The 59,581-nt window shown below is 51.9% G+C and overlaps 7 protein-coding genes, 1 long non-coding RNA gene and 2 other non-coding genes across 18 annotated transcripts; 5 read left to right on the forward strand and 5 right to left on the reverse strand.

Annotated features, from left to right (window-relative positions):
- Positions 1-4,542: 4,542 nt before the first annotated feature.
- MBLAC1 (metallo-beta-lactamase domain containing 1) lies at positions 4,543-5,652 on the reverse strand. The gene has a single exon (XM_027961411.2). The coding sequence runs from the start codon at positions 5,631-5,633 to the stop codon at positions 4,842-4,844; it is 792 nt and encodes a 263-aa protein (XP_027817212.2). The 5' UTR covers positions 5,634-5,652; the 3' UTR covers positions 4,543-4,841.
- Positions 5,653-6,268: 616 nt separating this feature from the next.
- CNPY4 (canopy FGF signaling regulator 4) lies at positions 6,269-10,548 on the reverse strand. The gene is made up of 6 exons (XM_004021025.5): positions 10,365-10,548; positions 8,314-8,440; positions 8,119-8,215; positions 7,760-7,882; positions 7,139-7,256; positions 6,269-7,046 (listed from the first exon to the last, which is right to left on the reverse strand). The coding sequence occupies exons 1-6, from the start codon at positions 10,477-10,479 to the stop codon at positions 6,898-6,900; spliced, it is 729 nt and encodes a 242-aa protein (XP_004021074.1). The 5' UTR covers positions 10,480-10,548; the 3' UTR covers positions 6,269-6,897.
- A 323-nt stretch (positions 10,549-10,871) lies between these two features.
- On the forward strand, positions 10,872-18,156 carry TAF6 (TATA-box binding protein associated factor 6). 3 transcript variants are annotated; one of them, XM_027961723.2, is made up of 15 exons: positions 10,872-11,362; positions 13,496-13,711; positions 13,806-13,892; positions 14,013-14,166; positions 14,360-14,416; positions 14,494-14,613; positions 14,833-14,978; positions 15,064-15,141; positions 15,250-15,351; positions 15,432-15,614; positions 16,100-16,174; positions 16,302-16,427; positions 16,925-17,098; positions 17,319-17,516; positions 17,631-18,156. In XM_027961723.2, exons 2-15 carry the CDS (start codon positions 13,556-13,558, stop codon positions 18,009-18,011), a joined length of 2,037 nt encoding a protein of 678 aa, XP_027817524.2. In that variant the 5' UTR covers positions 10,872-11,362; positions 13,496-13,555; the 3' UTR covers positions 18,012-18,156. The 3 variants fall into 3 exon arrangements, with proteins under 3 accessions (XP_027817524.2, XP_027817525.2, XP_027817523.2); XM_027961724.2 differs by having other exon boundaries at positions 10,872-10,918; XM_027961722.2 differs by having other exon boundaries at positions 10,872-10,897.
- AP4M1 (adaptor related protein complex 4 subunit mu 1) lies at positions 18,132-21,994 on the reverse strand. The gene is made up of 15 exons (XM_004021026.5): positions 21,865-21,994; positions 21,674-21,762; positions 21,182-21,288; positions 20,998-21,094; positions 20,787-20,897; positions 20,619-20,699; positions 20,334-20,396; positions 20,187-20,253; positions 20,031-20,084; positions 19,795-19,901; positions 19,599-19,693; positions 19,231-19,275; positions 18,958-19,008; positions 18,724-18,835; positions 18,132-18,565 (listed from the first exon to the last, which is right to left on the reverse strand). The coding sequence occupies exons 1-15, from the start codon at positions 21,920-21,922 to the stop codon at positions 18,344-18,346; spliced, it is 1,359 nt and encodes a 452-aa protein (XP_004021075.3). The 5' UTR covers positions 21,923-21,994; the 3' UTR covers positions 18,132-18,343.
- A 247-nt stretch (positions 21,995-22,241) lies between these two features.
- On the forward strand, positions 22,242-29,693 carry MCM7 (minichromosome maintenance complex component 7). Of its 3 annotated transcripts, none has more exons than XM_027961719.3 (15): positions 22,242-22,370; positions 23,557-23,636; positions 24,165-24,329; positions 24,500-24,624; positions 24,699-24,879; positions 25,170-25,307; positions 25,610-25,759; positions 25,959-26,073; positions 26,161-26,292; positions 26,485-26,568; positions 26,841-27,234; positions 27,482-27,565; positions 28,143-28,311; positions 29,061-29,170; positions 29,312-29,693. In XM_027961719.3, exons 1-15 carry the CDS (start codon positions 22,340-22,342, stop codon positions 29,511-29,513), a joined length of 2,160 nt encoding a protein of 719 aa, XP_027817520.1. In that variant the 5' UTR covers positions 22,242-22,339; the 3' UTR covers positions 29,514-29,693. The 3 variants fall into 3 exon arrangements, with proteins under 3 accessions (XP_027817520.1, XP_027817521.1, XP_027817522.1); XM_027961720.2 differs by lacking the exon at positions 22,242-22,370 and adding an exon at positions 22,837-23,273; XM_027961721.2 differs by lacking the exon at positions 22,242-22,370 and adding an exon at positions 22,837-22,919.
- On the reverse strand, positions 23,517-28,523 carry LOC132658530 (uncharacterized). The gene is made up of 2 exons (XR_009598328.1): positions 24,052-28,523; positions 23,517-23,957 (listed from the first exon to the last, which is right to left on the reverse strand). It is a non-coding gene; the product is annotated as an uncharacterized LOC132658530 (long non-coding RNA).
- Positions 28,409-28,488, forward strand: MIR106B (microRNA mir-106b). The gene has a single exon (NR_107941.1). It is a non-coding gene; the product is annotated as a microRNA mir-106b (primary transcript).
- MIR25 (microRNA mir-25) lies at positions 28,817-28,900 on the forward strand. Its single transcript, NR_107964.1, has one exon. It is a non-coding gene; the product is annotated as a microRNA mir-25 (primary transcript).
- A 288-nt stretch (positions 29,694-29,981) lies between the features above and the next one.
- On the reverse strand, positions 29,982-32,824 carry COPS6 (COP9 signalosome subunit 6). Its single transcript, XM_015104240.3, has 10 exons — positions 32,745-32,824; positions 32,405-32,530; positions 31,868-31,999; positions 31,452-31,540; positions 31,291-31,353; positions 30,945-30,992; positions 30,754-30,868; positions 30,575-30,667; positions 30,379-30,479; positions 29,982-30,238 (listed from the first exon to the last, which is right to left on the reverse strand). Exons 1-10 carry the CDS (start codon positions 32,809-32,811, stop codon positions 30,098-30,100), a joined length of 975 nt encoding a protein of 324 aa, XP_014959726.2. The 5' UTR covers positions 32,812-32,824; the 3' UTR covers positions 29,982-30,097.
- Positions 32,825-41,638: 8,814 nt separating this feature from the next.
- On the forward strand, positions 41,639-50,617 carry ZNF3 (zinc finger protein 3). 5 transcript variants are annotated; one of them, XM_060405687.1, is made up of 6 exons: positions 41,639-42,592; positions 42,946-43,074; positions 45,053-45,189; positions 46,181-46,272; positions 46,548-46,674; positions 48,383-50,617. In XM_060405687.1, exons 3-6 carry the CDS (start codon positions 45,135-45,137, stop codon positions 49,450-49,452), a joined length of 1,344 nt encoding a protein of 447 aa, XP_060261670.1. In that variant the 5' UTR covers positions 41,639-42,592; positions 42,946-43,074; positions 45,053-45,134; the 3' UTR covers positions 49,453-50,617. The 5 variants fall into 5 exon arrangements, with proteins under 5 accessions (XP_060261670.1, XP_004021088.1, XP_060261669.1 ...); XM_004021039.4 differs by having other exon boundaries at positions 41,639-41,734; XM_060405686.1 differs by having other exon boundaries at positions 45,053-46,272.
- The last annotated feature ends 8,964 nt before the right edge of the window (positions 50,618-59,581 follow it).

Raw genomic sequence — 59,581 nt, forward strand, 5'->3', positions numbered from 1 at the left:
TATGGTAATATTACAAAAAAATATCATCTAAATGATAAACACTCATTTCAAGGTAGTGATTTCCTCTGAGGGGCCCGGAAAAGGACGGAATTAGAGAAAAACATAAAGAAGACTTTAATTATAATGTATTTTTCTTAAACTGGGTGGTGAAGACAAGTGTTTGTTGCATTATTGTTCTCTGTTAACTTTTGAGATATTCTTGTAATTACTTTTTAACCAAGAAAAACCTTTTCTAGACTATTTAGGTACATGAGGAGAAAGAGGAGCCCACAAAGGAGGCTGACAAAGAGTGGGCAGAGAGGTAAGTGGAGAACACCGTGGGGTCCAGGAAGCCAAGGGCGCACACAAGTTTCAAGAAGGAATGTCAAGTGCTGCCAGTGGTCAAGTAAAACAAGCACTAAGTGAACTCTGGATTTGGTAATTATGATGTTCATAAGTAGCACTATCCAGAGCCCTTTCAGCGGTGTGCTCAGGGTAGGAGCCAGTCTGAGCAGGGCAGTAAGCAAAAACTGATGAAGAGGAATCAGCAAGGATATGAAGTGTCTGGTGGGGTAGGGAGGGATCACTCCTCTTCTGGAGGTGAGTCTGGGTGCAGATGCAGTTTTCTGATAAGGTGGCTTGAAGCAGAGACAGCAGGGACAATGGTCTTTGCTTTCTCTGTGAAGCAAGTGCTGCCCCCTTCTGGAAGTGAGGACAGAATGATGTAGTGTGACTGACAGCTGCTTTGCACAATCAGTTCAGTTCAACTGTCGCGCAGTCGTGTCCAACTCTTTGCGACCCCATGAACAGCAGCACGCCAGGCCTCCCTGTCCATCACCAACTCCTGGAGTTTACTCAAGCTCATGTCCATTGAGTCGGTGATGCCATCCAACCATCTCATCCTCTGTTGTCCCCTTCTCCTCCCACCTTCAATCTTTCCCAGCATCAGGATCTTTTCAAATGAGTCAGTTCCTCCTATCAGGTGCCCAGAGTATTGGAGTTTCAGCTTCAGCATCAGTCCTGGGAGAAGGCATAAAGGATTGCCTTTATTAATAAGAAGAATGTATATAACAAAACACAGGGATCCTCTGGCGGTCCAGTGATTAAGATGGCAATTTCATTGTTGGAGCTCAGGTTTGATCCCTGGTTGGGGAATTAAGATCTCACAAGCCACATGACACAGCCAAAGGGGGGTGGGTGGGAAACAAACAAACAGAAACAGACTCACAGATATAGAGACCAAAGTAGTGGTTATCAGTGAGGGAGGTGAAGGGGGAAGGGAAAAATAGGGGTATGGGGTTGAGAGAACCAAACTACTAAATATAAAATAAATAAGCAACAAGGATATACTGCACGGCACAGATGAATACAGCCATTCTAATAACCTTAAATGGAGTACAACTTATAAAAATATTGAATCAGTATGTTGTATACCTGAAACTAATATATTATAAATTAACTATTCAATTTTAAAACTTAAAAAATAAAAATAGAACTAGAATAACCACACACACACACCCTCAAAAGGGGAACTTACTATCACCAACTAACCTATTGTGATACGTTGTAACAGAAAAAAGGGCCACAAATTCCTTACAGCTGCTTCTATCAAGATGGAGCGACTATTTCCTCATGCCTGAATCTGGGCTGGCCTTATGACGTGCTTTGGTCAACAGAATGTGATGTAAGTGATGTACAATTTCTCAGCCTAGACCTCATGTGGCCTTGCAGCTTCTGCTCCCAAGGGACACAACAAGGAGAGGACATTTCCAGAAATAATGACCAACACCAGGTATTACCTAATGAGAAGGAGATGACAGAGGATGAGATGGCTGGATGGCATCACTGACTCGATGGACATGAGTTTGAGTGAACTTCGGGAGCTGGTGACGGAAAGGGAGGCCTAGCATGCTGCAATTCACGGGGTCGCAAAGAGTCAGACACGACTGTGCGACTAAACTGAACTGAATTGAACTGAACAATACAGAGAAAGCATTGCTAGAGTTTAAGATAAGGTTGGCAAATTCAGGGGAGATTTTCTGCAGGAGATGAAAAAGCTGAGCCTGGGTGTCTGCGATTGGTGGGTGTTTGAGATTGGCGCAAAAGAGCAAGCGGACTGGGGTGGGGGGTGGTGGGTGGGAAGAGAATCAAAGGCCTAGGAGAGGTGGATGTGGGTGTCTGGAAGGCAGCAGGCAGTCAGCCAAACTGGAGAGCTGTTCTTGGAGAGAACCAGGCAAGAAAGTTTGGATTATTCTGCAGCCAATGTCTGCCACTGATTTGTGAGCAGAGGCAGTTAATCATATAGGTCAAGTTTTCCTAAGTTTTCACAAAAAAAGTTTGAAAAGAACAGTCACTCTGGGGCCAACTCCCTAATATCTTTAGCACTTTTTCCCTCTACCCTCAGCCCCCTCCCCACACGGTCCTCACTGCCTGTCTCTAAGGGTTCGTTTCCATCAGTGTTTGTATCAAGACTCATCTTGTAAACAACTGAAAACACAGGACAGCTTAGGCAGGAAAGGAGTTGATTAGCCCAGGTGACTGATAAGTTAAGCAGCAGATCTGGCTTCCACTGCTCTCTGTTCACCTAGTCTGTTTCTCTTCACTGCCCACTTCTGCCCCCTACCGTTCAGCTTCATTTTCAGTCCCTCTTTGGGGAGCAGTGGGCTCCTCCAAGGAGGCAAGACGACTCATCCTCCCATGTTAGTCTTGCAGGAAAGAACAGGACTTTTCCCTCCTAGATCCAGCAAAACGACTAAGATTACTAAGATTTAGTAGGTGACCCGTCCATCCTGGAGACAATCGACGTGGCCAAAGGGATGTGTTGATCTGGGTGACCAGCCCTGAATCAAGGGCAGGATACCTATGCTCTAGAAAATAATTCAAGACTGGAACTTTTACCTGTAAAACTTGAGCACACAGCTCTAAAAAAAAACCCATCCCCTCCTTTCTCATCCTCCCATGCAGCCCTGAAGCTAGTGGAATTACATACCGTGCATCAGATGGGTCCTCCAATAGCCATGGACACCACTCAGGGTATAGTGCTGCACTGGTGTGCACACAGCTGGCCCCTGAGTTCCCTCCACATACCAGCACAACTGGTGGCCCAGGAGACTGGGGATTCGGGCTGCTGTGGCTGCACTGCTGGCCCAGGAGCCCCGCACTCTGGTGGTCATCAGACTGGCCAACACAGAACACAAGTCAGTGTACGGCAGCGACTGGAAAGCCCTCCAGGTGAACTGGTCCTTCTGAGCTGCCTTTGCAGACCATGTGGCCTTTGTGGACACCTAAGAAATGACCTCCAGCCTAACCCTCCCCAACAGCATCCACCCAGGGAGGGTCATCATCCACAGTGAGGTGGACTTTGTCCTTTCCTTCCTCTCCCCAATCTAAACACTTCTGTCCATGTTGGGGCTGTGTGGACAGAGGGCCCTGGTACTGGGACACAGTTATGAGGACCACAGCCACAACAGGGTTTCTGGAATAAGGGCAGGTACCATCAGGTTCAACCACAATGGCTTTCAACCTAGTTGTTGCCCCATTCCAACGCCTTCTCCACTCAGAACGAGTGATTATTTTAAAACATAAATGACACTAGGTCAACAACCTGGTCTTGTGTGTCAGTATAAAGCCAAAGCTTTCAATCTCGGTACAAAATCAAAACCTCTCACCATGGTCACCAAGGCCCTGCAAGATGGTGCTGGCCAACTCTGCAGGCTCATTTTTTTACTGCTCTTCCTCCATGCTCTGTAACACAACCCCAGGGTCTTCTTACTGCTCAAGTAAGTCAAGCTTGCCTGTGTCTGGCAATGTCATCTGTGGCTGGAATGCCCCTCTCCCACATGGCCAGCTTTTTCTCATTCAGTTCTCTCATTAGGCACCACCTCCCAGAGGCTTTTCCTGACTATTCTCCCACCCCAGCACTCTATCCCCTTCTCACCCCGCCATTTGTTCATATCACTAACCAGAACCTGGAATTATTTGGCTTACTACTCTTATTGTTTACCTGTCTCCTTGAGTTTGTCTGCTTGCTCACTGCTATATCCCCGAGCTGGAGCCATGCTTGAGATATTGCAGGTATGTTAATAAGCATTCCTTGATCAAATGAATGACAACTTAAAGTCACATGATTCCAATGATCTCTCTCTGCCCTGCACCTTCTCACAGCAAACTGCCTCCTCTGAGAAACAGGCAATGTATTGCCAAAGTGTCCCCTTGTTGCAGTTGTTTGATTATATCTGCATAATAATCACTATGGATGCTTCACTTTTACGTTATGTGTGTGTGTGTGCAGTTGTGTCCAACTTGTTGAGACCCATGGACTCTAGCCTGCCAGTCTGCTGTCCACAGAATTTTCCAGGCAAGAATACTGGAGTGGGCTGCCATTTCCTACTCCAGGGGATCTTCCTGACCCAGGGATCCAATCCAAGTCTCCTGCATCCCCTGCACTGGCAGGTGGATTCTTTACCATTGTGCTACCTGAGGCACTCACATTTACATTAGAGCAGTATGATTTTCTTTCCTTTAAAAAAAATCTTTTAATTGTAATATATTTGAAGGGCAGTATGGTTTTCAATGCAGTTTCTACCTTTATTTTGGAAGACTCCCAAGAACATTCTCCTATTTTATTAATGACGGCTTAGAGATGACACAGAGCTGAGGAGGCCTTGGTCCTAGTTTGGTCAGAGAAACAATGATACTTGTGCCAGCTGAGGCAAAACACTCTGTCCTCACTGGAGAACTGGCCTCCTAGAAGAGGCTACCCATGACTACTTTGACATGTCATCTTGTCTCTTGGACGTTCAGTTCCTCGGTTGAGGGGTGGAAGATGGGATTACTGAAAAGGATCCAGTCAAGACTGGATTTTATCCGTGCACCGTGGGCTCCTCTCCGTCACGAGATCTGGCTGGCTCTGCCTCTGGCGCCAAGGCTTCCCTTATCACCCTAAAGGGGGCTCCGTGACCAGGCACGATCACGTCGGCGGTGCCCAGGACCCGCTTTCGGCTGTGCTTCTGTGCCACTGGGTCTTCGCTCAGTGCCTGCCACGAGCCCTCGTCCCCATCACGTTCAAACACATCGCCCACTACCATGACGGTTCCCAGGGCCGTGCCAGCCACCAGCACGCTCACGTCCCGCTGGCCACCGTGGCCAGGTGTGGCCCACACCTCGAGTCCCGGCCCCAACCGCAAAGGCCGCTCCTCACCCAGTCCGTGGGGTAGGTAACGGCCCCCGGGGAGGCAGAAGTCGTGCGAGACCAGCAGGGCCGCCCCGGGAAACAGCCCCAGGTTCCCGATGTGGTCGGAGTGTCCGTGGGTCCCCACCACCAGAGTCACGTCTCCGGGAGCCACGCCCTGCCCCGCCAGGGCCCCCAGGAGCGCCTCGCGAGCCCAGGGGCCCGCGGTGTCCACGAGGATGGGGCCCCGGGCCGCCTCCTCTAGGGCGGTCTTCGCCTCGTAAGGCTGGGGCTCTCGGTGGCTGGAGGCCGGGCCCCAGGCCCGGGGAAGGACAAGGGTCACGGAGCCGTCGGCTCGCACGGCGTCACCGACCCCCTCGGGCTCCGCGTAGCCTTGCAGCAGCACCACCACAGAGTAGGGGTCGCCGGGCACCAGCAGAGGGGTCTCCCCGGGCAGCGGCTCGGTGCGCACTAGACCGCTCATGGCCCGAGACGGATCAGCTGAGAGGTGGGGCTGTGGGCGACTCCCTTCAGGTTCCCACACTCGCCCGGCCTCCGCCGAATGGTACCTTCCATGTGTCAGTTCCTACCCCCCTCACACGCTTAAATTGGCATCGCCCAATTGAACTTCGGCGCGAACCCGCTAGTCCCTCAGCGACTTCGGCCACCGCCCCGCTCGCGTGTGAGGTTCTCAACTGCAACCCCGGGGGTGTCGTAGTTATTTCCTTCTCTCTAACCTGAGCCGCTCTCCATCTTGGACCGAGCTTTAGCGCCTCTCCTAGGACTTGCCTCACTTCGAGGCAAGAAGTGACAGTGGAAAAGCGAGAGGGAGTTTGTCTTTCTCGAGCTCCCGTAACCCAAATATGGCGGCGCGGGCGGCGCCGCGCACGGAATTTTATTCCTGCGCGTTTTCAGGCATGCGCAGACCAGCTCTAACGCAGCCGCCAGCCTGAAACCGGTCTCAGCCCGCCGATGCCTCCCAACCTCCTAGGCTGCAAAATTACAAAGCACCATTAACTTCTAACAGGCTGGAGGCAGACGGCCCTCTTCATCGGACGCTGCTGTTTATCGGGCAGCTATGATGCGTGCATGGCAGTTGTTTGGAATTTGGGATCCAACTGATATTTAAAAAAAAGTTTACTAGCGTTATAGAAAATTTGGCACCTTTGATGTTACATGGTCATCTCTCGGTGAAATTACTACGAAGTAGAGCAAAGTGTCTACCCCATCTAACTTCATCTAACTTGTCAGTATTGCCCTGTCCCCATCCAGTGCCCCCTTCCCGTTCACAGATTGTTGGCATGTAGCCTCCTAGATGCCAGCAGTGTGTATAGGTTGTTCAGAATGTCCATTCTGGCTTCTCTTTTAAGAATCTAAAAACAGACCTTCGAGGGGCAAAGTGACTCTGCCAAGGTCCACTGCTCCTATGCCCAGCTGACCTCTGGGTCCAGTGGGGAATAGTGGAGATATTCAAATAACTCAATACTGTCACTACACACACCTGAGAAGGGGCTGAATGGCATTTAGAGGACTCATCTGCTGGGGCCAGGCTTCTATCTACTGCTTCCACCTTTCTCTCCATAGCCAGGCCATGCTACACCACCAGGATCCTGCCTGAGACCAGATGGGAGAGAAGAGCTACAAGCTGTAGGGGTCACTCACACATACACAAACTCTTAAAGCTGTGGGGCAAGGAGAGCTCAGACTCTCCATGACCCCTGTCCCTCCTGGGGGCTCAAAGGCAAGGGTCAAAGATCCTCTGGGTCACGCTGGGAGTGGACTGGTGTGTTAGTCACCTCCTCTTCCTCCTCCTCCTCCTGATCCTGCTCCTCCTCTTCAGTCTTCTCTTGCCCATTTGTGATCTTCTCCTTTCCAGTCCAAGTTTCCTGTAGACATGCTAGGTTGGGTAATAGAAAATAATTTAGATATTAGTCCTGGGGGACAGAGAGGTTGTAGCCTGGCAAGAAACAGGCCAGCTCCCACACTTACCAGTTTCAGAAGCTGGAAGCACATGACCTTCACAGAGAAAATGCTGTAGGGGCTGCTCCTGATGGTGGAAGTACCAATCTCCCACGACGTCTTCAAACTCCTCCAGCATGGTCTCACACTGGTCAAGTGGAAGGGTCAGAAGGGTATCTGCTCTGCTGTTCTGTGCAGACCCTCCTCCCTGCTCTTCATTCGCGGTCTCCCCACCCCACTTTGGAGAGGCAGGGAGCCAGGCAGTTAAACTTGGGTTATTAGATTTGTGGTCCTCTTTCATTCAACAGACATTTATTGGCACCTACCCTGCCAAGTAAGTTATTAAACTCCGAGTCTCAGTTCCTTGCCTGTAAATGGGAAGTGGTAATAATATCTACCACATCAGGTTGTTGTGAGAGTAAAATGAGGCAGCAGCTGGAAAGTATGTGGCCCAAAACCAGGCACACAGTAGGTACTCAATAAATGGCAATATATATTCTTAGCCTCCATTATTACTTCTTGATATGCTCCTGGGCCCACGTCAGTCAATGGCAGAATCCCTGCTTTGCTCAAAGATGGACCTCCCTAGGATTGAGCTCCCCTCTCAGGTTCCCCTCTCACCTCCCTGGGCAATGCAGTATCCAGTCCTACCTGCTTCTTGAGGAATGTGACCTCCACACTGGGCTCGTCCCACAGCTCTAGAGGGATCCCCAGATCCACCTTCACCCCCTTCTGCACCAGGCCTTTCAGTGTCGCCATGGTCTGACTCTGCCCCTGAAAGATGGGAATTTGAGCTCAGTCTGGTCCCCTGCTCCACCTCCTCCCCTTTTTGCCAGATCCACTTTGTCATCTACTGGAGACTCTAGTGAGAGCCACAGGGATGAAGAGAGTCTACTATGGGGAGGGGACACTCCAGAGCTGGGAGAAGATGGGCAGACTTCATGAGGACCTCAGGGGAGACAGGTTGTAGCTTCTGAAAGGTGGGATCCTGCCCTAGAGAAGAGTCTGACCTTGGCGTATCTCAATGAACCCCTGCGCTCAGCGTGAACACTGTAATCCAGGATCCGCTCACATAAATTCTCCAAGGCCTCTTCCAGCCTTGTCTCTCTGTGGGAAGAGGGGAAACAAAGACTCCCTGGATGCTGTGGGTGCTCCCACGGCTCCTCAGAGGACTGGAAGGTGGAGGAACATCGAGAAGGACTCACGAAACGCTGTAAGGGATGTGTCTCTTCCTCTTGCCTGTGTCCAGCACCTGCCCCAGCTCCAGCACCTCTCGAGATCGGCCAGTACGACTCAGCTCTTCCTGTAGCTCCAGGCTCAGGAGTTTACATACTAGATGTCCAAGGGGATGTGAAAAATAAACAAACATACCAGCACCTCATTCTGTAAATGGCAGCAGAGCCACAGTGGTTATGGGTGCAGGCCCTGGGGCCAGACTGGTAAGGCTGGAATCCTGACTCAGCCACTTAGTAGCTGGGTGACAATCCTGCTGGGTCTTGTTTCTTCACCTCTAAAATGAAGTGCCTCCATCACAGGGCTGTGGTGAGGATTAAATCAATCTATGTAAAGCCCCTAGAATAGTGCCTGGAAGATGGTGAGCACTGCATAACTGTTTGCTGTTTCCTGCAGTTATTTATTGAGCTCCTTCTGGATACACAATAGCAATACAGAGAGCAACAGACCCGTGACCCCTATCTACAGGACAGTGCCAGTGTCACTGGGGACAGATAAAAAGACGATGACAATATTTTGTAATGGACCCTACACTGGGGTGGGGAGGGGACGGAGATAAAACCAAGAGACTTAATCTCACTAGGAAATGCAAAATTCCCTCAATGGTCATTCACTGACTTCCTACTAGCCTGGGATCTCCTCAAGGATGAGCACTGTGTCTCTTCTACCACTGTCTTTCCAGTACCAGTGGGTCCCAAGAAAAGGAGTGGCCTACGCAGAAGTGCCAAGCAAACTCACCACAGGGGCAAGTAACAAAAGTATCTCACATATGCCTATGGCACTATGCTAGGACCGGGGAGATATAGGTACTCTCCTTCGCTCCAATACAGTGAGAGGTGACAGATAAGGAAGGAGGCTTCCAAAGGTGGTGACTTAAATTGGATGTTGAAGAACCAAGTACAGAAGAGTGTGGATCATTCCAGGCAAAGGACAAAAACAAAGTGCAATGGCACAGAGGAGCAAGAGGACCAGGCAGGTTCAGTGACCACTGAGAAGTTCAGTGTGGCTGAAGCATGGGCACTTTGGGGATGGGAGATAGGGTATGGAAATGTAAGAAAGATGGAGGCTTGTAAGAAAGAAAGAGACTTGAATGATGTGCCAAAAACGTGGAGTCTAATCACAGCAGGAGGCCTGAAGAGGTGTTAAAGCAAGGAGGGACTCAACTGAGCCTGTGTTTAGAAAGACTTGACAGGTGTAGCAGGTTAAGAGTGAGAACACAAATGAAAGGAAAGGAGCGGTTAGGACCATGTCATGAAGAACACTGATACTGAAATGCAGGGTGGAGTAAGGCAAAGGGGAATAGAATCCAGGAAGAAATTAAAGCCAAGAAGGCAACCAACTAGGGAACCAGGGCACTCCGCGGCTCAGCTCTGAAGTGCCCCCTCCCAGCTGGTCCCACAGATGCAGCTACAGAAGATGCTGCTCGATGAAAAATCCACACAGTGCAGACGCTCTGCAAAGCCTCACAGTTATGCGGAACCTCTCCCAGTTGTTTGGCCACCTCTGTCTTTTATGAGCTTCAAAGCCTGATTTATTCACTCTCAAACCCCCGCAGGAGGGCGTAGGGCCTGTAATTTGGGAGCGTCTCTGCTGGGGTGGAGCAGAGGATATCTACAAGGTAATGAGCCTGACAGCTCACTCCTGCAGGATCTTCAGATTTAGCTCTGGTCCTTTGGGGGAAACACACGCACACACACAGAGAAGATGCTGACTGGAGTGGGCGATCGGGCCGATAGTCTGAACTACAATTCCCACAAGCCACTGGGGCCCAAACCAGCAAGAAAAAGCAGGCAACCCCCCCACCCCCCTTCTGGATGTCTCATGGGAATTGGAGTGCCATAGTTTGGGGGTAGCGCTATGCGTTCCCTCTGTTGGCCCCATTCGAATTCCACCAGGCTCCATCAGAACCTTCCTCAGGTCCTCAAGGAGGTCGAGTGACCCACCCATCACGTTCCATTTGGTCTGGCCCAGACGAAGGAGGTAGGGCAGAAGGATGCGAATAGGGGCTACTCCCTTTAGATACCTTCGCATTTGCTGGGCAAGCGTTCTGTGTCATCGTCCTCCTCCTTCGGCGTCCCAGCCCAAGCACCGTACACAGTCAAAATGAAAAGCAACGTTCCCAACCGCACAGGTCCCATGACCAAGTGCCGTCCACAGCTAACCACCCCTTGCTTTCAAACCAACTTCGAGCAGGCAGCGGGCCCTTTAAATCGCCAGGCGGTCGGCGGCAACATTAATCCAGCCTGGCACGGGAGGCGCACGCGCAGTGCCGCCTCGAAAGAGGGCGGGGCCTCGCTGCGCTCTGGGCTTCCCCACCTGGTTTTGTGGCGCCTCCCGCAGGTCCTGGCCGCCGCATAGTGAAAGAATAAACTGAAGTAATTACAGCAAGAGAGTGTGCTCCTTACACGCAAGCATAGAGACACCGTTTTTATATCATTTCAGGCTCTGAGACTAGGGAGCTCACTCCGGCTCGGGGAAGGGGCAAGGGACCCGCTCTCGGTCTCTGCCAGGACCTGCTCCCGGAGGGGGCGGGGCCAATATGGCGCCGAGCGCCGGGTGAGCGGCGCTTTGGCGGCGGTGAGAGGCTTTTCCTGCGCTGGGCGTTCGGCTGGCGGGGGCGGGTCTGAGTGGTACCCGGGTCTAGACTCTTTGAAGGGCCCGTGTGGGGACCCAGAGGGGGACGGTTGGTTGAGTGTCCGTGTGCGTGGGGGCTCTGTGTGTTTGCACTGGAGGGATGTTGGGGGATGAGGTGGGCTCTGTACGCTTTCTTTCGCGCTGTACCCATTGCCTGGAGAACCTTCGACCCGCTTCCCTGCTGGGGAATGCTACACGGATCTAGATGAAGTTAATCTTCTGTGACGCCTCCTTGCCGCTCCAGTGACCTGAGGTTTCCTGAGGCCGTGGCGTGTTTTGTGAGCCTTTACACTGGCAGAGGGTACCGCGGGCTATCGAAGGATTAGTAGGAGCTCATCAGGGTACTGGGACACGACCGCCTCCTCTTTACTCGGCTCGAGGTCTAGAGTATGTGTTGAATAAATGTGTCCTCTGCAGATAAGATTTATAAAAGTGGGGGAGGAGACCTGGGATGGGTTGAGAAGAACGAAATTGTTTTTCCCTCCCCTCTTCTCGCCCCTCCATCAGGCCCACACCTGCCCCTCACCACCTTGCAGTCGCTCCTAAACACTTTTGACATTAGACTTCCTAATGCCAGGTTCAAGTGAACATTATGGCCAAGCTTGGGCCTATGTCTTGTTCGATAATAATGGTACCGAGTCCTTAGTGAGTTCCTAGTCTCTAAGCCTTACAACTCATATATTCAGCAGGTATTTGTTGAGTATCTGTCTGGGGACTCTGCATACATCAGTGAACATAACAAAGCTCTCTGTCCACACATAGAAGGGAAGGGGCGATGTAGTGAGAAGCATAAGAAGTAATACAGTATGTATCAGCAGACGTTAAATTCCATGGGAATTTAAAAAAAAAAAAGGCAGAGCCGGGGTGGGGTGCAGTATTAAACAGAGTAATGGGAATAGGCAGCCTGGGGACATCTAGGGAAGGGCATTCCAGGCAGAGGGAACAGAGCAAGACCACAAAGCAAAAACATGCCTGGCATCTTGGAACAGCAAGGAGGACCATGGGGCTGGATCATAGTGGAAGAAGGAAAGGAAAGGTCAGAGACTTGATGGGGAGATAGCAAATCATAAAGGACCCCGAAGACCGAAATAAGGATTTTGTATTCATGCTGTGGCACACTGGGAGCCAGTACAGGGTTTCGAGCAGAGAAATGACCCAATCTGATTTATATTTTGACAGAATCATTCTGGCTGCTAGGTTGGGAATAGATGTAGGGAGCAAGGATGCAAGCAGGAAGACCTTGTCAGGAGGCTCTTAAGGTTCCCCAGCAGGTGGGTAATGGTGAGCTGGCCACGCAGTGGGAGCAGAGGGATCAAGTCGGATCACCTGATGGGTCTGCGGTGAGGGCTCACATGATGAATAAGCATCTGGGTTAATGGCATTGCTATGAAGATGAGGAAAGCTGAGGCTGGAGCAGGTGGGGAGGGGGATGTCAGGAGTTGAGTTCAGAAGAAATTTTAAGTAGCCAGTTAAATATACAAGTCTGGAGTTGGGAATAAAGTTCTGGGTGGGGGATATAAATTTACCATCCTTAGCCTGTATGCAATACTGAAAGCTGTGAGAATGGTTGAGGTCATCAAGAGAATATGTATACCTCATAGCTATATGAGGACCAAAGGCAGGGCATTCCAGCATCAGGCAGATGAGGAGAAGAGGAAGAACCAGCAAAGGCAATGTAAAGGGGCTAGTGAAGGAGGAGGAAAGCCAAGAGCAGGAGTCAAAATCCTGACTGGGGTAGGTTCAAGAGAAGGAGAGGAGTTGGGGAGGGGCGAGACGAGAACCTCTATAGTAACAGGTAAGACAGAGCATGTGGGTGCCAGAGATGCTCAGCGGGTGGACATAGCGATGGGAGCCTGGGGAAGTCTCTTCTGATGGCCAAAAATCAGGGAGGAGGAGATGACAGGTGGGATGGAACCTGAGTGCACTGAGCTCTGTGACCATCAGCGCAGCATCAAGAGCCCATCTGAAGTTTGTGGCCATGAATTTAAAGTGCAGATTGGTCAACATGGCTGTGTATTTTCTCATCACATTCAATGGTAGGGGCACATAGGCTCAGACAGGGCAAGTTGTATTTAACCAACATTTTATATTTGTCAAGCATGAATAATGATGCAAGAAGGGGCAAGAGACATGAAGGTAGGCATGTCAACCACCTGAGGTAAAAAGGACACTTTGCACATTTTACAGAGAAGAAACCCAAAGCCAGGAGCATTTAAGTAGCCTGCCTAGACAACACTGCTAGGTAGTGCTGGGGCTGGGATTGAAACTAAGAACTGAGATCGTTCTGCTATACCTGACTTGTACTGTGCCTGGCACAGAACTAGAGCTCAATAAATTGCGTCCAGTTGGGTCCAAGTCCTACCTCCTGTTCAGTGAGTGCTGCTCATGTGAGGATGGACAGAAGACATCCCCCAACTCCATCCCCCTCATGCTCCACTGCTCTCCCCTTGTGGTGGCCTCTCCTGACTGGACAGCCCCTCTTTAGGTCTCACTCTCAAGTTTCCTCTCAACCCCTGCCAGGGTCTCCATCTCTCTGCCCTGGGGCATCATCCTTCCGGGGAGGGGAGGAGGGGCTCCAGAATGGCTGAGGAGAAGAAGCTGAAGCTGAGCAACACTGTGCTGCCATCGGAGTCCATGAAGGTGGTGGCCGAGTCCATGGGCATCGCTCAGATTCAGGAGGAGACCTGCCAGCTGCTGACGGATGAGGTCAGCTACCGCATCAAAGAGATCGCACAGGTACCTTGGTCTTCCTGCACTGCACAAAGACTGCTGCCCAGGCCGCCTTCTCCAGGGTCTGTGGCTGACGTCTGTCCTCCTACCCCCCACCCAGGATGCCTTGAAGTTCATGCACATGGGGAAGCGGCAGAAACTCACCACCAGTGACATTGACTACGCACTGAAGCTAAAGAACGTTGAGGTGATGGGGACGCACAGGATGAAGGGGCAGGGTGCCGAAACCTCCCAGTCATTGCATTGACCTCAGCCCAGCCAACTCAGGCTCCCTTCTCATCCAGGGTCTCTCTCCCTCCTGTTGTAGCCACTGTATGGCTTCCATGCTCAGGAATTCATTCCTTTCCGTTTCGCCTCTGGTGGTGGCCGGGAGCTTTACTTCTACGAGGAGAAGGAGGTTGACCTGAGCGACATCATCAACACCCCTCTGCCCCGGGTGCCCCTGGACGTCTGCCTCAAAGGTCGGGGGAGGGGAGAACAGGGGCCAGGGAGGCGGGAAAGGGCCGTGTGTGGGTGTGAGGAAGGGCACTGGTGAAGGAGCCCTCCGTGTGAGACCCCTAGTGGGGAACACGAAGGAAAACACATCCCTTCGTGTGGACTGACTTCCTGATGTCCCCGCCCGGTGGTTCACCTGGACACCTTTCTTCCTCGCAGCTCACTGGTTGAGCATCGAAGGCTGCCAGCCCGCGATTCCAGAGAACCCACCCCCAGGTAACCTCCACGCCCAGCATCCACCCCTTTCCCTCCTCCCTCTACATCTCCTCCCGACTGCTTTCCTTTCCCGCCAGCTCCCAAGGAGCAGCAGAAGGCCGAGGCCACAGAACCCCTGAAGTCAGCCAAGCCAGGCCAGGAGGAAGATGGCCCCTTGAAAGGCAAAGGTCAGGGGGCCGCTCCAGCTGACAGCAAAGGTCAGTACTGCTGGGCCAGGCCTCTTGCCCCAAAGCCAGATGGTCATGTGTGTGAGGTGGGTGAGGTCACGGCAGAGGCTGTGAGCTCTGGCCAGTGAGCCCTAGAAACGGCCAAGAAGCCGGTTTCCCTGGGTGTGGGAGGTGAGGCTAGAGGTTTGCCTGGTATCCAGGCCTCCTCAGGAGCTTTCCTGCCTAAACCTGGCTTCCTGACTCACACAGGGAAAGAGAAAAAGGCGCCACCCCTGCTGGAGGGGGCACCTCTGCGACTGAAGCCCCGAAGCATCCACGAGTTGTCAGTGGAGCAGCAGCTGTACTACAAGGAGATCACCGAGGCCTGTGTGGGCTCCTGTGAGGCCAAGAGAGCGGTGAGGCCCCGCCCCGCGTCCTGCCTTCGCCCCTCCTTGGCCCCCCGGGCGGTGCCCCGCTTCACTCGCCCCCCTCCCCCCACAGGAGGCTCTGCAGAGCATCGCCACGGACCCAGGTCTCTACCAAATGCTGCCACGCTTCAGCACCTTCATCTCGGAGGGGGTGAGAGGCCACGGGAGGCTGGAATGGGGTTCCGGGGGCGGGCGGGCAGGAGAGGAGGCTCACGGAGGGCCCCCCTGCTGCCCCATCCCTGCTCCCTCCCGACCCTAGGTGCGTGTGAATGTGGTGCAGAACAACCTGGCCCTGCTTATCTACCTGATGCGCATGGTCAAGGCGCTGATGGACAACCCTACCCTGTACCTCGAGAAATACGTGAGTGGACCGCCGGCCCGCCTCGCGTCCGGGCTCGGGGACCGGCTGTCACAGCGGGCTGATGCGGGGCTTCTCCCCAGGTGCACGAGTTGATCCCAGCTGTGATGACCTGCATCGTGAGCCGGCAGCTGTGCCTGCGGCCAGATGTGGACAACCACTGGGCGCTGCGGGACTTCGCCGCCCGCCTGGTGGCCCAGATCTGCAAGCACTTCAGCACGACCACGAACAACATCCAGTCCCGCATCACCAAGACCTTCACCAAGGTGAGCCCTTTCCGTCACTGGCTGGCTTGTCACCCGAACAGTGAGTGCCACGCCCACGCCAGTGTGGCTTCAGGAAGTGATGCTGAAAACCAGCGGCAGAGAGGTATGGGCTGGACTTGGGCCAGATCCGCAATGTCTTTTTTTTCCAATTGTAGGATTCCACTTTAACGTTCAGAAACAAAAACTAATCTCTGCGGGACTTCCCTGGTGGCCCAGTGGTTAAGACTCTGTGCTTCCAATGCAGAGGGCGAGGGTTCAATCCCTGGTCAGGGAACTAAGATCCCACATGCTCCACAGTGCTGCCAAAGAATTAAACTAATCTTTGACAGTAGAGGTCAGAATAGCAGCTACTTTGGGGAGGAGGGAGTGGTCGGGAAGGAGCTGTTGTGTCTTAAATGACTTATAAGGGAGTATATGAGACTTGAGTCCTTACCAGTTAGCTTTTCACACCCCTTCATTTGGGTTTATTTTCCATCCCCTTACAGAGTTGGGTGGATGAGAAGACCCCATGGACAACGCGCTACGGCTCCATCGCAGGCCTGGCGGAGCTGGGACACGATGTTAGGCCCTGGCAGGGGAGCCCTGGGGAGGGGAGGGATTGGGAGGTCAGAGTGGGCAACAGCCTCCCGACCTGGGAGACCCTGTGGTGACCCCCAGACCCCAGCTTTTCCCTTCCTTTTCTAACAGGTGATTAAGACACTGATTCTGCCGCGGCTGCAGCAGGAGGGGGAGCGGATCCGCGGGGTTCTAGATGGCCCGGTGCTGAGCAACATTGACCGCATCGGGGCTGACCATGTGCAGAGCCTCCTCCTGGTGACAGACCCGCACCCTCCCCCTTCTTCCCACTGATGCCCCCTCTGCCCCCGCCACCCACCCACCCACCCACCCACACACGACAGTGTTTAGCAAGCACAGAGCGTTTTCCATTCACTTATCCCCTCTTCATCTCATATGCAGAGCACAGCTGAGTCCAGTACTGTTAACAGCTGGTGCTGTGTGAGACACTGAGTGAGAAGTAAGGAGTCTGAACTCAGCCTGTGACTTTCAAGCCTGACCTGCCCCGATGCTTCTGCAAGGCACACACCTTGTGGACTGGCTGGCCCTTAGGTGTGACCATGTAATCACTCAGCGAGCTGTCCACTCAGCCAACTGCTGCCTGTGTTCTCTACGAGGAAAAACCTCCGCATTCCTTACACACTGATAAGCCAGCAAGTGCAGCCTGGCCTTCGGCAGGCACGCGCTGAAATAATTGATGACCACCTTTGTCACCCCTTCCCGGTCCGGATCTCATCTTTGCCTTCTCTCTACAGAAACACTGTGCCCCTGTCCTGGCAAAGCTGCGCCCGCCGCCCGACAATCAGGACGCCTATCGGGCAGAATTCGGGTCCCTTGGGCCCCTCCTCTGCTCACACGTGGTCAAGGCCCGGGCTCAGGCTGCACTGCAGGCTCAGCAGGTCAACAGGACCACCCTGACCATCACTCAGGTCAGTGCAGGCTTGGAGGAAGGGGGAGCAAGTGGAGAAGGAGGGGAGGGTGAAAGGAAGGAAAGCTCGGGGGGTGGTTCCCATCCCAGTGAGGCTCTCAGACACTACACGCTGGGGTGTGCACCCTGACTTCTGTGAAACATGGGGCCCCCCAAGTCAGCCATCTTGGGGGAGCTGGTGAACACAGATAGTGATGTTTTTTTCCTGCTTCTTTCTACAGCCCCGGCCCACGCTGACCCTCTCACAGGCCCCCCAGCCTGGCCCTCGGACCCCCGGCTTGCTGAAGGTCCCTGGCTCCATTGCATTGCCTGTCCAGACGCTGGTGTCTGCGCGAGCTGCTGCCCCCCCACAGCCGTCCCCGCCGCCAACCAAGTTCATCGTCATGTCCTCGTCCTCCAGCGCCTCATCCACCCAGCAGGTACCCCGTGTGGGACCGGGGATGCTGGGGCCCGGGTTGGAGCACGGGAGGCGACCCCTGGCCTGGGGTGTGGGGTGGGTGCAGGCCAGCGGCACTGCCTTCCTTCTGGCCCAGGTCCTGTCCCTCAGCACCTCAGCCCCGGGCTCCGGTTCCACCACGACCTCTCCCGTCACCACCACCGTCCCCAGTGTGCAGCCCATCGTCAAGCTGGTCTCCACCGCCACCACCGCGCCCCCCAGCACTGCCCCCGCTGGTCCTGGCAGTGTCCAGAAGTACATCGTGGTGTCTCTGCCGCCCACGGGGGAGGGCAAAGGAGGCCCCGCCTCCCATCCTTCTCCCGTCCCTACCCCATCCTCAGCCCCCTCCCCACTTGGGGGCAGCGCCCTCTGTGGGGGGAAACCGGAAGCTGGGGAGAGCCCCCCTCCTGCCCCAGGGACTCCAAAGGCTAATGGCTCGCAGCCCCCAGGGACCGGCTCCCCTCCTCCCGCACCCTGATGCTGACCTTCTCCCTGGATTCTCTCTCCCACACACAGACACACACATGCTGGGTGGAAGGAGTTAGTAGCCAGCTTCCCTCCATGTGACTTTCTCTTTAGATATTGTACAGCCAGTTGCTCAGAATAAAAGTTTGATTTTTAAATTGTGATCCACTTCAGTCGCCCCTGGGTCAGGTCCCACAGGAGAGTCTAACTTGTCAAGCTCCCTGGTCTCGAGGACTCAGGACTCTTCCAGCCCCAGCCCCAGGCCAGGACACTAGGAGAGAAAACATCATCCTTCTCCGATGCCCTGACCACCACCTCTGCCTCCTGGGTCCTTGTTTGGGAGCCTCAGATCCGAATGACGTAGGCGTCGCTGTGGCTTAGGTGTCGCACCCATTTGTGGGGGTTGGCGTTGCCGCAGGGTCTGAATGCCAGCCTGAGGAAGCGGACCTGGAGGCCGGAGCACGTGTGCCGGGGCAGTTCAAAGGACAGGCTGGCGGGGCCCAGCCCCAGAGGAGCCGAGGCGGAGGGGCCTTGGCCAGGAGGCCCAGGGAGGCCCGGGACGTCCATCTGTGATGGGGAGAGGCAGGGAGGGGTGCTGAAGGCCCCGAGAGGAGGGAGGGCAAGAGAGCCAAGGGGCCAGGAAACTGACCACCTTCGTGAGAAGGCATGGGTCAGGGCTGGAGGTGGAGGTGGGAGCAGGGCCTTCGAGAATCAGCAGCTGGTACCTGGAAAAGGCCTGAAAGCTGAGAGCCTCCTTGCACTCGAGGCAGGTCCCAGTGAAGGGCTCCCTCCCCCAGTTCTGCCTTCTGCTCTGGGCTGCTCAGCTCCTGAGACAGGCTGGAATCAGGAGAGGAAAGGGTTGGGCTCAACCCCTGCCCACAGCTCCCACCCCAGCGCTATCTGTTTGCCCGAGAAGCTAGTTCGACTGCCCATGGGCCCCGCAGTGCACATGCGCTTACCTGACCACCCCTCGAGGCAGGGGAAGATGCAGCCTGACGTTCAGAGCCTGGCTGCAAGGGAGAAGGGAGCAGTCAGTCCCAGGAAAGCCGCATCCCATCTTCATTAACGTCACCGCTGGACTTGCGCACAAGCGCCCCCCACCCCCTTCCCAAACTCCAGGCTCTCCCCTGGATTCTGAAGCTGCCGGCCGCACCTAGGGGTGGAAGGAGCAGCTATCTGGGCCTTGCCTCCTACCCTCCATAGCTGGACTGGGCTGGACTACCCCCACTCACCTCTTTGGGGGCAGGTCACAACGTAACTTCAGATAAACCTGGAGCCTGTGTGAGGGGGCAGAAACTGTTACGCAGGCCCTATCCCACTGGCAGGGCCCCCATTTGTGGCTGTGGCTTTTGCCCCAAGAAGGAAAGAGAAGAGCTGAGATCCACCCAGCTCCACGAGCCATTACATGCACGGAGCTGGGTCCGCTTGTCGGGGAGGGTGCACATTCTAACTGGGAGCCAATGTCACCACCACCACCACACTCCTCCAAAATCAACCTGGGAGTTATACACATGCATACAAATATACACGTACACACACACGGACATACATACAGTGGCTTGGGCTCCAGAGAAGTTCTAGAACGGGGAAATGGTCTCACCTGCCTGAGCCTCGGTCCCACTGCACAGAGGGAAAGAGCCGGAAGGGGAGCGGGGAAGGGAGGTCATCTGAGAGTTGGTACCTCATCACAGTCAGCTGAGACCAGAGAGGAACAGAGGTGAGCTTGGTCTCCTTACACCTGAACGGCCTCCCTCCCCCTCAGTAGATGGAATGTGCTAGGCCAGCCCGGTCCTGACCTCACCCTGAGGGGGCTGCAGACGGAGGATCCGATGAGATTCAAACTCATCCAGGTATACCGAACTGTGAAAGGAGACCTCATCCACCCGAATTCCCGGCCCATAGCCTGGAAAGAGAGAAAGACCCCCTCTGCTGACCTGTGTTTTGGGAGGGGGTGGGGATCCGTCTAACTTCCCCAGGTGAAACCTAGGACAGTGACCTCTACTTAGAAGAAAAAGACCCGCTTTCTCCTCACCTCTCAGTTCGGACTTCCCCACACAAAACTCCTCGGTCAAGCCGATGCGCATCTCTGTCAGACAAAAGAGTATCAGAAGAAGCCACCGTACCACCATGCCCGCCACCAAGGAGCCAATCCCACACCTCAACCTGGTCCAGCTCGTGTGCTGCTCACCTGAGCCGCTGGGCAGAAAGCTCTTGAGCCGGATCTCTCCCTGCACATCCACCTTAAGCAGCGAGCCCTGAGAGCAGCGGGACGTCAATGCCCAGCGATTCCCAGGTGCCACCATCCTCAGCCGCAGGGCTGGGGGCCCAAACTTACGTTAGAGGCTATCAGTACAGATAATCTCTCGACAACGTCCAAAAACACTTCATTCTTTTGGCTCTAAGGAAAGAAAGGGGGTCTGGTGGTTGGAGGTTGGTCGGTCTGTCTTCTAATGTGGACAGGCAGAAAGGAGAGAACAGTGGAGGCTGGGGCCCCAGGATGGGGGCACAGGGCTAAGGAAAGGGATCCTCCATATCTAGAGAAGGGGGAAAGATATGCCAGGATCTTGCACTCTGGGGACTCAAAAACCAGAGGGTGTGAACCCAACGGCCCCTCCCTCACCTGGTCAGAGCGGCTGGACAGGACTGGCCGGCTGGCTGCACTGCTGGGGGCCACTTTGCTCTGTTGTGTCTCGGCCCCAAACTGAAAGCACCCAAATCAATCAGTCCTCATGGCTGATGCTTCCCACTAACCCTCCTCAATCCTGGCCTCCTCTGTCCCCGGACTGACCAAGCCAACGCTGCTGAGATCAAAGAGGCTGAAGGGTTTGCTGACCACAGCCTCTGTCTGGATGAAGTTCCTCAGCACCTCCGTGGATGTGGTCTGTACGTAGCCATAGTCCTAGGGGGCAGCGGAAAGTCACTTTTTGGGTAGTCGGTGGGGGAAGGGGTGAAAACGAATACTGTATCTTCAGGGAAGCGGGGACAGGGAGGAACCTCACCAGCACTTCATCCAGGAGTTCGTAGACCAGAGCCACGTTGCGAGAGATGGTCGCCTCCCCTAGGGAGCCACAGTAATCACCCAGAAGAGTGGCCAGCCTGCGAAAACCCAGACAGAGGGTGCATAACTCCTCCTCTCTGACTCCCTGACCCCTGCACCCGGGTGCCCAGCCCTGCCCTCCTCACCGGGAGAGCAGCTCCAGGAGGCTGAAGGGAGAAATGTTTTCTGAAGTAGTGGCCACCAAATAGAGACCGCTGTGTCTGATGTGAATAAAGTGACGATCATCGTGGTGCTGAGGCATAGGCACGGAGAAAAACGTTAGGAAGAAAGCTGCAGTGATTCCTGGCCATGAGACTGAGGCTGGTATCCTGATTTCCCTACTTACTAGCAGCGTGACTTTAGGCCACATACGAAACCTCCCCAAGGCCCAGCTTCCTAATGTGTAAATGAAGTTAGTAATAGTACCTACTCCAAAGTGGCTGAGGATTGAAACGTGTGAAGAGCTGCGCCTGGTGCAGTTAGCGATCAGTAAACCGCCATTAATATTATTTAGAAGAATGTACCCCCTTCCACACCGCGTATGAGCTCTTAGAGAACGTTCCTGGAGGAGGCGCCTCCCAACCCCAGACCACCAACCGCATACCCACCACCCCACCCCCACTCCCGCCAGTGGTTACCATGACAACCGGAGACTCGTCTCCAGGCAGTCCCGTCAGCTTCCGGTAGAAGAGCTCGGCCACATCCCGGCCGCCGCTGTCTCCGCGGACTGACCGAGTGGAAGGAAAGCTAAGGAGCTGGCGACACTCGCTGGCACTGGGGCTCTAGTCCCACGCAGCCCTTCTCCCCCCGCCCCGCTGGCCAAGGATACAGTCCTTGTAGATGAGCGGGTCCCCCTTGGAGGACAGAATGAAGAACTGGGAAATCATGGCCGTTCTGGAGAATAGACTAGGAGACAGCAAACGTTGGGCCTGCCCCGCCCTGCGGCCCCGGAACAAAAGGACGCGAGTAGCCTGGCCCTTTAAGAGCGATTCTCCTCCGACCGCGGGAAACCCGGCGCGCGCCCCGCCTCGCCCAGGCCTTCCCTCCAAACACCCGCGCCTCTTCCCCGTCACTCAGCCCAGGTTCGCCCGTTGATTGGCCCAGGCTGGGGCCCGCGGCCAGCGGGAGGGACGAAGGGCATCCTCTCCGATTGGCCCGCAAGCGGCGGCGCTGGTCACGTGGGGGGCGACGTTTCGCGCCAATTTCGGTTGGTCGGCCGCAGTCCGCCGCGCGGGCGTTTTTTTGCTGGCCGGGGAGTGAGAGCTCAGAGCCCGCCAATTGCTGCCTTTCGGTCCTCGGCAGCAATGGCACTTAAGGACTACGTGCTCGAGAAAGGTGAGAGTCTGCGAGTGTAGGAGGGGCGTTCTGCGCGGGAAGCTTCCTGGGCGACACCTGTTGGTGTGGGCTGGAGTCCCGGGGGGCCGGGCTCTCGGCGCGCGAGGCCGGAGGCAGGGTAGGGAGGTGGCGGAGTAGAGGCGCATGGTGCCTGAGGTGCGCACGGGCCGCCGAGGCCGGGGGAGAGCTGGTGATCGTGTCGAGGAAAAGAGTGAGAGTCATGGGGAGGGGATGCGGACACCCGAGCTGGAAGCTCCAGAGGGAAGGGTCGCGTCTAGGAAAGAGCAGGCCCTCAGGGGCCTATCTAACCAGCACCCCCCGGTCCCGCTTTTCTCCGCGCGCTTAGGCACTCCCAGCGCCCACGACGCGCCGAAGCCCGGGGTAGGGTGGGGCGGGCGGTCCCGGGCCGCTGCGCGCGGGGATTGGGCCGCATTAGGTCCACCTCCTAGCGGAAGTGGAGGCGGGCGGAAGTTGCGCGACGCTGTTGGAGGGAGTGTCGTGTGTAAACAGTGTCCTTCCGCGCGGTGGCCTCGGAGAGAGCGACCGAGGGTGGGGGCGTGCCTGGAATTGGAGGGGTTTCTGCGGAGGCCGAGGGATGAAGTGGTCGGGTGGGGCAGGGTGGCCCTCGACGAGCCGGCCAATCGCCGGACGGGCTCCCTCCTCGGGCGGAGGAATCCCGGGCTGTGAGGCGGCGGCATCTGGGCCCATGTGCTTCTTTGTTTACTAAGAGCGGAAGCAGTGGCGGGAGAGGGGGTGGGGCGGAGGAAGGGCCTGGTGGCGGAGATCCCCGGGAGAGCAACAATTTAAGGGACCGAAAGAAAGGGGGAATAAAGCACGTAAAAGGAAAGCTGAGAACCGTGAGACTTGAGTGTGTTGCCGTGTGTGGAAGGCCCTTAGAAAAGGGTACTGAGATTTCTAATTAAGGCAGAGAGTGGAATTCCCCTGGGGGGAGCGTATTGGGTAATACTCTAAACTGCTAGGGGCCACTTATTCTTCCTTAAGTCAACACAGACTTGGGAAAAGGAGTTTTGCTCTGTTGGGGAGAATTACGTAGGTCTATTTGAATGTTCATTTAATTTGTTTAAAGATTTCACTTTAAACAAAAGTAAGTTTTTTAGATCTCTATCAAGGGTTTGCAGTAAGGTATATGAAAAAAAGTCCGTCCTGACTTTATTTTTCTTTACAGAAAAAGTGAAGAAGTTCCTACAAGAGTTTTACCAGGATGACGAATCTGGCAAGAAGCAGTTCAAGTATGGGAACCAGTTGGTGAGTCTAAGGTTAGGTAGAGGGAAGGGGTGGTGACGAGCTATAAGGCCTGGCTTGTTTTAGCAGGTATGTCTTTCTGGAAGTGGTGAGTTTAGCACCATACCTGATACTTGTGTATCACTGTGCTGCGTCTGTGCTCAGTCTAATTCTTGGCGACCCTATGACTAGCCTACGAGGCTTTTCTGTCCATGGAATTTTCCAGGCAAGAATACTGGAGCAGGTTGCCATATCCTTCCCCAGGGAATCTTCCCGACCCAGGGATTAAAGCCATGTCTCTTGTGTCTCCTGCGCTGGTGGGCGAATTCTTGGCCACTGTGCCACCTGGGAGAAAGCAAAGTGAGACTCGACAGGACTCAGTTTCAGCTTCCTCAATCCCTGAAAACACCTTGATTATTGCAAACGTAGTGATACACACCTTTCTCCCTTGTGGAGCCTGGATCCTGTGTGCTGAGCTCGTAATGACCAATTTTTGCTTGTGAACACTGGTAAGATAAACTTGGCTCCGCTGCTTTCTCTTCCCCACCCCAGGTTCAACTGGCTCATCGGGAGCAAGTGGCCATGTACGTAGACCTAGATGACATTGCTGAGGATGACCCTGAGCTGGTGGACTCAATTTGTGAGAACACCAAGCGCTATGCCAGGCTCTTTGCTGATGCTGTTCAAGAGCTGCTGCCTCAATACAAGGAGAGGGAGGTGAGAAAAATGCAGGGCACACAACTTGGGTTTGTGTTGAGAAACTTCCTGGGTACTGATGCTCTCCGAGCTGACCCAAAGGAGTCAGTGGTTTCTGCCTGGCACTCTTACGTTCTTTCCTTTCACCATTCTGCCGCTCACTTTTCCTGTTTTCCTTTCTTTTCCTTTAGGTAGTAAATAAAGACGTCCTGGATGTTTACATTGAGCACCGGCTAATGATGGAGCAGCGGAGCCGCGACCCGGGGGCAGCCCGAAGCCCTCAAAACCAGTACCCTCCTGAGCTCATGCGCAGATTGTGAGTGACCACGGTAGGGACGGGCATGGGGTTCAGGTCCCCAGACCCTTGCTAATGACCACTTTCTCCATTAGTGAGCTGTATTTTCAAGGCCCCAGCAGTAACAAGCCTCGTGTGATCCGGGAAGTACGGGCTGACTCTGTGGGGAAGCTAGTAACAGTGCGTGGAATTGTCACTCGTGTCTCTGAGGTCAAACCAAGAATGGTGGTGGCCACTTACACTTGCGACCAGTGCGGGGCGGAAACCTACCAGCCGGTATGTGTGGAGCAGAGAACGGGAACACACTTAATTCTGTGAGAATGAGTTTCGCCTCCTGGTGTTTATCTGGTGCCTTTTCTGTTTCCTGTGTGGTCACTTTTCGGTTTCTCTCTACGGTGGAGTGGTCTTTCCACCCAGTCTGTTCTCTTTGTGTCTGTTGATGTGTACCTTGCACGGCTTAAGACAGTCCCAAAGGTTTCATCGTCTCTGCCGGAGGAGGGGCGTGGCTCCTGTGACTGAGGGCTCCTTCCTCGTGACTTTCTCTGGTGCTTCCCTTTCCACTCTAGATCCAATCTCCTACCTTCATGCCTCTGATCATGTGCCCGAGCCAGGAGTGCCAGACCAACCGCTCAGGAGGCCGACTGTACCTCCAGACTCGTGGCTCCAAATTCATCAAATTCCAGGAGATGAAGATGCAGGAACACGTGAGTTTAGAGTATGAGGTCCAGGGCCCAGGGAAGTTTGAGGTTGGGAGTTCACTCAACTCCAGTAGAAACTCGTGAAGTAGAGGGAAGAAAGTAGAACAGAGAGAGGAGCTGAGGCAGAGAAGTTGCAGAGAGTAGGAGGCAGGCTTCTCTGGAACTTTCTGACTGAGCTGGGATGTGGTAAAGGAGAGCTCAGCTTCCCTCTGTTGGTTTGTGTGGGGCCAAATAGGCCAGGGAGTGGCAGATGGGTGTGCGCAGGAGGGGAGGTTAGTCCTCCGGCCTCAAGCGCCCTTCTTCCCCAGAGCGACCAAGTGCCCGTGGGAAATATCCCTCGCAGTATCACGGTGCTGGTAGAAGGGGAGAACACAAGGATCGCCCACCCCGGGGACCACGTCAGCGTTACTGGCATCTTCCTGCCAATCCTGCGCACTGGGTTCCGACAGATGTTCCAGGTGAGGAAGGGAGTTTCAGAGGAGGAAGTGGTGGTCTCCTTCCTCCTTACCCCTCCCTTTTACCAGCCCCACAGAAGAAAGTTTCAATAGCAAAACACCAGGCAGAATGGAACAAAAGGGTTTGTCAGGAACTCCAGAGGGCATCGTGTGGTGGGCAAGCAGAGAACTTCATTCATGCCCTGGCGTTTTCCTGCCCAAGGGTTTACTCTCGGAAACTTATCTGGAAGCTCATCGGATTGTGAAGATGAGTAAGAGTGAGGAGGATGAGTCTGGGGCCGGAGAGCTGAGCAGGGAGGAGCTGAGGCAAATCGCAGGTGAGGGGTCTGCAGGAAGATAAATGTGAGTTTATCCCAAGCGCTTCTTTCCCCTGGAAAAACTCTTGAGTCTTGGCTTTCCCGTAGAGGAGGATTTCTATGAGAAGCTGGCGGCCTCCATCGCCCCAGAGATATATGGGCACGAAGACGTGAAGAAGGCACTGCTGCTCCTGCTGGTGGGAGGCGTGGACCAGTCTCCTCGAGGCATGAAAATCAGGGGTGAGTGGAGACATCAGGGAAGGGTGCCAGACCAGGGTCGCATCGGTCACAGAATAAAAGCCGGCATCTTGATTTCACGGGCGCAAGGTGGGATTAGAAACAGGGCAGGCAGACCTCAATATCCTTTTCTCTGTGTGCAGACAACCTGCATCGAGGGAACAGTCACTCAGGGGCTTCCTTCCCTTCCTCCAGGCAACATCAATATCTGCCTGATGGGGGACCCTGGTGTGGCAAAGTCACAGCTCCTGTCTTACATTGACCGCCTCGCCCCCCGCAGTGAGTATCAGACCCTAGGAGAGGCAAACTTAGGAGGAGGACCACCAGGCTTCCGTCGTGGGAGGGCCAGGGGATGGAGATGGGTGTTGGTGTCATCACCGCCAGACCTGCCACTGCCACTGCCTCGGGACGGCCCGGCTGGGTTGGTAGAGCAGTTCAGCCCAGGCCTCGCCTCACGGCCGCGTTCCCTCTGCCCTGCCGTTGCTCCCTTACTCTCCTCCATTTTCCTAAACAGGCCTGTGCGTGTCTGCCTTCCTGACCCTTCTGTGCAGGCCAGTACACGACAGGCCGAGGCTCCTCCGGGGTGGGCCTCACGGCGGCTGTGCTGAGAGACTCGGTGAGTGGCGAGCTGACCTTGGAGGGCGGGGCCCTGGTGCTGGCCGACCAGGGAGTGTGCTGCATTGACGAGTTCGACAAGATGGCGGAGGCCGACCGCACAGCCATCCACGAGGTCATGGAGCAGCAGACCATCTCCATTGCCAAGGCGGGCATTCTCACAACGCTCAACGCCCGCTGCTCCATCCTGGCTGCCGCCAACCCTGCCTACGGACGCTACAACCCTCGCCGCAGCCTGGAACAAAATATACAGCTTCCTGCGGCATTGCTTTCCCGATTTGACCTTCTCTGGCTGATCCAGGACCGGCCCGACCGAGACAATGACCTGAGGTGACTGCAGTTCTGCACTTGGGAGACACCCCCTGTAGCCATCTCTGTGCAGGGAGGAGAAACTGGAAAACCTGTTATTGTCTTAGGGAAACAGCAGGAACCTTCCCCTTAAACAGCAGGGGTTGCTCCACAGTTCTCAGAGGGGGTCAGGGTTGAAGCGCTGACAATCCTTGGCTGACCAGGCTGTGGGGTGGAGCGCTGAGGGGGCACCAAGACACAGCGCTCCTGTTGCCTCCCCTCCTCCCAGGTTGGCCCAGCACATCACCTACGTGCACCAGCACAGCCGGCAGCCCCCTGCCCAGTTTGAGCCTTTGGACATGAAACTGATGAGGTAGGAGAGCCGGACAGGGCTGGTCCACTCCCTGGCGTCTTGGCCTCTGTCTCTCTCTTTTGAAAAGCTTTCCCCCCTTCCCCTCCTCCTGGTGTCCTGGGTCTGAGAACAGGGAGTCTTGGTTCCCCCGGGCTGGCCGTAGAAGACCACGGCAGAGAACCTGCCTTCACACACCTCTACCTGCAGTCTCAGGGTTACTAACCCAGGTGCAGATTTTGGCAAAGCTGGCTTTTGCTGCCTGGGTGCCTGACAGCACTGCTCTGAGGAGTCCGTCCAGGGACTCCCAGGGGCTCCTAATGTAGTTTTTCCCTTTTAGCTGTTCTCATGAATTAACAAAATCATCTCTTAAGGCAGGTGGATTTGTCTCAATCACGCAAAGGCCATTTTCGTTTAAAAAAAAAGTTGGGGATAACTTGAAATGTTGATGGACTTTCTAAATGCAGCATATTTAAGCCTAATCATCCACCAATTGCTGTTTCCTACTTTAAAGCGCCCTGCCCTCCAGTTTCTTTACTCCCAGTTTTCCAACTCTTAGTGCAGAGCACACACGCTCTCCACCTCTTCTGCTTTCCCACAGGCGGTACATAGCTATGTGCCGGGAGAAGCAGCCCGCGGTGCCAGAGTCTCTGGCCGACTACATCACAGCGGCGTATGTGGAGATGAGGCGAGAGGCTTGGGCCAGTAAGGACGCCACCTACACTTCGGCCCGGACTCTGCTGGCTATCCTGCGACTGTCCACCGCCCTGGTGAGTGCCATTCTGTGTGCTGGAGGCTGGTCCGTTTGGGCTCTGCTGGGCGGCCTGCCCGCCTGTCCGCGCGCTGCCGCCTCCCTCCTGCTCCGGCCCTGCCGGGGCTAAAGTGCTGACAGTGCAGATAGTGGTCCTGTGTGCTACCGCACTGTGGGTACTTGCTGCTCCAGCAGGGCATACCCAGCGTCCCAGGAGAGAGGCTTCTCCCTGTTTCTCAGATCTTGCTGAGGGGCGGGTGGGTTAACCTCGCTCCGGTGTTGGGAACCTTCATTTCTGTCCTCACGCCTTGGACCATCGTCCTGGGGGCTCCAAAGTGCTGTTCGTGCAGGTAGTGTGATCACCCGACCTACTGCTGAGCCAGCACTTCCCGAGCCCCAGGGACACTACCGCCTGCCAGTCGCCTTCTCGGCCGAGTGCCCCAGGCTCCATCTCTGGTGGTGGGGAGCTCAGTGGAATTCAGAAGGGCCTGGTCTCCCTCACAGGACAGCTGCACACCGGGACTGGCCAGTGTTGAGAGGCGGAGACTTGGGCAATTGCTGGACGCTGCCCCGGGCATTGCACTTGTCTCGGTCTGACAGTGCCGGCCCCACACTGCGGATGCCTGGTGGGTGGGGAGGGGGCCACTACTCCTTTGTGAGTAGGAACACTCAGGTGCCCAGCCTTAAGGCTGGAGCAGGGTGGGGGGGCCTCCCTGACTTTGTTCCACCCCCTCCTTCTGTGCCCATCTCTCCCTACCTTCCCCTTAGGCACGTCTGCGAATGGTGGACACCGTGGAGAAGGAAGATGTGAATGAAGCCATACGGCTGATGGAGATGTCCAAGGACTCGCTGCTGGGTGACAAGGGGCAGACAGCTAGGTGAGTGGCTTAGCAGAGGGTGGCAGGAGGCACCTTGACCATCTTGAGCAGGAAACTCATCCTGCGGCTTCTGCACCCCTGGGTCTGTGGTGCTGACCTCAAAGTTCTAACCCTGACCACACACCATGCTCGTCTGTCCAGGACCCAGAGACCAGCAGATGTGATATTTGCCACCATCCGTGAGTTGGTCTCTGAGGGCCAAAGCGTCCGGTTTTCCGAGGCGGAGCAGCGCTGCATCTCTCGTGGCTTCACACCTGCTCAGTTCCAGGAGGCCCTGGACGAGTATGAGGAGCTCAACGTCTGGCAGGTCAACACTGCCCGGACACGGATCACTTTTGTGTGAGTCCAGTCACTTGCACACTGACTCTGCTCTGCATATTGTCCTACCCTGCTTCCTTTGATGGTTTGACAGTGCTCTTGAGGGGAAAGGAAGGTCCCCTTTTTTGCCCAAGCTGCACTTGTTTTACTTATTCTTTTTTCCTAATAAAGTGTGTGTCCATTTGCTGCTTCTGTTAAAACAGGATTTTGAGTTTTCTGGATTCTTGTCTTTTCCCTTTATGCTTACCTTATTCCAGCCATTCAGTAAATCTGAGGGGACTTCCTGCTCTGCCTGCCTAGACACCCATACCCGACCCCACTGGTCTCCTCTCCCACCCGCCTCCAGTTAGTCTCAAAAATATGGACACCAGTACTACTGCCTCCTGAGCTTCGGGCAGGTATTTCATCTTTGTGAGCGCTGGATGCTGCAGTAACAAACCCCTCCCCCTCAGCCATCCACGGTGCCCACAGGAGAGAACAGAGCCACTAGAAGGGGTGCTGGGGGCTGCTCCCCTTTTATTAGTGACAGGTTTCTCTCAAGGGAGTGTAGCACCCCTCCCCTTGACAGCTGTCTGACCCCTGTACGTCAGCCCTTCAAGTACCCTTTCGTCAGAAAAAGAGCCCCCGCATCCGCCTGCCGATGCCTTGTCGGTCATAGAGGACGTTGAACTTGTTCACGAACTGGTTCATGGTGTTGCACGTCTTGGTGATAGTGCCAAGGTAGGCCATGAGCCCCACATCATTGCATTGCTGTGAGGGGACAGAAAAAAAACAAAGTTTCCCAGGAGCTCTGGGTCCCCCACCATGTGACCAGGGAACAGGAGCCGGTCATATCCTGCATGCAGAAGACAGCAGGAGCCCCACCTCCCCATCCTGAGCCTTGCACTCACATCGTAGAAGTCTGTCTTGAACTTGTCTGTGCTGAGTACCGGGAGGCAGTGACACAGAGCGTAGGCCTCCCGCAGGATCTCATGGTTAAAGGGGACCTCGCCTGAAGGCACAAGAAGCTGCATCAATGCGGATGCTGTCACTTCCCCAGGAGGGAGAGCAAACGTGCTTCAGGGACCAGGGAGATAACTGTCCTACCTGCCTCAGAGGCCTTGACGTACTCCAAGATGAGCTTGACGCGGCTGTGCAGCATCTTGATGGCGCTGTGCTGTGCGATGAGGTGTTCAGCCACTGGGGGGGTGGTCAGGCTGAAGTTGAGAAGGTGTGTGGCCACACCTTCCCCCCACTTCTAAGGAAGCCCCTGCAGCCACCCTTACCAGTGGAGTTCTCTCCACTGCCTGTTGCTGTCATTCGGGCCACGTGGTCCACCCCAATGCGTTCTGCTTCCTCTGTGGCCAGAGTGTAGGTCAGCTCAGCAAACAGCATGGTGGCCTATGGGACACACAGAGTCAAAAGCAGCAGACCCCAGGGGCAGGCTGTGTGGGTTGAAGGGTAGGGCATTACCTACCTCTCCATTGATTATATCTATGACTGACTCAAAAACGCTGACCGGAAGCTGTGAAGAAGAGAGAGCACAGCTCTTAACTAAACATCAGACACCTGAACCTACACTAAGCACCAAAACCGGACTGGGCCCTTTTCACATTACATTTCCTCAGCTAATCTTCCCAAGGACCTACTGAAGTGGAACTCATTCCCATTTTCACATGCGGGGAAAATGCAGTTTAAAGGTTAAATGACAAGTCTCACAGATGGTAAACTGCAAAAAGATTCAACAGAGATGTCATACAATAAAAGCAGGGGCAGAGCGACAGGCAGGCAGGACAAAGTGGGCACGGGGTCACTGTACTCACATCTGTGTGCTTGGTCATAGGGTTCAACTTAAGAAACAGAGGGCTCTCAATTATCTCGCACACCTGGAAGAAGGGAGGATGCACATGTGTGTCAGGGTCCATCTTCCTTCCCCTCATTCTCTCGTCTCCACCCCAATATGTACCTGTGTGAACGTGTATACCTGCTTATGGACGTGGATGTCGGAGGGGTCAGGTGGCCCACCTGTGGTGTACCAACCCAGAAACTCCAGCTCCTTGAATACCTGTTTAACTGGAGAGAAAGGGGCCAGGACACACAGTATATCTTTAAATCATCCTTCAATTTGAAACTCCTGGTGTGTTTTTACCAGCTTCTCCCCTTCCCATCCTGGCTCCACGTAGAACAACTAATCTATTCTGTCTTTTCTCACTCCTTGCTTTCTTTGCGAGGAATAACCCATATGTGTTCTTTTTCTAAGGTCTCTTCAGCTACTCTCTCTTCATTATTCCTCTACTCTGGTCCTATTTCTCTGTTTATTTTTTCCCCAACCCTCTCCATCTTCCCCATTCTTTTCTCCCCTACTCCCACTCTTCTCCCCCACGTCTATTCCCCTCTCACACTGCTCCTCCTTGGTGTAATAATATTCCTTGTCAATGATAATCTTCTCTTCCACGGTGTGGGACAGCAGTTCAAAGGAGTTCATCACCTCAATATTTCGGCCCTCCTGCTTCCCGATCAGAGCCCCAATAACTGGAGGAGAAAAGGACACAGAAGAGGTGAGGGTGAGGACTCCTCCAGGACTTCCCTGGTGGCTCAGATGGTACAGAATCCGCCTGCAATGCAGGAGACCTGGGTTCAATCCCTGGGTAAGGAAGATTCCCCTGGAGAAGGGAATGGCAACCCACTCCAGCATTCTTGCCTGGAGAATTCCAAGGACAGAGGAGCCTGGTGGGCTACAGTCCATGGAGTCACAAAGACTGAGCGACTAACACTAAAGGAATCCTCAAACTTCTCTAATAATAGCCTGAGGGTCTGAGGTCACGTGAACCAAGTACTAGAGAAATGATTTGCGGAGGAGGAACTAGCTTCAGCAAAGGAAGGAGAAAGGACCACTATTTGAGGGGAGGAGGCTGGAGAATGACGCCGAACACTCACCCTGCATAGGCCGCCCCTCCTGCGAGCGCATGCGAATCCAATGGTCTGAGATGTTGAGAATGACGAGGGGATGAAGAGCGACTGAAACGCTGCCAGTCACTCCGGAGGCCATCACGCTGGGGACGACTAAGGAGGGGAAAGAGGGGGTGAGAGTCCAGGCCCCACGTTCCTCCCGGGAGCCGGGAACGGGAGACGGCAAAGTCGGGCCATCCATCCCTCCCGCAAGTTAACCCAGGGAGCTCGCTGCCGGCTCGCCATCCCGACTGCTCCCGGGACTCTAGGAAGGCCTCGACAGGCCCGCCAGGAAGTCTCCAGAAGCCGCCCCCGCACGGCCCGTTACCTGCAGCATCCACCTCCATCCCGCTGCTCCCTCCAGTCCCGTTCGCCGCTGCCGCCGTCGCCGCCATTTCCCCCGCGCCCGCCAGCGTCGGCCCCGCCCCCTCCCTCCCGGCTTCCGTAGGCAGCGGCGCATGCGCGTTGTCGCCGAGGCGCACGCCTGCCCGCACCCTGGGCCACTCCGGGCCGTTCCTACTTGGCCTTGCGGGGAAGACTCGGGCCTTGCGGGGAAGGCCCGGGGCAGGGAGATCCGGCTGGTGTTTGTAGCCCCTTTTCGCCTGCAACTGACCGTGAACAAATTACCTAACCCCACCCTGATCGTCCTCGTCAGTAAAACTGGGATAAGGCCGCTTAGTTCCTAAGACTGTTGCAGAATGAATGGAACGTCATTTTGCCGCGCTCGGAATAAAACCGAAATCCCTAATCACGGCCTGCAGAGCCCTGCAAGATTCGGGCCCTGCCTGACCAGCTGGCCATGGGCTCTACTTTGCTGCTCCTTGGTTCCCCTGCTTCAGCCACACTGGCCCTCACGTCTGCTCCTTTCACACGCCTCACTCACGCCCACCTGAGGGCCCTCTGTCACCTTCATCACTGTAACACCGATGACCAAATCCGTGCCTGACACAGGGGCACCTAAGTGACGTTTGAGTGAATGCTTTGCAGTGGAGCCTGGTCTTGAGTGACTCTGTCTACACGGCTTATCTTTCCTCTTTCTGTTAACACCCCCAGCGTTTTCTAACCCGTCCCAACTTCCCTCTACCTTCCATCTCCATCAATCTTACCAAACTTAACTTTGGCAAACCTGGCCAACTCCAGCCCTCTCCCCACCCCTGCACCCAAGCAAGTTGGGTACACTGCCTTTACCCCATCTCCCATCTCATTGCCCCTACAACCTAGCTGGCTCTTTCACTGTGTGTCTGCACCGTACCCAAAGTGTTACCTCACACAGGGCAGGTGTGAATTTGCTTCAGTCGTGTCCTACTCTTTGTGACCCCATGGATTATAGCCAACCAGGCTTCTCTGTCCATGGGATTTCCCAGGCAAGAATACTGGAGTGGGTTGTCATTTCCTTCTCCAAGTCATCTTCCCGACCCAGGGATTGAACCTGGGTCTTCTGCATTGCAGGCAGATTCTTTACCATCTGAAGCACAAGTGAAGCCCAGAGAACAGGTAGAGACCTTGATCTTGACCATATGAAGCGTACTGGTGCCCAGAACCAGCAGATCCCCGGAAATGTTTTTTGATGATAAGGGTGACTTCTGTTAAAGTCAATCCCTCTTAAAGCGCTCCTAACCACTGTTTTTAGTTTTATAGTTATCTGAACAATGTTTTGAAAGCATTTGAAACAACAAAAAGACAGGAATTCTGTAAAGATTGAAATAGCAATGCAAACTAGCAAATTTAACAGCAGAATAACCTTTTTTTCCCCCCTCAGCCTTCAGTCCAGCTAAGAAGCCTTATACTCCAGAGCAACTGCCTACTATTTAAAAGAGGTATATATTTCTGACCTAATTTTTCCTAAGAGCCAATCAATCGTGTCCAACTCTTTGAGACACCATGGACTGTAGCCTGCCAGGCTCCTCCGTTCATGTAATTCTTTAGGCAAGAATACTGGAGTGGATTGCCATTTCTTTCTCCAAGGGATATTCCCAACCCAGGGATCAAACCTGGGTCTCCCTCATTGCAGGCAGAGTCTTTACCATCTGAGCCACAAGGAAAGCCCAGAGAACAGGTAGAGACCTGTGTCTTGACCTTGCGGAGCCTACTGGTGCCCAGAACCAGCAGATCCCAGGAGATTTTTTGTGATAAGGGTGTCTTCTGTGAATTAAGCAATAGCTCCTAAATGGAGCCTGGATGAAGAGAAGTTAAAAGGCCAGCAGCCCTCAGAGGAAGGGACCTGAGAAGTCCTGCAGGGAGAGAGGTCTTCTGGCCAAAGGGAAGATAAGACAGAGTCTCTCTCATTCTGATCCCCAGTGAGTGACAAATCTCCCAGTCAAGTGAGAGGGTTATGGAAGAACTTCACTTCTCTATACATGCCTCATTTAGGAAAAATGAGGTCAGAAATATGTATCTCTTTTAAATAGTAGGAAGCTACTCAGGAGTATAAGGCTTCTCAGATGGACTGAAGGCCGAAAAAAAAAAAGATCATACTGATGTTAAAGTTGCTAGAGAATTCCTGTCTTTTTGTTGTTTCAAATGCTTTAGAAACATTTTTCAGATAACTATAAAAACTAAAAACAGTGGTTATTGTGAAACTTAAAGATGACTTTGAAATTGAATCAGTTGCTTATACATGCTTTGGGAAAGTGTATGCTAACGAAGTAGGGTGAGGAGTAGGGACTCCCCTTGTGATGCATTGGTTGTGTCTCTGCACTCCCAATGCAGGGGGCCTGGGTTTGATCCCTGGTCAGGGAACTAGATCCCGCATGCCACAACTAAGACCCACAGCAGCGAAATAAACAAAAAGAGGCAAGCAGCCTCCCCAAGAGAGCAGCTTATCACAAGCTTGCCTTTTTTTTTTTTTTTTTTAAAGAGCCTCCCTGATGGTCCAGTGGTTAAGAATCTGCCTTGCAATGCAAGGGACATTGGTTCGGTCCCTGATCCAGGAAGATCTCACATGCTGCGGAGCAACTAAGCCATGGCTACTGAGTCAGTGTGCTGCAACCACTGACACTCGCGCACCTAGAGCCTGTGTAAGAGAGCCCACTGCAGTGAGAAGCTGCGCACTGCAGTGGAGAGTAGCCCCTACTGGCAGCAACTCGGTTCAGTTCAGTTCAGTCGCTCAGTCGTGTCTGACTCTTTGCGACCCCATGAATCGCAGCACACCAGGCCTCCCTGTCCATCACCAACTCCCAGAATTCACTCAGACTCACGTCCCTCGAGTCAGTGATGCCATCCAGCCATCTCATCCTTGATCGTCCCCTTCTCCGCCTGCCCCCAATCCCTCCCGACATCAGAGTCTTTTCCAATGAGTCAGCTCTTCGCATGAGGTGGCCAAAGTACTGGAGCTTCAGCTTTAGCATCATTCCTTCCAAAGAACAACCAGGGCTGATCTCCTTTAGAATGGACTGGTTGGATCTCCTTGCAGTGCAAGGGACTCTCAAGAGTCTTCTCCAACACCACAGTTCAAAAGCATCAGTTCTTTGGTGCTCAGCTTTCTTCACAGTCCAACTCTCACATCCATATATGACTACTGGAAAACCATAGCCTTGACTAGACAGATCTTTGTTGGCAAAGTAATGTCTCTGCTTTTTAATATGCTATCTAGGTTGGTCATAACTTTCCTTCCAAGGAGTGTCTTTTAATTTCATGGCTGCAATCACTAGAGAAAGCCCAAGTGCAGCAACAAATATCCACCATGACCAAAAAATTACATAAGTAAATCTTTGTTAAAAAAATTTTTTTAAGTGCATTGTATTAGAGAAAAAAAATAAAACACCTCAAAACCTCAGGGTAAAGCAAACATCCCATGGTTCTTTTTTCTCCCAACAAAACTAAACATAATGTATTATTTAGTTGTTTTGTTAACTTTTCCTTCCACAGAGTGGAGGTGACTGGGCTGGCTGGAAAGACAGCAGAGGGTCTGCTCGGACAGCCTGCAAAGAAGAGATTCTGAGGGACAGCTTGGGGACCTGGGGACCACAGTTAATATTGTATTGCATATATGAAAGCTACTAAGAGAGTACATCTTAAAAGTTCTCATCACAAGAAAAAGTAACTACAGATGGTGATGGATGTCACACTTCAGTAACTGTGACTACTCCTTTTCTCCAATTATCCCTTATTTCCAGACCTTCTGTTCAGAAGAGTCAGGTGTGAGCAACGAGGCATTTTTAAAAACTTACAAAGACCCATAACGCCCTCCACCTTGGCACATGTCTTTGTTCCCTATTCTTGCTATAATAAATGACCACAGACTTCATGACTTAAAACATCACACACTGATTCTGGCGGTCAGAGGTCTGAAATAGTTTCCACTGATCTGATACTAAAGTGTCTGTAGGGCCACATTCCTTCTAGGGGAGAATCCCTTTTGATGTCTTTTCCAGGTTCTAGAACTGCATTCCTTGCATTTCTTGTTTCACGGCCTCTTCCTCAGCTTCAAATCCAGTATTTTAGCGGTGTCTTCAAACGTCTCTCTTTGTCTCGTTACCGCTTTGCCCTCTACAGTACTCTCTCTGCCTCCCTCTTATAAGGACATTTGGGATGACCTTCAGGGCCCACTGGGATAATCTCCCCATCTGAAGATTCTTGATCATATCTGCAAAACCCCTTTTGCCATATTCACAGGTGCTAAGCATTAGGACCCAGAAATCTTGGGGGCCACTGTTCAGCCTGCCACAGCATGTATGAGCCACTGGAGGGGAGCTGGAGAGAGCAGCATCCTCAATCAAGTGACCAGGAACCACATCAACCCAACAAGGGATCTTGACGGCTGGGCCAGAATGAAGCTGGAATTCCCTAGGCTTCCTTTTGACTGGGCTGCACTCAGAGAGTCTACTGGCCAGGCTAGCCTGGGGTAGTGATTAAGGGAAAGAAAAGAAGTGTCAGGCCAACAAATGCTCAGGGCAGAAACTTTAATTTTTCAAAATAAGTCTAGAGAGCTCTCCATCCCTTCCATCCTGATCATTACCCAAGAGAAGGCTGACCAAGGGGCGATGGCCACAGTCAGTGGCCAGGCTGCTTACTAAGCTAAGCGTGTGTGGACCAGCAGGAGGTGAACCGAAGCCAGGCATTTAGGGTGCACTCTGACCCTAAGGGCCCCATCGATCCTTGACTTTGCTTCAGGTGGTTTCCCCCGAGGCGGTAGCTGCCACTTTTTCATGTAAAACCGTTCTTGAGCCAGGCTGACTACACTTTTAAATATATCATTTCTATTTGACTGGTGAGGCCGTTTAGGCTCTTCCTGTCTAGGTAACTCAGGTTCGAGTTGCATTACCCCAGCATGGGGGTTTCAGCAGGTGGCGCTGTTGCGGGGAGTGGCTGCTTCCCTCACGGTCCCGGCTCTGAGCTGGATCCCGCCTTCGGAGTCTGCGCACGGTCTGGGGCCCTTCATCACTCTCCTTCCCCTACTTCACACGAGTTAGTCTGAGTGAGCAAGAGTGCTCAGTCGTGTCTGACTCTTTGCGACCCCATAGGATGGTTAACTCACCAGGCTCCTCTGTCCATGGGATTTCCCAAGGCAAGAACACTGGAGTGGGTTGCCATCCCCTCCTCCAGGGGGTCTACCCAACCCAGGAATTGAACACTCATCTCCTGTGTCTCCTGCATTGCAGGAGGATTCTTTCACCACTGAGCCACCTGCGAGTGAGTCTGAAGAGGCTGAGTCACTTGTGTGATGAAGCGCTGGATCTTAGCACTGACACCTCCCTAAGGCCAGGAACTTCCAATCACTGAGCAGGAGGCGCTCACAGCTGGGATGCCCCAGAGCCGCTGCTGCTGCGGGCTATGTGGTATAAAGGGGTGACCCAGAGGGATCAGCACTGAGGTATCGACCAAAAGACAAGGAGTAAGGGGCCTCTCTGATTTCAGGGGTGCAGAGAATGCGATCACCCTGCAAAAATCTTAGGGCATTGGGTAGAAAGGTGAATAAAGAACCACAGAATTACACATCAATTTCCAATAACTGCTAAAAACTAACTGGGATGCCCTTCGCATTCAGCCTGGGGTTCAAGTGGATCCCCTAAGAACGCTCACACCCAGAGAGCTGGAATAGAGGACATCCAGATGTCCTGTCTGTCCCTCTCCATAGCTCCAAGCCTGCTTCCTCCCGCTGTCCAGAATTCCCGAGTACTTAGAGGCCTGTCTCAGTCCTCTGGGGTCCTATATTGAGATGTTGGACAAGAGGGGCCAAGTGATGGGAAGAAACTGGCCTGGTGGCGATGGTCATCCAGAACCAGGGTGGAGTGGTGGTCCTTACTCCTGGGCTGGCGTTGGGGCTGGCGAAAGGTCTTGCCCTCAAAGCAGCAGCTTTTGCAGGCCAGCTCTTTCCACAGTGTGTCACTTCATAAAGGCAGCTCCCAGACAAATAAGCTAAGAATTTTTTCTGCATTCTGGGAGATAAGATGCCCTGGAGCAGTAAAGATGGGGCAGCTTCCTTGTTAATTGTTCCTTAGCAGGGACTTCCCTAGTGGTCCAGTGGCTAAGACTGAACACTCTCAACCTGGGCCCAGGTTCAACCCCTGGTCAAGAAACTAGATTCCACATGCCACAACTAAAGATCCCATATGCCCCATCTAAGACCTGGCACAGCCAAGTAAGTAAATAAATAAAAATAAAATATTAAAAAAAAAGAGAGAACTGGCTCTCTTTACACACTTTTCGAGAAGATTTCTGTTTTTACCCCCACCCCCACCCTTCCACGCTAAACCAAGTCCTGACATCCTTCTCTGAAGACGGCTATTGTCTGATGTGAGACCCACATAAGGCCACCAGTACCCTTCCTTCTATTGACCTCTGATAAGGCTTACTATTTTTAAAATGAAATTAATATTTTTACTGCTTCATCGAGGACATTCTTAAGTGAAACCAGATTTTTTTTTTGAAACTGGATTTTTAAAAAAGCTATGAGCATATAGCAATGAAGAATATAACAGTTCAGTTTTGGGGCCACTACCTGAATTTATGCTAAGGCGTTAGCATTTTCACACTTTCATATCATTTCAAATGTCAATACCGTGAAAACAACAACAACAACAATCTGTCTTATGAAAACAGTTTTGACCTCCCAGAGCACCTGGTCTCAGGGATCCACACAGGTTCACAGAACATTGTTTGAAAACTGCTCAAAATCAGCTATTTCAATAATAAGATAATAGTACCAACATCACACAAGAAGATTAGAGATTTTAGGTGAAACAGATAAATTCATTGAAAGAACTTAACAAACCCAATATGATTCAAGAAGAAATAAAAATATGAATAGTCTTATAGGGACTTCCCTGGCAGCCCAATGGTTAGGACTCAGCTTCCACGGCAAGGGGCACCGGTTCAATCCCTGGTTGAGGAACTAAGATCTTACATGCTGCCTGCTGTGGCCAAAAAAGAAAGAAAGAAAAAGGGGGGAAAAATAGTCTTACAATCTTAAAAAATTCAATCAAGAATTTAAAAAGTCTTTCCATAAAGAAATTTTAGGCCCAGATGACTTCAAAGATGAATTCTTATGAAAGTCTCTTCTGAGATAGAGAACAAAACAGTTACAATTCTGCTCTAATCTGTTTGAAAAGCCACAGCTGCATCTTTAGGACAAATTGACTGTTTCATCACGTTTGCATCTGGCATCCACTCTTAACGGTCATTCTGTTGGCCCCGGGTGACAGGAGGGGACAGGGGAGGGCTGGAGAGGGGAGAGGGGCCTGAGCTCCAGCCAGATCAGGAGCCCCCTACTCAGAGCCAGAGCCGAGGCAGGCAAAAGAGCCTCTGGCAGCTGTGCTTACCAAGGCCTACATTTTTTACTCTATTTTTTTAAAATTTTCTTTTAGATAAAAGTTATATAGAAGTTTAAATGTTTTCTTCTCCACCTTGATGGCCTACCTTGGGAATCCTCTCTGTGATTCAAGGCATTTCAGAGTCCACAGACTCAAGAAAAAGTAATAGTAGGGCTTTTGAGAATTTGCTGGGAATTAACCAGATGGCTGGATTCTGGGGCAAACACCAAAAAAGTGAACTGCAAATTGACTTCTAGGCTCCACAGTAATAGGTTTGATTGTGTCGAGGGTACTGGGAATCTAAGAGCTGTTTCCTGAGGACTGTCAGTAGGTGAGGGCTTCCCAGGTGGCCCTAGTGGTAAAGAACTTGCCTGTCGATGCAGGAGACACCAGAGACGCCGGTTCAATCCCTGGGTTGGGAAGATCCAACCTACTTCAGTATTCTTGGGTGGAGAATCACATGGATAGAGGAGCCTGACAGGCTACAATTGCAAAGAGTCAGATGTCACTTAGCAACTGAGCACCACCACCATATTTTACTGGAATTGGTTAGATTACTGTCCTTAGACTGAAGTTGCCAGAGAGTAAGTTCGGTTGTGCTGCAAAGCTGAATGGGTGCGCTACAAATATTGAAGGCAGTGAAAATTGAGATCAAATGCGAGACAGGGCCATAGGGGAATCAAGAAGATCACAAGATTTCATTTTGTTTATAATCTGAAGGATTTGATTCCGACACTTCCAGGATTCCTCCTGGAAGGGAATAAGCGTGAGTGAACCACGAAGCGTTGCCCCTCCTTCCCTCAAGCGTTTCGCGTATTTCACTTTCTTCTCAGAATACTGGCCTCACCAGTTTTCTTCGGATCTGGGTGGATCTGGATCGGTAACTTTCTCAAGTCTTTTCTGCTCGCATCACTTGTACAGGTTTTTGTCCTCACATGAACTCTGATGGGCCAGAAGGTTTTCTTCAGATTTTAGTCATTTAAAGGAGGCACTTTTACATGAACTTGGTCTGTTTGGAAGCATAAGCATAAACTTCAAATATGGGTGAGTTTTCTATATCGAAGCCTTCAGGCGTCCTCCTGTTGGCCGCGGGTCAGCTGGGGACTCGGATCGCTTGGACCCAGGGCGTTTGGCTTGGCCCTCGGCAGCCCCAGGGGAGACCACACGGGCACACAGCCGGCACCCTCTGGGCTCCCTGCGCCCCGCCTTCCGCTCCCCAGCCGGGCAGGCGCGCCGCAGACCAGGTGCGCGGTGGCGCCCTCCCTGCCTGGCCAGCAGGGGGCGCGAAGGGCGGAGACGGCAGGCCCGCCGTGTCGCTTCAGCGCTGGGGCCCCGCGCCCAGTCAGCAAACCACCGAGAGGCGAAGACCTCCCAGCTTCCTAGAGGGAACAAGTGGACATGGAGGGGGGACATCCAGGATGGTGGAGGGGGTGACTAAGGCCGACCCGGAAGCGAAACGGAGGGAACTTCCGTTCTTTGTTCTGTCCCCGGTGTGTGGGTCCGTGACAGTGTCCAACAGGGCCTGTTTGGTGTCCGGTCCCCTAAATCTACCGTCCCTGCCCCCAGGGTGAGTCCGGCCGCCCCCAGGGCTCGAGGTGGGACGGAGGCAGTGATCGCCGGAGAAGGGGTGGTGTCCCTGCCGCCGCGGCCCGCGGGGTCCCCAGGACCACCTGGAGCAGGGTGCCGGGGGGGCGCCGGTGCCAACTCTGCGCACCCCGGCACCCCGCCCCTCACGGCCGGCCCTGCGTCGGGGGAGGAAAGGGGCTGTGGTTCTGGTTCTGCGACAGCGCCCGGCTCCAGCCTTTCAAAGTTCCAGTATGGCTGGAGAGGCATCCCTCTCTTTAAACGGCCGATGACAGCGACCCTAACTAACTTGGTCCTTCCCGGAGACGTTTCCATATGATGTTAACAGTTATCCGCGCTCCCGGCGGGAGGGAGGGTTTAATCAGCTGGGACCGGACCAGAGAATGAGGGGTTCTAGGAAGCGCAGTTCTTGCGTGGAGAATCCCAGGGACGGGAGAGCCTGGTGGGCTGCCGTCTCTGGGGTCGCACAGAGTCGGACATGACTGAGGCGACTTAGCAGCAGCAGCAGGAAGCGCAGTTAGAACCATTCAGATGACAGAAGAATCCCGTCTTTTTCGGAGAGGTGTACAACTCGGTCCCATTTCAGCTGTATTAGGTCCCTGATTTGATTCGCTTTTCAACTGGGATTGAACACAGACCGGGTGTTTCCTTTCTGAAACTCATGGAGAGGAGAAGCAGGACCCTGAACTTGAAATCTGTGGGGCACTTAGAGGAACTAAACCTATTTATTATCCCCAAGAAGAGAAGTTGTGGAGAGTGGGCCTCATCTGGTCTCACCTGTTTGTGGAAAGCCCTGCGGAAGGAGAAGGTTCTATCACACCGGACACTAGGACTCTGAGAGGTGAAAGTCCAAGGGGTAGATTTTTTTTCAGTTAAGCATCCAAAGCCCTTTCTAATGGCTTACCTGTACGGCAGTGGGAGAGACTCCCTGAAGTAGCTGGGAGTGTCTAGTAGCAAGTTAGCGGCCAGAACCTTAGGAACTTGAGAAGGTGTTTCTTGTCTTGGGTGGGAGGCTGACCTGGAGAACCGTGGTTTCCTTCCAGTTCTAAAGGTGCAACACAAATGCCAGCTGTGGTCTTAATCAGCATTTATTAGCACAGGTCCTTTGTCTTTTCCTCTTAACTCCAAATATCTAGATTAGAAGTGAAGTTTACATAAACATTTGAAATTCCTTTTTCTTTTTCTTTTCCTTAGTCCTACAGCACTGATAACAACTAAAGTCTGAACTCCCAGGGATTTGAACAGAGGCTGCCAATTTCCCAATAATTGCTACTCTGGCCTTCTAGAGACTGACTCCAGAGAAGGAAGGAAAGAGTCCAGCAGGTAAAGACTTCTCACTGCCCGGTCATCTTTCCTAGTCCCCAGGAGCACTGCAGGGGGTCACATGGGCAGTGGAGCAGGGGAAGGGCCCTGCCTGGACCTGAAACTCTAAGGCACAATGGAGGTTTTTCTTTCTGTGAGAAACATTGTTCAGTGATCCAGACACTGGGGACTTGTTCTCAACAGCATGCCTTTGAGCTCCAGCTTTGGTTAACCCAGCTGCGAGGAGGGAGTGCTACTTCTTTCTCTGGAGTCTGAGCCTCTGACTTTCTAAGGAGAGTTTAGACTGAGAGTGGATTTATTGGGAGTGTCTGCTTATAACCAGTCCTGGAGATTGTTAAGTTGGGCAGTAGGAAGAATAAGATGGCTGACTCTGAGAAAAAGCCGAGGGCCCCAGCTAGGAGGGTGATGATAGCAAGAGGGTGTGTCACCTTGATTGGGTGACACCTGGCTCATGCCTGATGCATTGCTTTCCACCATATCCTGGCACTGTGATGGGCCTTCTATAGCCCCTTGCTGCCCAAAGACTAGAGTTCTCTAAACTCTGAGTGACTCTAGGGGGCCCTTCTCCTTGTATATCTTACGTGAATGCGACAGTCACTCTTGATTTTTCACTCCTTTCAGGAGTACCCTGCAATGTACTTGGCACTCAACAGATGTTTGTTATATGAGTAGATGAATAAAGAGAGGGAGGCGGCCAAAATCCAGGGGTTTTCCCTTAGGTTCTTGCCTAAGTGTCAGGCTGCTCTGGGGACTGCTGCACTCTTCTCAACCTGTTGATTCTTGAGGACAGACTTGTACTTGAGATTCAAATCTTAGTCTAGGTACTAATTTGACATTCACTGTTATTCACTGGAGCAACAGAGAACAGACCTCTTTTGATTGCCATGGCAACCAGGGAGCAGGGAACTTTGTAGGGATAAAAACGCAGCAATAAATGATATTCGGCTTTTTTAAAAGCATTGGTTCTTGCTTCAGGGACTTACATTCTGATCCAAGGAAATCTGTTATGAGAGAAGGGAGATTAAAAAGGCAGGCTGGCTGCTGCTTCTCCGGGCAAGGAGACACAGCACCTAGGACGAGTCTCCCAGAACCTGGCGAATATGCCCACCCACACCCTGTGATGAGACTATACAAGGACCACAGAAAGGCCCAGACCCGTCAGTAACATCCCACCATTGACTGAGACTAAAAACGGAAAACTGTCTCAGGGAGAAATGGAGGAAGAATTTATCTTTTTTTTTTTTTTTTTTTCTGGCCATGCTGCATGGTTTACAGGATCTCTGTTCCCTGACCAGGAATTGAAACCTGGGCCACTGCAGTGAAAGCACTGAATCCTAACCACTGGACCACTGGGGAACTCCCGAATTTATCTTAATAGATCTGAGCTATCTGTCCTTGTTCTGTGAGACAGGGTTTGTAAAATGAGACAGAGAACTTCTGGAAGTTCTGGAAGTATTCTGTAATATCTGTTATTTGGGGGCTCTTTCTTGGCCCCTTTTCTTCTAAAGAGAGCATCTACATTTACTATAACAGCTAGAAATGTACCACAGTAAAAAATTTTTTTTTTCTTTTTGGTAGAAGAAAAATGTTTATGAGGATTAAAAAAAAAAATCTGTATACGTTAGTTTATCCATTATTCCAAGTATACTTAAAACTTGATACTTATACATTTTGCAGCCTGTAACACTCTTTTTCACTGTCCTTCATTTGAGTAATTGCTTAGTATTTAACTTCGTTAATGGCATCATTTGGCACCTGTGTTCTCCATTTTTGTTGTTAGAAATTCCACCCAGTGTGAGTTGGGGAGCCTAAAGTGGGATGTTGTCCAGGAACTTGGGCCTTTGACCCAAAAGACTGGTCCCAGTTACTACATTTCCTCTTGCTGTTTTGGCACTACTAAAATGCTAGGTCCCCTCTTTCTGTATGCAGGAGGGTTTTTAAAAAATTATCTTTGAACCTTGAACTTTTGCTTCTGCAGTGCTTCCACCTTCTCATAGAAAACCTGCTTCCTGCTGACTCTGAAAATAGGAGACCAGAGATCCGAGCTTCTAGCACGACCCATGGAAACTCAGGCTGATCGAGTATCTCAGGAACCTCAGGCTTTGCTTGAGAGCAGTAAGGAATTTATTCTTTTATTCACTTATTCAGCAGACGCCCATTGAAATCGCTCATTCACCAGGGGCTGGGCTAACTGCTGGAATCCTGACTGGAGAGAACATAGTCCTTGCCTTTCACTAACTCCCAGCCTAGTGGGGGATGCTGACTGAAGCCATTCATTAAGTACAGCTTGATAGGTTTTATAGCTGAGATATTTTTAAGGGCTGTGGGTTCCTCATGCAGCATTTAGAAAACTGTGACAATCACCAAACTCCCATTTTCCAGGCGCTTTGTAAGAGCCCTGGTTTGTGCTCTTCTGGAGCATGTGCTTAGGGGAGCTCTGGGGAGTTATTTTGCAGATCACAGGCAAAAAGGGTAGAAGGAAGAGGAAGGGCGTGTAAAGTATTTATATTTTGTTCTCATAGACTGCCACTAACTTTGGAGCCAGTTTGCGTCCAAGGAAGTATTATTCCCATGCTTATCAGGAAAACGCATTTAAAAACATTTTTATCTGCATGATTCTGCAGAATCTAGTATCTCCAGAGAGTTAGTCTTCCAGGGACCAATATGTTAACTTAAGAATTACAGGAAAAGATACATAATCAAGCACAGAAATGGGAAACACTTACGGTGTGTAGATTTGATCTGGGGATTGAGAAAATAAGAATCGTGGGCATTATGATTTGCTTCAGAGTTCGAGTGAAACTAGCTTTCCTCTGGGTAAGAAGTCCAGGAGATTGACTTGAAATGTGGAGAACGATGGAAGAGACACTAACGGGATAGCTGGTGCCTCCTGGGACAGACCAGAGAGCCAGGGTCAGCAGGGCTGTGGGCGTCTCTGCTCAGGCCATGAGGCCCACGCTGGCCGTGAGCACCTCTTCCAGTGGCAGAGGGAGTGAACCTAGAGGTGTAGGAGTGGGGGCACTACGTGGGCCTGGACCCAGCAGTTTCCATAACAGGTGGAGCGGCTCAAGTGCAGAGCGGCTCTCATGGACCCTCTCGTCCTCAGCTCTTCCTTCCTCAAAAGGCCCCGCGTTTTCTGACAAGGGCGGTCTGGGGGATGAGATGCTGGCAGCTGCGCTCCTGAAGGCCAAGGCCCAGGTGAGCCGTGCTTTACCCTTCTTTCCCTTCCCGCTGTGCAGAAATCTCTTGTGCAACATCCCGTTCTGTGCTTCCCCTGTCAGGACCTCAGGACTGCCCTGTGGAATCATGGACTCCACTTAGTCTCAGCCTCTCCTCTGTCTTCCTCCACCCTGACCGCCATTCCCACTTCCCAAATATTAGGAAGTGTTATTCAACCCCATCCCGAATTAGCTTTTGGCTCTACCAGCCTCATCCCTGAACCAGAAATTGCACACGAGAATGTGTCGTTTCAGGAGCTGGTGACCTTTGAGGATGTGGCTGTGTACTTCATCCGGAAGGAGTGGAAGCGTTTGGAGCCTGCCCAGAGGGACCTCTACAGGGACGTGATGCTGGAGAATTACGGCAACGTGTTCTCGCTGGGTAGGAAGGATGCTTCCTCAGTGAAACTCCCTTTTGGCCTTCCTTGGCTTCCTCCTTTGCTAGTAACAGTTGAGTCACTGAAAATCATTATCTAAGGGCTGACTTCGTCTCAGAAAGTTCTGACAACAATGATAGTGACTCCCATTTGCAGTTTGTAGCTCCTTAAGAGTGTTTACAGATGGTCTTTCCTTCAGTCCTCACAATGTTGCAGCTGTTGAGGCAGCCAGAATTATCCTCATTTTATAGGTGAGGAAAGAGAGCTCAGGAGTCTTAAATGCTTTGCATACATTCATATTGCTAGTGACTGGCTGGACCCGAGCCCTGGCCTTTAAACTCTCAAATCTGTTACTTTTTCTCATGTTATTCTTAGGACTTAACATTAATGTATAACCTAGAGATTTTCTCAAAAGATTCACACATTGGGATCCCTGAACATGTGAGGCACTGCTCTGTGCCCAAGTGAAGATTCTGGAACTCTGTCAGGCTCTTCCCCTTCTCTGTTGGACTTCCTCTAGGGACCTGTTGCTTTGTGGATGGACCTCGGGTAACTGCTGCCCTTGTAGAAATTTCACCTTGTGTCAGGGAGCAGTCAGCTTCTTAACCTTTAAACCTGTGGACTGTTCCTTCCTTCCCCGTCACCCACTGTCAGGACGTTTTCCTGGGCAAGGCCAGGGTCTTCCCTGCTCCCACGTGAGGCCTCCCCCTGTGTGTCTTCTCTGTCCCCTGCAGGTCCTGGGTCTGGGATTGAGCTCTGGGCCGTTTGGTATGAACAGGATAAACCTTGTCCTGTCTTTCCCCATGAGCAGGATTCCCTTTTCTGAATTTTGACGTGATCTCTGGGCTGGAGTGAGAGGAATTGCTGAGGGGCCTGGCTTGGAAGGGAACTGAGAGCAGAGAGGTCCTGAGAGGCACCTGTTCGGGTGAGGGAGGAACAGCTCTTTCTGTCCCTAACGCTCACTGCCCTGCCTTGACTCCTTCAGTTACTGACAGACTAAACATGCTAACCATCTGGACCCCTTCCACTTGTCCTCTATGCCTGAAGTTCCCTTAGAAACCCTAGAGCGCTGAGAATGGCAAAGTCAAACATAGAAACTGTTTACAAATCCGCTCAGTTAGCACAGCGTTCTAGGCCCAGGGCTGGAGGTGGACTGACCTTTGTCTCTTGCCTGTTCCCATGGACATGGTGAAGGTGACATGACTGCAGACCAGAGTGTCCTGTTTCCCTGGGGCTGCAGGGCTGCACCCTTGTTGTGGCTTCCTGATCTGCTGCTGCTTCTCCACACCCAGCTGTGTCTTCCTGTGGGAGACAGACTGGTCCGTGTTGTGTTTCTTCTACCCACTCCCCTTCATCCTCTCACTGGCCCGGCTGTCACTGTCTCCCAGTTTATCTTGAGCCTCTGACCTCTAGGACTTTGTCTCTTCATTAAACAGTTTGTCCTGCCTCTCCTATTTTTTGGTTCCCTACCTCTGCCTGATCCAGTTTTCTCTTCACTTCCAGCTTATTTCTTGATTTTCCTTCTTTTCTCCTTCCATTTCTTTGGCCCAGTTCTCTTATTCTGCATCAGCTGCATACAGCCTGGGCAGGCCTTTTTGCACATTGATAAGTGGCATGTGCTTTTAGCCTGTGAACATGATGTGATGAGCCTGTCTCTGGTTTTGCCTTTTTTCCACAAGGAACAAGTGATATTTGTGTTCTATATTATGCCAGATGGTGAGACCAGAACTGAGCCTGATTCTGAAATCTCTGAAGATAGAGGATCACACGGGGTGCTGTTGGGAAGATTCCAGAAGGATATTTCTCAGGGTCTTAAGTTTGAAGAAGCCTATGAACAAGAAGTCAGTCTGAAGAGGCAGCTGGGGAGCTCCTCTGGAGAGAGACTGAATAGGAAGATGCAGGAGTTTGGTCAGGTGGCAGCTGAGGAGCAGCGAGCCCCCACAGGAGGGAGAAGTGAGAAGTGCGGCGATCTGAGGGACAGCTTCACGGTGGGCGCCAACCTCATTTCCCATCAGAGACTCCCTGTGGGGGACAGGCCCCATAAATGTGATGAATGTAGCAAGAGCTTTAATCGAACTTCAGACCTTATTCAGCATCAGAGAATCCACACCGGGGAGAAACCCTATGAATGTAGTGAGTGTGGGAAGGCCTTCAGCCAGAGCTCACACCTTATTCAGCATCAGAGGATCCACACTGGGGAGAAACCTTACGAGTGCAATGACTGCGGGAAGACCTTCAGCTGCAGCTCAGCTCTCATTCTCCACCGGAGGATCCACACGGGAGAGAAGCCCTATGAATGTAACGAGTGCGGGAAAACCTTCAGCTGGAGCTCCACCCTCACTCACCACCAGAGGATCCACACTGGAGAGAAACCATACGCTTGTAACGAATGTGGGAAAGCCTTCAGCAGGAGCTCCACCCTCATTCACCACCAGAGGATCCACACTGGAGAGAAGCCCTATGAATGTAACGAGTGTGGGAAGGCCTTCAGCCAGAGCTCACACCTCTATCAGCACCAGAGGATCCACACTGGAGAGAAGCCCTATGAATGTATGGAATGTGGAGGGAAGTTTACCTATAGCTCAGGCCTTATTCAGCATCAAAGAATCCACACTGGGGAGAATCCCTATGAATGTAGTGAGTGTGGGAAAGCCTTTAGGTACAGCTCCGCTCTGGTTCGCCACCAGAGAATTCACACTGGAGAGAAGCCTTTGAATGTAATGGGAGTGAGTAAAAGTTCCCTCCAAGTTACTGCTGAAGTAAATATCAGAGAATCTACGTGAAAGAGAGCCACACGCCGGTTTTCCTCACTTTCTGAGTCTCCAGAGCTCCTGCCTTACTACCTGAGTATGAACTTAGGATGTGTCCCTTCCAACTCCAGCCTTTCACCTTAGAGAACGGGACCTGTTGGGCAAATCATCCTGGCCCAGTGATTAGCAACCTAGTCATTTTTCCCAGGAATGATTCCAGCCTTGAAGAATTAGGCTGCCAGCAACAGACAGAGCGCTGGGAGCAGAGGAATCTCTGGGACCAGTCTCCTTCCATTTGGGAGGGGAGTTTGCACTAGATCATTTTTCTCACACCAGAAGAGCCTTTCCACAGTGGGGATGGAAGCACAGTAGGAATAAAATTCCAGGGGTTCCTCTAGTTGGAGTTGGCATAGTCAGCACAGAAGAAAGTGGAAAGAACGTCCTCGGTTGCGTTTCGTGCCAGAAAGGGGAAATGGAGGCTGCATTTCAAAGCCATTGCTTCTAATCCAGCTTTAAACTTTGATGAGGAATTTCTTCCTTTTGATAAGGAATGTGCTATTTTGTTTCCTGACTTCATTAGTTATGGAAATCTGGTGCTGAGGGATTTGTTATTTCGTTGGGCAGGTGTGGGAGAACACCGAGAGAGGTTTTCTGTAGTGACAGTGTATCCTCCAAGGCTCTTGGAGCAGCAAGACCAAACCTCCACTCGTTTGGTGGAGAACTCGCTCATCCCTTTTATGACAGGACCAGTTGCAAAGCCCAGCTCCTCCTTGAGCATAACCTGAGGGGAATGATCCAAAGCCCTTAGCACTGGCCTCCATTTTCCTTCCCTCCTCTCCTCTTCCTCCAGCCACTCCTGTGATGGGAAGTGATTTAAGCTAAACCCCTAGCTACCAAGGATGCTTTTAAGGAGCTCGCTCAGCCAGCTTGCCCTGCTTTCTGAGACATATGACCTCTGGCCCCAGCCGCTAGACCTCTCCCGACCTCACCTCTGACTTCAGCAGCCAAGTGTGAATGCAGAGAGCAAAGCCCCAAGGAGGAAGCTCGGGCCTGAGCATAGCAGAGGGCTCCTTGCTGGGTTAGGATGGAGCTCCCCAAGTTTTCCCAGCAGAAGGGATGACCTTTCATTCTGTTTTCCCAGTCCTGCTCATCTGTAGCATAAATGAAATGCACTATTAAACAGAATAGTTTTTCAGAAGGATGGCTTGAGTGTGTCTTTGTGCAGGGGCCAAATTTATTTCAGTTTAAGCAAACATTAGTGACTATGAATGGAATCTTTAAAAATTAATCTTTAAAACTTTTTATAAACGACCATTTATTTCTCCTCTAATCTCAGACCTGGAACCTCCCTCCCTTGACCCCAGCCTGTCCTCTGCACACGGCATACTTCACGCCACACACGGGCAGTCTTATTCACATGGCCGCTTACACGCTCAACGCCTGCCTTTAGAGTTTTATGTGCTGCATGTCCTTTTCTGTGGTGCAGTACTTAGCACCAGCAACCAGGACTAGAAAGGCGCTTCTGAATGTGGGGTTCTTGACAGGAGCCTCATTAGATGCTGGGTCACAATGGACATAGCGAGGAAGTTCCCTGGAGGTCCAGTGTTGGGACTCGGTTCTCTCACTGTCTGGGTGCAAGGTTCAATCCGTGGTTGGGGAACTAAGATCCTGCAAGCCATACCACACAGCCCAAAACAAAACGATAGGCACATTGAGATTTCTTGGTTTGGCTCTTGGCAGGGGGTGGAGGGTTATAGTCATGAAGAAGGCTGAGATGGAGAAGATGAGGAAATGTCTGGAACTCTAGCCTCTGAAAAATTCTGGATCATATACTGTGATTGGCCATCTAATATGTTTTAAATTGTTTAAACTCACCATTTTTGGCTCTTTGACGCCCGCCACAGACTTGAGGCTGACTGTTTCTCCAAGTGCAGACCGTGAACCATCACAGCAGGGTCACTAGGCTGCTTGCTAGTCACACAGGTGTTGGAGTTCGAGTCAGATCCATGAAGTATAATTCCTGAGGGTAGAGCTCCTAAACATTTACACAGAGAAGAACTGGTCGTGAAATGGAGAACATTTCTAGGAGCTAAACGTTGAGTGGGGCCTCACTAGGCTCTGTGTGGTAAAGGAGAGGAAGCGGCAGGCAGGAGGTGCCTGGCTCCTCCCGTGCAGCTGCAGTTGTGAAGCTCTGGGAGAGACTGAGCACGTGGAGCTGCTGGGTGATGGCCCATCACTGCACGGCGCGGGGGGGGTGGGGGTGGTGGCTCAGTCCCTTCTCTGCCCCAGCGCTGACCGCCTCCACTCCAAAAAGACCATGACCGTCACTCCTCAGAACTTCTCAGGGGGACCTGAGACTCAGCAGGGCCACTGCCTGAAAAATACATTAAAAAAAAACACCTTTGAAATAGCTGTAACATCTGATTCACCTGAGTGTCGTGATGATGCATCCCTTTCTCTCCTGATTACTATTTTCCGTCCCTAACTGTGCATTCCTCACTGTTCAGTCACGGTATCAGTGGTCTCTTTCTATGCCTACGCCGTTACCCTGGGAACCCATTTACTCCAATGAGCTCAATTATTAACTTCAATTAATTTTTACATCTGCACACGTGGTCCTGATCTCTCCCAACCTCCAGTCTCTGGTCTCATCAGACTGGGGGGCATTTACATTTGGGCCTTTTGAAAGTTTCCAATTGTTTCTTTCAAACCAGATACATTCCCCCCAGCCCCCCGCCCCCCATAAACTGGCCCCTCTCAGAATTTCTATAAACCGCTCAAGGTCAAAATGTCTGAGGTGGTGGTCCAGTGGTTAAGAATCCATCTGCCAATGCAGGGGACACAGGTTCAATCCCTGGGAACTAAGATACCACATGCCACAGGGAAACGGCCTGTGCTCTCCAACTACTGAGCCCTCTCCCTACAGCCCGTGCTCTGCAACAAGAGAAACCACCTCCCTGAGAAGCCTGTGCACCAGGAAGCTAGAGAGCAGCCCATGCTCACCTCAAGGAAAGCCTCGGAGCAGCAACAGAGACCCAGTGCAGCCAAAAAATAAATAAATAATTTAGAAGATTAATTATTCTCATCCTCCTACATCTGACCAGCATCAAGTCCTGAGGGGGAAAGATGGATTGCTGTCACAGGGAAGGTTTCAGAATTGAGGTCATGGAGGCGGGGGGATTTCCAAGCGAAGGTCATAATAGAAACAGACCCATGGCACATATTCTTCCTGACCCTTTCCCAGGTGGTTTTTGTATGGCCACGTGGGGATTTATAGTGAAGGAGCAGGGAGGGGGTCAGTGGACGGGAACTTTCTAAGGGGAAGCTTTAGGGGTCAGAGGGGTTTGGCTAAACTGACTCAGGATTCTTCTGGAGAAAGGGCAGGGTGGTTGGACATCTCCCTAGGGGGTTGGTGCAGGATGACAAGATATTAAGGGGGTTCAGATGTGAAGGGCCGGGGACTCACTAAAACTAGATTTTGCAAGGAAGAGCACAGAGGGGCCTAAGAAAATGTTTGGAAGCCGAAGGTTTGCTCAAGCAAAAAGTCTGTCGCATCGAGTAGCAGGATGAATGAGTCCCAAACACACCCCATGTTCACTCCCCCTGCATCCTGCTCCAGCTCCCTACCTCCAGCCAATGAGAATTAGAATCCAGGAGGGCCTTGGAAAGCATCTTCAACCTCCGCTCAGTGCAGACACTTGGGGCAGTATCCCTCGGCAGATGGCTCTCCTCTCCACGGTGCTGTGTGCAGGGATGGGAGGCCGGTTGTTGCCCCAGGCAAAATCGCTGGACGTTAAGTTGTGCTGAGTGCCAGCCCTTTGTGCGCTCCTGCCTCCCACCCTTAGCTCTGCCTTCTCACCTGTGAGTGATTCACAGGGACATTATCAGTCATAAAAATAGCAAAGCATATTTATCCCTGATGCCTCCTGCCCACCCTAAGTTACACCTGTCTTTTGAGCTCCAACTGAAATAACTCTGAGAGAGAATATTCTGTCTTCAGTTTCCAAGCAGGGGAAAAGCCTGGTTTTACCCGAACATGGCAGTTGCCAGCAGTGTGAACAACAGGGTGGTGATGGAAAAGAACAGCTTAGCAAACTGTTCCTCTCTGATTAAAAGATTGTCTTTAAAAGCTCCCCAAAGATTTCTTTTTTCTTCTTCAAGGAAATCAAACCAGTCCATCCTAAAGGAAATCAACCCTGAACATTCACTGCAAGGACTGATGCTAAAGCTGAAGCTCCAATACTTTGGCCACCCGATGTGAAGAACTGACTCATTGGAAAAGACCCTGATGCTGGGGAAGACTGAAAGCAAAAGAAGAGGGCAGCAAAGGATGAGATAGTTAGATAGTATCACTGACTGGATGGACATGAATTTGAGCACACTCTGGGTGACAGTGAAGGACAGGGAAGCCTGGTGTGCTGCAGTCCACGGGGTCACAGTCAGATATGATTTAGCGACTGAACAACAAATTGTTTATAGAGTTTAAGGGCTTTTTCCACTTAAATAAAAGCAGTCAGGTGCATTATTTAAAATATATCAATAATGAAAAACTGAAGGGTTTTTTTAGTGAATAAAAATTCCCATGGACTACCATCTACACACACAGATAAATATGGTCACCAGTGTGGTTTCTTGGGAATGACAGAGGGTTCTCAGCACCTTCCTCCACAAACATGGCTTCCCTTGTGGATCCCTTGCTTTGGCTGCTGACGACAACCTCCCTGTCAAGCCCCGGACCTGGGCGTCGTTCTGGCTGCGCTACTTTTCCTCCCCACATCCTCTCCCTCCACATTTCCAGCCCATCCTATATGGCCCATTCCGGAGGCTTCCGCAGCGGCTGTCTTTAACTTGTTCCGGACTTTGGCACCAGCCTTGGCAGCAGGTCTCTTTGCTCCCAAAGTCTCCTCCAGCCCATTGGTCCTGCCTGTGCCGGAGTCATCTCTCCTAAATGCTGATTGGATGATGGCACCTCCAAGCCGTCCAGGGCCCCCTTCTCATCCCCCAGGTCATAGTCTAAATTCTTCTTGTCGACACAGGACTTCTCACTTCCTGGCCCTAACCCACTCTCCCGACCCTCCTCCCCTCCAGCACACGGGGGCAATGCAGAACGGCAGTGACAGCGCCTGGATGTCACTTAATGCCTTGTGCCTTTGGACATGCTAATTGCCCTCCCCTTCATCCACCTAACAAGCGTCTCTGTTCCATCCACCTAATTCGTCTCTGCAAACCTCCTCCTCCGTAACCTTCCCCTAGTCTGTGGAGCCTTCCCAGGGCCTGGGGGACGCCACCTTCCGGCCCCACCAGGTCCACCTTTTCCTCCAGCTGCCTCTGCACCTTGTACCCACGCTCGATTTTGCTCTTCCTCCTCTTCATTTGTTCATACCTCTGTCTCCTTCACTCTGGGGGAGGGGGGGTTTCCCTACATTTTCACACATTTCTACCACAAATAAGTATGGCATTCATAATCAGAAGAAAAACATACATCTAGAAAAAGGGAAAATAAAGGTAGTAAGGAGTACCAGCGTGGCGCACATGCTGTGTATCAGGAATTGTTCTAAGCGCTTTACCTGATAACTCATTTAATCTTTGTAGCCAGCCTGCGAGGTGGGTACTATTATTGCCCTGTTTTTATTCCCTTTTCTTCAGGAAAAAAGAAAGGAAGCAGAGGAGGGAGGGGAGTTCTCCAGGCACAATAGACTGCACGGAGCAAGGAGACTCAGAGGCACTCATCAGCCTCCCCAGATCTCTTGCCACTGATCCTTGAAGCTCTTCGCCAGCAGCTCAGTGAGTGCCGTGGGGGATATGGTGATGAACTACCCACTGCACGAAGGGGACGCCAGCCTAATGGGAGCCAGAGACCCCAGGAGAGGTCGGTAACCATCATGACAGGGTATCTTTACTGACCATCTATGCGCCAGCATGAACAGGAAAGTCAGCATTATCTTCACACGATCATATGTGCTGTTAGTCATAGTAACACCCCTCTTTTTATGGATGAGAACCCGATACACAATAGAGACAGTAAGCAGTGGAACAAGGGTTCAAACCCAGGCAGTCTGGCTCTGGAGGTTGGGCTCTTAATTACACCGCGGTGTTGACTCTGCAAATGAAATGGGGAGTCACAGGAGGCCAGCTGGTGTTGCCCGTGGACAGAGCATGTGGTCGACACAAAAAAGCTTCAGTGAGCAAATGGCATTAAAGCTGAATTGAGAACAGGGACCAGTAATACAGGCAACTGTTCCTTTTCTAGAAACAAGGGTGTGACTTCTCCTTCCCTCAAGACTCCATCATGTCCTCCTGGATACCACCCCAGACCATCTCAACATCACAGTCACCGTCGCCATCATGCCCACATGCAGGACCTTCTGTGCTGTGTGTCGTTCTGTGTGGTACAACACTTAGGCTGGGGGCAGGAGGACATCAAGACAAAACCGTCCAGAACTGTGAAATACCACTGCCACCCTCTTCCCTCCTGGTCTGCCTTATCACCGTGTGGACTCCAGACGAAAAGGTCCAATGAAAAGGAAGTTCAGATGGTCTCTTTTGCAGGAAGAGGCTGATGCAGACTCATGGAGTAGCAAGTGACCAAAAAAAAAAAAAAAAAAAATTGCTCATAAAGCTACTTATGTTACGTGTCTTGTATCCTGAATTAAACATAGAAGTTCTCAGTAATTCCTATCTGCTCTAATTACACCATAGATACACCGAACTTCACCAGCTGAATGATCCTCTGGGGTAACCCCACCCCCTTTTCTTTATGTCTCACACCTGTTCAGGAACTGTCACTCTGTCCTGTCAGATTTCACCACTGACTCCACAACCCACCATCAGAGGCCTCTCCGCTCACCAGTCTCCCCAGGACCCCCAGCCCCTCCCTCATGCGCTTGCCACTTACTTCCACCACTGTGTCTTTGCTGGTACCATTCTGTTTGCAGAGTCCTGCCCTTCTTTCCAGGTTGCTGAATTCTCAGTATGTTCACAACTGGGGGAAAGCACTCCAAGCCCAAGGACAGCAGATGCAAAGGGCTCTTGCAGAGGGCTGTGTTTGCTACATTCTCAGACTAGTGAGGGGCACTGCCATCTAGGAAGGGTTGTGCTCTGAAAGTCGACCCTCAGATGGAAGGGGGTTTTCTCACACAGAATTCTTGATCCTCGATTCCAGTTGAAATGGACAGAAAATTTCCCTAGATATTACATGCAAGGATTAACTGCTCGTGTGAATCTTGTCTTTTCACATCTGAGTCCCTGGCCCAGTGCATCTTCCAAGCAGCAGCCTACACGGGCATCCACTGGTCTCCACAGCATGAATCCTTCATTGTTCCATCAAGGCTGGCCACTTGGCAAAGCCTTTGCTTGAGCTTGTGTTGTTTTAAAAGCAACTTTATTGAGATGTAATTCATCACCATATCCAGCGGTCTTTAGTATCCAGAGTGTGTAACCAGTCATCACAATTTGACATATCATCCTAAGAAGAAACCCCGCACCCTTTAACAGTCGCTCCTCACTGTCCCCCAACTCCCCCAGCCCTAGACGACTACCAGTGTACTTTCTGTCTCCATGGATTTGCCTCTTCTAGACGTTTCATGGTAACTGGTATCACAGTCATACAATATGTGGCTTTTCTTTTCTAAGCTTCTTAGTACAATGATGTCATTCCACCTATGGATGTTGCAGTGTGGAATCTAGACATCATCTTTTTATGGCTAAATAATATTCTATTCTATGGATAATCCCATTTTGTTTATTCTTTAACCCACTGATGGAAACATTTGGGATTTTTCTTCTTTTTGGCTATTATGAATAATGTTGCTTTGAACATTTGGGTACAAGTTTTTGTGTGGATATGTCTTCATTTCTCTTGGGTACGTGTATAGGGTAGGAATTTCAGTCAAATGCTGTATTTAATGAGGAAATGCCAGACTGGCTTCCAAAGCGGTTGTCACATTTTACACTCTCACTGCCAGGGTATGAGCTTCTGACTTCTCTACATCCTCAACACTTGACGTTATCTTTTTTATTACAGCCATCCTAGTGGGTATGATGTGGTTTCACTGTGGTTTTGATTTGCTTTTTTCTCATGGCTATCTTGAGCACCTTTCCTTTCCATAAACTTATTGTCCACAGGTTTATCTTTTTCCTTTGCCTGTCTTCAACTGGTTGTCTTTTTATTACTCAGATGTTAATATATTCAATATAAAGGTGCCTTATCACGTATACATGATTTGCAAAAGTGTTCTATCATTCTGTGGGTGGTCCTTTCACTTTCTTGACAGCGTCCTTTAAAGCACTTTGATGATGTCCTGTTTTTCTTTCTCCTTTGCTCCCTTATGCTCTTGGAGTAGGTTGGACAGAGAGATGGAGGCTTTGCTGCTCACACATACTGGGGGTAGGACTGCCAGATAAAATGCCCAGATACTCTAACCCTAATTTCAGACATTGAATAGTATTTCCAGTATAAGAAGTATGTTCCAAGTATACTGTTTACCTGGAATCCAAATGTGCTTTTATTTGCTAAACCTGGCAGCCTGGCCAGGGGTCCTGTGTATGTGTGCATATGTATGTGTGCCTGCGTGACATACGAGGTGACGCTCACAAGCATCTTCAAACCAAGCTGGCTTCACAGTCCCCGGGATAGTGACCTTCCCAGCCCACCAGGGGTCCTCAGCCGCTCTGCTCTGGGGCTGAGCAGAGCTCCGGTAAACCAGTGGTCTTTCCCCATTTCTGAAGGTCCCCAGCAGACCTGAGCACTCGTTGCCAACATTAGCACCAGCTCAATACTGCATTCGGTACTGACTTTCCTTCCTCTCTCTCCTTGCTTCCTTACGTCTGCTTCCTCTAATCCCCTAAATAAACTCTCTGCCCCCAGGTTCTTGTCCTAGGCTCTGTTTTAGGGGAAATCCAAACTCTGACAGTTGGTACTGGAAGTGGCCCTAAGAGTGAGTCCTCAGAATGGGATTCTGGAACAGGTGGTTTTTGTGTTGTTTTTTTTTTTTTTTAAAGGAGACTGGTGATAAACTCAATGGTGGTTGGTTCTGTGACCTGCACGTTACTGGGACAGGAGCAGTTATAAGGGCTGCAGAGTTTCCTTCTCTCAAGCTTTGCAGAAAGAAAACAACAGACTCAGGTCAGTCAACTATTTATTGAGGGCACAAAGCCCTCCAGGTAGAGTTTAAGGGTGCACCTCCTGCAGTGAAGGCAGGCTGCTCTGAAAATCAGGTGCAGGATTTAGTTGTAAGGGTGGCAGAGCTGCAAAGGGGGCTAAATGAAAAGCCTCACCTAGTTACTGAGGCCAAGATTCCAGGCCCTGATTGGGGTCCTGGTATCTGAGACATTTCAGTAGCAATGCTTTACCACCTGGAATCCTAAATTCCCGAGCCCTCTGGCCTAACAAAAGCACCTCTCTTCCCCCTTGATGCAGGAGAAGAGCCTCATTTTGCCTGAAGACCATGCAAAGATCCCACCTGACTCAGGTGCCTCTCAAGATTAAAGCCCGTTCTCCTTAAAATCTGTCCCCACCTTCCCCAATACACAGACTGCAATACTGTGACTTATGACAAATGAGTGTAGTCACTAGACAATCTGAGCAGGCCTGTAAGTCATAAGGCATGTAAGCAGGAGACCCACACACCCCCATCTTTTACCTTTGTTGAACTGATGTCTCTCTGCTCACACCTATGGCTTCATCTCCCTTTGATGTGGTGGAAGAAACAAGCAGGGTTTCTGTCTCACAGAGGGTTCAGCTCAGTACTTTGATGTGTGAACCAAAAATGTGATGATTCACAAGGCCCTGCTCAGGAGTGGCCCTAAAGGCCAGAGAGGGAAAACTGGTGGGCAGAGCTGTGAGCCGTGTACTGAGCATCAGCTTTTTGTGGAAGGAGAAAGGGTCTCCTGGGTTGTGGCTTGGCTAAACAACGGGTCTGCGAAGAATAAGGCTGAAAGTCTGGGACAAAGAGATCAGAAGATTTCAGCTGATAGACTCATGGGAGCTGAAGAAGTGTTTGGACCTTTGTCTCACTTCAACGTCCATCAGAAAGTACCACTGCAGAGTCAGGACGATAAGGGACAGGACAGACCTGGGGTCCAGGCCCTTCTCACCAGAGGACGAGACGCAGGTCTCTGGACTTAGCAGGTTCCTACCGTTCCTGATCTGGACCAGCAGCTC

Source organism: Ovis aries, chromosome 24 (genome assembly GCF_016772045.2).
Source record: "Ovis aries strain OAR_USU_Benz2616 breed Rambouillet chromosome 24, ARS-UI_Ramb_v3.0, whole genome shotgun sequence".
NCBI lineage: Eukaryota > Metazoa > Chordata > Mammalia > Artiodactyla > Bovidae > Ovis > Ovis aries.

What these genes read in the sequence shown, in the direction of transcription:
- MBLAC1 (XM_027961411.2), bottom strand. Translation starts at nt 5,633, where the DNA reads ATGAGCGGTCTAGTGCGCACCGAGCCGCTGCCCGGGGAGACCCCTCTG.
- CNPY4 (XM_004021025.5), bottom strand. Translation starts at nt 10,479, where the DNA reads ATGGGACCTGTGCGGTTGGGAACGTTGCTTTTCATTTTGACTGTGTAC. An exon ending in CACATCCCTTACAGCGTTTC is followed by an intron (nt 8,216 to 8,313) that starts GTGAGTCCTTCT and finishes CTCTTCCCACAG; the next exon opens with AGAGACAAGGCTGGAAGAGG. An exon ending in GCTTCCAGCTTCTGAAACTG is followed by an intron (nt 7,047 to 7,138) that starts GTAAGTGTGGGA and finishes TACCCAACCTAG; the next exon opens with CATGTCTACAGGAAACTTGG.
- TAF6 (XM_027961723.2), top strand. Translation starts at nt 13,556, where the DNA reads ATGGCTGAGGAGAAGAAGCTGAAGCTGAGCAACACTGTGCTGCCATCG. An exon ending in TGAAGCTAAAGAACGTTGAG is followed by an intron (nt 13,893 to 14,012) that starts GTGATGGGGACG and finishes CTCCTGTTGTAG; the next exon opens with CCACTGTATGGCTTCCATGC. An exon ending in CGCTCCAGCTGACAGCAAAG is followed by an intron (nt 14,614 to 14,832) that starts GTCAGTACTGCT and finishes TGACTCACACAG; the next exon opens with GGAAAGAGAAAAAGGCGCCA.
- AP4M1 (XM_004021026.5), bottom strand. Translation starts at nt 21,922, where the DNA reads ATGATTTCCCAGTTCTTCATTCTGTCCTCCAAGGGGGACCCGCTCATC. An exon ending in ACGAGTCTCCGGTTGTCATG is followed by an intron (nt 21,289 to 21,673) that starts GTAACCACTGGC and finishes CCTATGCCTCAG; the next exon opens with CACCACGATGATCGTCACTT. An exon ending in CTCCTGGAGCTGCTCTCCCG is followed by an intron (nt 21,095 to 21,181) that starts GTGAGGAGGGCA and finishes GGGTTTTCGCAG; the next exon opens with GCTGGCCACTCTTCTGGGTG.
- MCM7 (XM_027961719.3), top strand. Translation starts at nt 22,340, where the DNA reads ATGGCACTTAAGGACTACGTGCTCGAGAAAG. An exon ending in GACCGAGACAATGACCTGAG is followed by an intron (nt 27,235 to 27,481) that starts GTGACTGCAGTT and finishes CCCTCCTCCCAG; the next exon opens with GTTGGCCCAGCACATCACCT. An exon ending in GACAAGGGGCAGACAGCTAG is followed by an intron (nt 29,171 to 29,311) that starts GTGAGTGGCTTA and finishes TCGTCTGTCCAG; the next exon opens with GACCCAGAGACCAGCAGATG.
- COPS6 (XM_015104240.3), bottom strand. Translation starts at nt 32,811, where the DNA reads ATGGCGGCGACGGCGGCAGCGGCGAACGGGACTGGAGGGAGCAGCGGG. An exon ending in CTATGACCAAGCACACAGAT is followed by an intron (nt 30,993 to 31,290) that starts GTGAGTACAGTG and finishes TCTTCTTCACAG; the next exon opens with CTTCCGGTCAGCGTTTTTGA. An exon ending in CAGTGGAGAGAACTCCACTG is followed by an intron (nt 30,668 to 30,753) that starts GTAAGGGTGGCT and finishes CCACCCCCCCAG; the next exon opens with TGGCTGAACACCTCATCGCA.
- ZNF3 (XM_060405686.1), top strand. Translation starts at nt 46,021, where the DNA reads ATGAGGCCCACGCTGGCCGTGAGCACCTCTTCCAGTGGCAGAGGGAGT. An exon ending in TCCTGAAGGCCAAGGCCCAG is followed by an intron (nt 46,273 to 46,547) that starts GTGAGCCGTGCT and finishes GTGTCGTTTCAG; the next exon opens with GAGCTGGTGACCTTTGAGGA. An exon ending in CGGCAACGTGTTCTCGCTGG is followed by an intron (nt 46,675 to 48,382) that starts GTAGGAAGGATG and finishes ATATTATGCCAG; the next exon opens with ATGGTGAGACCAGAACTGAG.